Here is a 72,089-nt window from a genome sequence, read left to right as displayed (position 1 = left end):
TGTGGGCTGGCACTTTATTTTTCATTTTTTAAAGCCATGCCTCCATGCCTGCCATAAAGCGGGACGCGTCCTGCTCTATGGCCGGTGCAGCGCCGGGACTTTAAAGCCATGCCACCGCGCCGGCCATACAGCAGGATGCGTCCTACTCTATGGCTAGCGCGGTGCCAGGACTTTAAAGCCATGCTGCCACGCTGGCCATAGAGTGTCCCGCCGAAGCCCCGGTGCTGGCAGACATAGGGCAGCAGACATAAGGCGGCTTTTGCCCGCTTGCCTCACCGGCAATAAACCTCACCGCACGTCACTGGTAACATCCACTATGTAGGACAAATAGAAGAGTAGCAGAGCCCATACAAATGACCCAGCTTTTAATTATTATGCTTCAAATGTGTTATGTGAAGTTGCTGTTCAGGGAAGTCTCCAGGAAAAGTGAAAGAAAGAGGATGTCAGCCAGCAGGAAAATGAATTGACTCAATTACAGTAGCATTGGATGCACCCTTGAAAGATATCAAGGGATCAGATTGGGGACAAATCTTGGAGAAAATCTAAAATCTATGTGGTTGCTGAGAGTCAACACTGAAGTGATGAAAAATAATCAGTCCCTATTCTAAGCAGCTTATTAGAAAATGCATCAAAATCTATAGTATTTATCTTAAGGCTTGAAAATCTGTACTATAGTAATCCATGTAAGCAATGACAACAAAAATGTCTACCAATCAGGTTAAAAATAGCAAAGGCATACAGAGGGTACATAAATAGGGTAGAATAACTTCCATTGCCACCTGAAAAGCTAGAGTTCTTTTTATGTTTTGTTTTGTTTTTGTTTTTACCTCTGTGAGGCTTCCTGAATCCTCTCCCAGAGGCTTGGGAGTCTGAGAGTTTTGTGCAATGTGGTAGCTGTTCCTAACATCAAGTGCCACCTTTAATGGTATAAAGTTTAAAAAAAGATGTTTCCATATCAATGCTTAAGTCATGTATCTCTATTTCCGGGTGTCAATTGTTTCTGTATTTTAAACTGCCAGTACTGTCAAGTTAACAAGCCAATTTTTTTCTTTAGAACATTAAAGCGTCTATTGAAATAGAATATTAAAGCTAATCATGATGTCCATATGACAAAGAATACATGCTTTGTCATTTCCTTTCAAGTTGTTTGGGCTATATATCAGTATATTTAGAGGTTATGGCTCATTTCCTAATTTGCCATTTCTCTTAAAATTCAAGAGATATCATGAAGTGGCAAGAGTAATATTTCTACTGAATCATTTCATGCTTAATTCTCAGATCAAATATTCAGAAAATATTTAACAAATATATATATACTATAAGAATCTGCAATGTTTTGGTGGCAACAACATAGGAAGGGCACATTTAAAATGAACAAGGCAGTCATGCAAATTGGGCTGGGTGGTGAGTATATTTCTTCAGTTGTGTGAAGATTTATTTTCTTTTTAAAAAGAATCTACATGTAGAACTTACAGTACAAAATTCATGCAATTCTGACCCTATAATGGTAGGAAATCACAGTGCCATGGGGAGTGGGGGGGACAGGAGGAGTGGTAGTGAAAGCTTCAAAAAAAAAGAACTGCCCACCTCAACATAATATAATAATATTGCATATAAATAGTTTGTGACCTGCCTTTGATGCAATGATTTTATAGCAATTCAATGTGACACATCAATGAAACTCTTAATTCAGCAATTGCCACATAACTCAATGAAGTAGTGGATTCCTTTCATTGATATATTCAATAAATAATCGAATAACTCAGTTAAGAGAAACACTGCAAAGGCTTTTCAAGCTGATTTGAAACATTTAATCCCTATCCCATGATGGTTCTAAATATCCATTTTCAGGTTTTCATCAGGAAAGCAAAGAACCTTTCATGGACTTATGTTAATTTATTAAGTATAATTTATTTACATTACTTCATGAATATCTCAGGCCAAATAGGCAGAGTAGATTCATGCTTTGCATTAGTACTTAATATCCTTGCTATCAGCCTTTTGCTCTTAATTGTACTTTGGCACAGTAATAATTTTGGTTTGCCAATGCTAAATGATGTAGAATGTATAACTCTTTATTTTTAATTTATACGGTTATTTTAATTTGCTGCTACAATAATAAAGACAAATAGACATAGTGATGAAGCCAGTTTTTACATGTAGTATATAAGTAAAGTAACAACCTATTATTACTCATCCAGATCTCAGAAATCTACTCACATTGATCCATAATTATCTTTACTGCTGTTCTCTTCAAAACATCAAGATTTCTGGATCAGCTGATCAGTGTTTTGGGCTCACTTCTTTCAGAGCTACTCTGGTGGTTGCAAAAAAATGCCACTAGTTCATGAGTTGTTCAAACCTAGCTTAGCCAACTGTAACTTAATAAACCATTATTCAGCTAATATTGACTAATAGTTCTTAGTTTTTTGTATGTTCAATAGATTTTAATTATTCGAAAATACAGATGTTATCTTAACTAATATATACCTCAAATATGAAGAAAATAAGGTTAGCAAATTAAAGGAAGAGTTTCTTTACCTCCCAGGTCCACCAATACTAGTTTACCATCCTCTTCTAATAAATATGTAACATGAGGATGCAATAAAACTTGCAATAAAAATGATTTCAGAGTTGCATTTATCCAGTGGTAGTAACTTCTTTATATCATTGCATCAACAAAAAACAGAATTGCCCAAGTGCTGATTCAGTTTCTGAAGGTTGGTTTTGAAAACAGATTTAATTGATCTCTTGGTAATCTATTGCATTAGCAAAACACTTGCAGGATAAAGTAGCTTTCATCCACTCCAAATGAGATGCTACAAATAAAAATCTGTGGAACGGATAGAAGTACCGTTTGGACAATTTGTGGAATTAGTTCCAATGACAGATCTAAAAAGTAGAAAAGATGCTGGTGATGTTTGGCAAATTCTGTTCTCAAAATCTTTGTTCCATCCCAACTTCCAGTCCTGTTACACTGTCTCATCATTGTGGAGGTAGATAATGGCACCGACTGAACATGTACCAAGGATGAGCAAAGATTCTTTCAGAATTCATCATGTTTATGATGTAACAACTCTAAAGCCCTCGGGATGTTTAGTTCCTGCTGTTGTCATGTGTGGAGAGCAAATATGGAGCTTTGAAAAGACAATTTCAGCAGAAATATGGAATGTTAAAAGCTTGGACGTGGGAAAGTCCAGCACAGTGAAAAATTAAATGAATTGACTGCATGCTGACAGTTTGACAATTAATGAATTGAAATAGATTAGAACCGTGATGGCGAACCTAGGGCACGTGTGCCAGAGGTGGCACCAAGAACCCTCTCTTTAGCCATGTGCGCTGTGGCCAGCTGCTCTTCTGGTTTCTGGCACACACGTGCACCAACCAACTGGTCTTCACAGGTGCTGGAGCGACTGAAAATGACCAGAAAAGGCCAGAAATCAAGCTGGCTTTTGGGGCCAATTTCAGGCTGTTTTTGGGGCATTTGCGAGCCCTTTTGGGGGCCAAAAACAGCCTGAAATCAGCCCAAACAATGGCCTAAAATGCCCAAAAAACAGACATGCACGCACCAGCCAGCGGATCTTCAGATTTCCGGCACTGGAGTGCACGCACATGCACACACATTCCGGTTTGGGCACTTGAGGCCCGAAAGGTACGCCATCATTGGACTAGAATTTCAAGATGCTACTGTTTTCAACTCAGTACATTAAAAAAAAGAAGGAATTGTGCTGCTTTCAAAGTCAGGAAGGATATACAAAGATAGGACCTGGGTACAATGAAGCCAATAACAAAATAATATCAATTTTTGAGCAGCCCTTTGGTATGACAGTTTATAAAATTTAATATGTTTATGCTCCAACTACTGAGCTAGAAGAAGTTAATGAGTTTCATGATCAAGGTCAGGCTGAAATCAAGGAACAGAAATCAACAAATAAAATGTGATCCCTGTGGTTGGAGACTGAAATGCCAGAGTTACAAATAGTAAGGAGGAAAACATAGTTGGACTATATGGTCTAGGAAACTGAAATGAAGCAAAAGAACAACTTATCATTTTCTGCCAATCAAGTAATTCCCTGCTGATGAACTTTCTATTTCTTAAGTTGAACAGCAAAAATGGACTGCATTATTAAAACTTGGTCCTAAAAGTGCTAAGCTGGATTTCTATGAGGTACTAGGAGTAATTTAAGGATTTTGCATTAAATTATAGAGATTTACGTGTTTTATAATCCAAGTACATAATACTGTTTGCCTCAAAATTTTGCAACATGCACTACACTATTTGGGGGAATGGGAAACACAACTCATCACCAGCTAGTTGGCTCAGCCCACAAGATGTCGTCAATTAGGAGTAGCAGCTTATCAACAAAACATTCAGTTATGGAATTGTCTCCTAGAGGAAATACTGCTAGTCAATTGAAGATTGCAAGTTGACAAGATTGTAAAAAAATGGCTAATTCAAGATCATACTGCCTTTCAGAATGTTTTTTTAATGAGCTTTGTTTTAATATTTTTATTTGACAATAAGGGTCAAAATTATTGGCATTATTTTCAATTTTTAATGTAATTATTTTATAGACAATTGCTTACATTGCTATTTTGCACATCATAATAGGCACCTTTAAAAACAAGTATATCACACAATAAGACAATATTAATATCTCACATTTTAACTAGATTAAAGCTAAGAAACCCTCCAATTGCTTGGAGTAAAGAAATTTGATAAATGTATTTGTGGCTAAAGTCACCAGCATAAACTGGTTTTCTTAGAAAAAGTTGCTTGTGTTATTGTTTTGCAATCTGCCCTAGAGTAGCATTTTGAGTTGCTAAAAGCAGGTGGCTGAATGTTATTCACAAGTATAAATTCTTACATTATTTCTCACAGTGAAAAGAGGATGAGTAGATTAAAGATTAATATATTCTTAATAATTCTGGAAATTTAAAGTAAAACAACATGAATACCAATTTATATCAGTAATAAATACCCTTTTATTTAAGGGTCCAACATAAAAGAACTTTTCAAAATTTGCAGAGATTCTATCATCCCTAAGGATTTCTAACAAAAATTTCCTAAAGCAGTTTTCTTAATTACTTCTGGCAATCAGGAAAGTAGAGCTTGGCATTATTATTAAATTTATTATAATAATCACTAAAATCATTAAAACATAAATATAATCTTGGGAAGCATATAAAGTACTACAAATGCAAAAAGGATATATATAATATATTTACAACCCCCGCTATGCCCAAATATGGGAGGAAGATCACTACTTCCATTCTCTGTCCTTCGGCTCATCACAAGAGACCATCCAGACAGAACCCAATATATATTTTTTACTGTTGCTTTTTTGTTACTTTTGTTATATTTGTGCTGATAAATAAGATAAAGATACCTTTCACCCTGGCTGGCTGATAAGGAGTCGAGCTCTGTGGCTCAATGGTTAACACATCTGCCTTAGAGGCAATACAGCACAGGCTCGATTCCCAGTAAGGGTATGGCTAGCTGATGAGAGCTAAATAGCTTGAAATAGATCTATACTAGTCTCCCTTTATTTATTTACCAGCACAAATATAACAATACACACACACACACACACACGCTTTAGAACAAACATTTTATTCCTGGAAGTTTGAATGTTTTCTGAATCAACATAACGTATTGATGTTCATATACCTCAAGTTAATCTTGATGTTTTATCTCTATTTATTTATCTATCTATCAACACATAGAATATATATGTACAGAGAAAAAGGCAGTGCAATACAATGGTGGTTTTTAATTGTAATAAAATGTAAATATGAATATAATGAAAAGGCTATAGATGGGATAAAATGTTTAAATTGCTCTACCATATTAATTGCTGAGTATTTGTTTAAACAGTGTTCACTCCACTAGGATGACTTGCTTTCTTGTACACAGAACTGTATTATTGCTTTATTGTAAAATAGCTTACCTTCAGCACAACTGAAATCTCACCCTTTTCACTTCAGCAGCAGTTCATGAAACTTGAGATCTTGAAATGATCTAATTTGGGCCTGAAAAGTTATAACAACTGTCTTATGTTTGTGAAAATTATTAGCATTATACAGCTGAACTAACACAATTGCATCATCCTGAACTGCCATACTGAGATAACATCCTGCATTTTTTTAAAAAAAACTATCAATTTCAAAACTATAGCAGGTTTTTAGCTTCTGAGACCTTGTTCTGCAGACCACTAGTTAAAATTAGTAGCACTAAAACCAGAGATTTTTCAAAGATAGATCCATACCATGAAAGCAATAAATAGCTCTACATGGATTAACTTGGTCTGATCAGTGGAGTAGTATTTTTTGCCTATAGAACTTAAAATCCATCATTTTGTGCCTGGAAAAAAAAATGGAATAGTCTAGGTTTAAATTCAAACAAGCAACTACTTCTAATCTTGGATTCCAAATTATATTGTAGCTTGTGCATATAACTCAGTGTTTCATTATTAAACATTCATTACAGTACATATCCAAAATGTATGTCTTCTCATATTCTTTACTAAAAATCTAACTTAGTTTCCTCATGGTGCTTTTTAATTGATGTTTCATATTTACCATGATTTTTCAAACCTAAACAATTTGCTATCTTAAATCTTTTTAATTGGAATGTTATATCTTAGATCAGGCATCCTCAAACTACAGGCTGTGGGCTGGATATGACCGGCCAATGCAAAGCATCCGGCCCATGGAGTGGTGGGATGAAAAGCAGCTGCCAGCTTGTAAAGTAATGTGTTAAAAGTCATTAAAAGTGCTTTAAAAGTGTTTTAAAAACAGCCTTTCAGATGATGTGATCCAGCCATGTGATCCAGGGCCATTGGGTGAGTAGGAGAAGGGAAGGTGCCCGCTTGCAAAGCAGCTGTCAGCTTGCAAAGTAGTGTATTAAAGGTCTTCAAGTGCTTTAAAAAAACCTTTCAGATGTTTTTCACAGCCATGTGATCCAGGGCTGGTGGATGAGTAAGAGAGGGGCTTTAAAGGTGGGTGGGTGGGGGGACATGTCTCCACATCTCCTAGCTTTTTCAAAATCAGCTGAACTTGGCTAACACTAATTCAAATGCAGTATAATGCCTGAAGGAGAATTCACCCACTGCTTTGATTCTTCCCATATATCAAGTACATCCACCAAATTGGTTGCTGAACAATTTTAGTAGATATTCATGTGTGTATATACATACATGCACAAGTGTGGCAAAAAGCAAATCAGTTTGTGAATTCTCCTCCAGGCTTAAAAGACCTTTAGTCCTGTAATCCCAAATAAGCAAGCCCACATTTCCCAATTAAATTAATAGTATATTTATGTTGGTTAAAATTGTTCTTCATTTTAAATATTGTATTATTTCATGGTTTTTTGCAGTACAAATAAAGATATGTGCAGTGTTCACAGAAATTTGTTCATGTGTTTTTCAAACTATAGCCTGACACTCAACAGTCTGAGAGACCATTATTCCTCCTTAATTCACCATGGGGGAGGGGAGGAGAGGGAGGGAGGGAGGGAGGGAGGGAGGGAGGGAGGGAGGGAGGGAGGGAGGGAGAGAGAGAGAGAGAGAGAGAGAGAGAGAGAGAGAGAGAGAGAGAGAGAGATGATTCTTGCCTTCTTCCGCCTGCTTCCAATGACTCTCAATGCCCATCTTGGGGGTTTTAGTTGCAGTCTTAATTGGTGCAGTTCTCAGTCTGGTTTATTGTGTGGTCATCTGAAACATATGATCAGGAATTATTTTAAAGGAAATCCTCTTTGTTTTATTCTTTTTTTAATGATCTATTTTAAGGAACCTGCTGTTGTGGCAAGTGGCAAGAATGTTTGTGCTTTTTTCCCCTGGGGTCTTAAGTAAATAGATTTCTTGGGTTGAGCAGGCACAGCAAGGACAAAGGCAAAATGGACTGCTAATTTGGCCACGCCCACCCAGTCACATGATCACCCAGCCATGCCCACCCAGCCAGTCCGACCCCTCAAACAGTGTGCGGGACCGTGAATTTGCCCCATTCAAAAAGTTTGAAAAGCCCTGCCTTAGATGGATTGTAAATTAAACAAAGTGTGTTAATCCAAGATGAAAATATTTCAGGTTCCAAAAATGTGAAAAACTGGAAGCTGTACATTGAAAAGATAAAATTACTGGATTTTTAATGGATCTTTAGAAAACAAAGAAACCACTCCTCTGAACCTTCTGCTTGGAAAGTCAAGGCGGCTACATCTTTTGGTGAAGTTATTTCAAGGATCCTATTTTCTAAGCATACATACATGTCAGGGGCAATGTTCCCTCTAATTTTTTTTCAGTGTGAGCGGAAAAGTATAGTGTTTGAGCGGCACATTTTCATGCCTGAGCACCTGAATTTTTTTCACATATGTCACCTAAGACAACAACAAAATCAGTATTATTTGAAACTCAAAGTTATGTTTATTCAAGGTACCCGCTTAATTAAAAGTGTTATATAATATCAGTATCACTTAACAACGCTCCTGCTTAGCAACCAAAATGTTGGCTCAGACAGTCTGGCATTTGAAGCACGCAAGTCTTAAAGCTGTTGTTACAAGACCCTTGCACCCCTAACCCTTTAGGGAAAAAAAACCCAGGGGTCTTTAAACGTGACAGCTTTAAGACTTGTGGACTTCAACTCCCAGAATTCCTCCCTGAGGGGAATTATATATTTGGACTGTTTCATAGTTACATTAGAGAACTACATTGTTAGAACTTAGCACAAAAGATACCTTTTATCTGAAAATCCAAATAGAGTAAACCTGCTATTATCCCAGAGCACTAATTTCATTTGTCCCAATCTGTTTTATGAGTCTGTATTAAAATAGATAGAAATATTTTCACTAAATTTTGTAGATCTATATTTCAGGAACCTATCAGAAGTTAGGGCAAGATAAGAGTGGAAGAATGAATTTTGTTGCAGGTCATGGGGATTTTTTCAGCATCTTAAAAGTGGAGCGCATGTGCATTGAACTAGCAATACCCATTTAATAACAAAAGGAAATGGCTGAATTAAATTTGGTAAAGTTGCAAGCGAGCTGTAAAAAGCTTGTGGTTTTTAAAATCATAGAATCAGAAGGGATACTGGAGGTCTTCTAGTCCAGCCCCTTGTCCAAGGCAGGAGTCTTTATATCATCTGAGACAAATGGCCGTCCAGTCTTTTGAAAACCTGCAGCAAATGAATTAAGATTCCATTGATTTTAATTGTTCTTACTGTCAGATTTCTCCTTATTTCCATCTTGAGTCTCCTGACAAGTTTCCATTGCTTCTTGTCCAGTCCTCAGGTGCTATTGCTGCCACCTCCTCCTCCTCCAACAGCACCAACACATTTGCTGCCCAGCGCTGCAGCTGAGGTGAAGCCGCCGAAGCTCCCGCTGGCGCCCCCGCAGCATTGGACGGAAATCCGGTAGTGCTGTTGGAGGAGGAGGAGGCGAACTAGCCTGCCACCGCCGGCCACCGCCAGCCCCGCCGATCTTCCCGCCCCCTTCCCAGCCCCACAGTCCAGCGGTCGCAGCAGAAGCAGCCCCGGGTCTCCGCTGCCGCTCCCCGCATTTTCTGGATGGGGATCCCTTGGAGAGGGGATTCCTTCCTGCGAGACCCTGTCCAGAAAATGCGGGGAGCGGCAGCGGAAACCCGGAGCAGTTTCTGCTGCGACCGCTGGACTGTGGGGCTGAGAAGGGGGCGGGAAGAGCAGCGGGGCTGGCGGTGGGCGGTGGTGGCAGGCTGGTTCACCTCCTCCTCCTCCAACAGGCAACAGCACTGCCGGATTCAGTTGCAGCCGCCTGCAAAGGACTTCCACACGTTTCCTTAAGAAATCTCTGCGCGGCAGATAAAAACTGCTGCGCGGGATTTTCTTGCAATGTGCGCGGCCGCGCACGCGCGCACCTTAGAGGGAACAATGGTCAGGGGTGGGTTTCAAAAAATTCTACTACTGGTTCGGTGGACATGGCTAGATGGGGTGGTGGCATGTGACTGAGTGGGCATGGCCAACTTGATGTCACTCACACACACTTAGTCACATGACCCTCTCACCAAGCCATGCCCACCGAAACGGTGGTGAAATGTTTTGACGGGGGGGTCCAGCCTCCCCAGAGCTAAGGGAGCGACTGCAAACTACCCAGTAAGAAAAAGGTCATTGTCCTCCCCAGCCCCCAGGAACACTCTGCAGGCTTCAGCAGAGCTGGGAGAAGGCAAAAATGCCCCCATTTTTGCAAAAAATAGGTGGAACATGGGCCATTTTCTGAAAAAACGGGGGCATTTTTGCCTTCCCCCAGCCCTGCTGAAGCCTGCAGAGTGCTTCTGGAGACTGGGGGGAGGCAAAAACGTCTCCGTTTTTGCAAAAAACAGCCCATCTCTGGGACTGGTATGCACATACCATTAAAAAGTGGGGGGGGGATACATTTTTCAATGAAGATTGTTCTGCGCATGTGCAGAACTGAAAATAAAGATGGTGGCACCCAGGATAGAACCGGTACGGTAACATGTCAGGCCAAGTTACTACCTATTTGGCTGAACTGGGCCGAACCATTAGGAATCCACCTCTGATAACACGTGCATAGAAAGCATTTCACTTCTCTTTGGAAATAAATCCAGATAAATGCCTTCTGTGCATGTACACATAAGATCAGAAATCTAAGAAAGGCCTTTGAAGCAGCTACATTATTATTGCTTCGAGAGCTGCACCTACTTTGAGAGCATTTCATGAATACCTGTCTGGATACCTTGCACAGCCCTAATTGCAATATTTATACAGTAGGTTGGTTTGCATAGCTGTGATAGTTATAGAAAAATTTTCAAAGATTATAATAGTTTATGTTTCACACTGGCTAACTAACGCATTGCTCAAGCACTGGCTCATCCAATAAGCTACTGAATCATAAATCATGACTTACCCAGTGAAAGGCAAACAAGAAACACTGCTAAACTCTAGTTTAGGAAGATGTACCAAAGCCGAGTTTAGCAAGATGGAATTAATTGTAATTGTAACACATTCTGGGCTCCAGTACTTTTCTTATCATAATTTTTTCCCCCCACCAACAAGGAAGGCTATGAGAACTTTTAGCTGCACTTTGCATTAGTGATAAAAGGTGACATGAACATTTATATCAAGACATAAATGAGGCTGAAGCATAATTTATGTCCTGAGTTTTGTACTCAGTACAAGCAGCTCACAATAAAAGTAAATTAATTAATGAACATTTTTCTGACTGTTTCAGTGCGGAAGTTGTCACTTGCTGCTAGGGTTACATGATGAAGATGTCTATGACCTCACTGCCACTTCTTCTGTGGGCCTCAATGGCCAAAGATAAGTAAGTAAAGTGCTGTAAGTAAAAGTATAGTATCCTGTTGTGGGGGAGGCAAAAAGCAAGAAGCTACAATTGCTCAACATGACATCTTTCAGATTCCTCGGAAACAAAATTGGGTTGGAATTGTTTTCTTTAAGCCTCTTTTCTCTTTCTCAAACAGAAGGTACTATCAAATGTCCTTATATGAAAAATATTTCTATTTTTAAAAGTGAACATTTTATCATATACATTACAATGGTTTACTTGAGAGTTTAGGTAATCTCTGATGTCATCATTTTCACAAAATTTAATATTAGCTGTTAATATAACTCAATATAAAGTTTTATAAACATAATGCACTATAATATTAAATTGCCTAGCAATATGCCTATAATCCAAGGGGGAATGTGACAAAATATACACAAACTGTCAGGAAAAGAAAGCACTTGTCTGTGCAAGTTGGATGGGTTAAAAGGTAACTCAGTTGGAAGAGTTCCTCTCAAGCCATTGGCAACACAAGTCTGGATTTGGATTTGGATTTGGATTTTATTGGGTTTGTATGCCGCCCTATTCCCGAGAGACTCAGGGTGGCTCACAATAAAAAAGGGGAAGGGATACAAAAAATAAAATAAACAACAATTTAAAATTCTACAACAGTCGTAACCTCGAATGGGGCTGGATGGTTCAACAGTCTCAGGCCTGCCAGAACAGCCAGGTCTTAACTGCTCTGCGGAAAATCAGGAGGGTAGTAAGGGTCCGGATCTCCACAGGGAGATCGTTCCAGAGGGTCGGAGCAGCCACAGAGAAGGCCCTCCCCCGAGGAGTCGCCAGCCGACATTGGCCGGCAGATGGAATTCGGAGGAGGCCTAGTCTGTGGGATCTAATAGGTCTTTGGGAGGTGACTGGCAGGAGGCGGTCTCTCAAGTACCCAGGTCCGATACCATGTAGGGCTTTAAAAGTAACGACTAGCACCTTGAAGCGTGTCCGGAGACCAATAGGCAGCCAGTGCAGCTCGCGGAGGATAGGTGTAACGTGGGTGTACCGAGGTGCACCCACAATCGCTCACGCGGCTGCATTCTGGATAAGCTAAAGTCTTCGAACACTCTTCAAGGGCAGCCCCATGTAGACCAGTAGTAGTCTTGTACAGTAGTCTAGTCTTGAGATGACGAGGACGTGAGTGACTATCCGAAGGGCCTCCCGGTCCAGGTAGGGTTGCAATTGGTGCACCAGGCGAACCTGGGCAAAGGCCTGGTCACAGCCGACAGATGATGTTCTAGAGTCAGCTGCGGATCCAGGAGGACTCCCAAATTGCGAACCCTCTCTGAGGGGTGTATAATTTCACCCCAAGGCTGAGAGATGGAATAACTGGACCATCTTTGGGAGGGAGCATCAATAGCCACTCGGTCTTGTTGGGATTGAGCGCAAGCTTGTTCGCTCCCATCCAGACCCTAACAGCCTCCAGACACTGGCACATCACTTCTACTGCTTCACTGAGTTGGCACGGGGCGGACAGATATAGCCTGTGTATCGTCCACATATTGATGATATTTAATCCTGTGCCGGCGTATGATCTCACCCAGTGGCTTCATGTAGATGTTAAATAGGAGGGGGGACAGGACCGAACCCTGCGGCACCCCATAATTGAGGGGCATAGGGGTCGACCTCTGCCCTCCGACCAACACTGACTGCGACCTGTCCGAGAGGTAGGAGGAGAACCACTGAAAAACGGTGCCTCCCACTCCCACCTCCCGCAACCGTTGCAGAAGGATACCATGGTCGATGGTATCGAAGGCCGCTGAGAGGTCAAGAAGCACCAGGATAGAGGAGTGACCCCTACCCCTGGCTCGCCAGAGATCATCGATCAGTGCGACCAAAGCAGTTTCCGTGCTGTAACCAGGCCTGAAACCGGACTGAAAGGAATCCAGATAATCCGTTTCATCCAAGGACCATCGGAGTTGAAAGGCCACCACCTTCTCGACAACCTTCCCAACAAAGGGGAGGTTGGAGACTGGACGATAGTTGCTCAAAATGGCTGGATCCAGAGAAGGCTTCTTCAGGAGGGTCTTACCACCGCTTCCTTTAGGAGGAGCAGGAAGGATCCCTCCCGGAGAGAGGTGTTAACTATCGTCCGGATCCAGCCATGTGTCACCTCCCTGCTGGTCGAGACCAGCCAGGAGGGGCACGGGTCCAGTATACAGGTGGAGGCACTCACCGCTCCCATGGCCTTGTCCACTTCCTCAGGAGCGACAAGTTGAAACTCGCTCCATAAGCTCCACTCAAGACCTTCCCCCGGTACCTCGGCTGGTACCGTGCAATTGGAGTCCAGGTCTGTCCAAATCCGAGCGACTTTATCCGCTAGAAACTGAACAAATTCCTCAGCTCTACCCTGTAAAGGGTCATCCGCATCCCTCCCTTTCAAGAGGGAGTGGGTTATTCTAAACAAGGCGGCTGGGCGCGATTCGGTGGATGCAATAAGAGCGGCAAAATGTGCACATTTCACCGCCCGTATTGCCACAAGATAGGCTCTGATATAGGCTCTCATCAGTGCTCGGTCTGACTCAGAGTTACTGGCCCTCCAGCGGCGCTCTAGGCGTTTCATCTCCCGGAGTTCCTCAGCAAACCAAGGAGCTCTCCTGGATCCACTATCTCGGAGAGGCTGTAAAGGCGCAATCCAGTTTAAAGCCCCCGCCGCCGCTGTATTCCAAGCCACGACTAAGGGACTCTGCCGGATTGTGGACAAGAGTGTCAGGTATTTCTCCAAGTGCCGTCTGAAATCCCATAGGGTCCATCAGGGGCGTGGGGTGGAACCACCTAATCGGTTCCTCCTCCCTACAGTGGGGGATTGGTCTCCGAAAGTCAAGCCTCAGTAGGCAGTGATCAGACCATGACAAGGGCAAGATCTTAATGCCCCTTAAATCTAGATCACGTCTCCACTGCTCCGAGAGGAATACGAGGTCAAGCGTGTGCCCCGCTGAGTGAGTCGGACCCTGGATTACTTGGGTCAAGTCCATGGCTGTCATGGAAGCCATGAACTCCTGCGCCCCATCAGAGTGTCCACCGAGCGAAGGCAAGTTGAAATCCCCCAGCACTATAATCCTGGGGAACTCTATTGCCAGCTCGGCTACTGACTCAAGGAGCGAGGGGAGGGCTGTTGCAACGATGTTGGGAGAAAGGTACGTTAACAACAAGCCCACTTGACCCGCAAGGTCCAACTTCACCAATAAGGACTCACACCAGACAAGCTCCGGAGCAGGGATCCTACGAGGAACTAATGACCCGCGGATGATGACAGCCACTCCCCCACCCCTTCTCTGGGGTCGCGGCTGATGAAGCACCTGAAATCCCTCTGGGCACATTTCAGTGAGGGGGACTCCTCCCTCTGGGCCCAGCCAGGTTTCAGTAATACATGCCAGGTCTGCCCCCTCATCTAATATAAGGTCCTGGACGAGGGGAGCCTTGTGAACTACAGACCTGGCATTTAGCAACAACAGCCTGAGCCCAGGGCCCTGACCACTCTCGCCATCTGGCCTTGGAGTGGAACTAACAGGGCCGGAAGGAGGGATAGCTGCGACGTAGCGAACCCTCCTTCCCTGGTAATGGCTAGCCCTGAAGTTCCCGCCGTACCTGCCCCTCCCCATCATGACCGTAATGTTCTGGCCCACTCCCGCAACCGTAGACCCCATTCCCCCCGCCGTAGCCTCCGCTCTCTCTGGCAGGCTATCATTCTCAATCATTCCGGGATGGGGGGTAGCCCTGGGCCCCCTACTACTTCTGCAATAGCACTCAGTGGCGGAGGCATCAGGCTGTTCTCCCAGTCCCCTCATGTATACACTATCACTCACTCATACAGTCCCCACAGTCAGGATAAAATTACAAAATACAATGACAATAAAATAATAAGTGGGTACAAGCAAATATCAAACATACATCACATACATATCACATACATATCCCATACAAAAGAAAAAGAAAAAAATTGTGCAGATGTTAAGAGAGGCAAAGTGTGTATAAAGTTTGTGACTCTGCCGTAAACTTTGTGGCAGAGTCACAAAAGTCCGGTCTGCAAAAGACATGGAAAAAGGCAACTGGGTGGCTGAGATGGTGTCACTGGGGCAGCGAGAGGTAATGCTGATCGATCAGATGGAATGGGTCCGTACGTCTATAAACCCAGGGGCTGCGGCTGCAGGAAGGGTGAGTAGATGCCAGATGAATGATGCCATAAGTCTCTTATTTAGATGAACAGATTGAGTCCTAGAGTGGGTCAAATGCATCATCAGTCTGCAGCTCCTATACCTCCAAAAAGAGACCTAAGTCCAGCCCCCCTTGAAGACTTTTGACTCTTATCTGGCACCAATTTGCATTGACCATTAGTAGAGCAGATTCTTGTATGGACAGTTCCATATAGACAGTATGGAATACAGATGCTGCTACTTGAGTGTGCATTTTCAGTTGGTAATCATAGGGAAGGAACAATCAAGTCCATGGTTGCTCAATCTATAGTAAAACAAGGCTCCACCCTCTACCCCACATTATTCAATGTCTGTATGAAACCCCTAGGAGACTTTCCTCCATTGGTTTGGAGTGAGGTATCATGTTGTTAATTTATATATTTTCAACCCTACAGAACATGGAGATACTCTGGAGATTTTGAACTAATGGTAAATTGTACAGGACTGGATGGGAAGAAAAAAATTAGATGTAACCATCACAGAATAGAGTGATAAATAAACATCTTGGCTTTTGGAAACATAGGTTTCAATTGTGGCTCTAGTGAGTATTGTGCTCCCCTTGAAGGTACAGGCCGAAGACTTGTGGGTTTTCCTGGACTTGCACCTCTTGTTTCAACAGCAAGTGGAGGCCATGATCAGGGAAACTACTGCTCAGCTTCTGATGGTATGCCAGTGACAGTCCTATCTAGAAAAAGTTGATGGTGATTCATATCCTTATCACCATGCATCTTGATTACCACAATTCACTCTATATGGGACTGCTTTTGAAGATAGCTCTGAAATCACACCTCAGCAACCAGACAGCTAGTGGGTGGAATCCTTTACTTCAATATAACACCTATCCTATATTGCTGCCAGTAGGTTTCTGGATCAAATGCAAAGTGCTGGTTATTACTTATACACTCTATCTGTTGCAGTATTGGGCTATATTAGGAACCACCTTATTGAAAAGTATTCTACATATGAAGTCACCAGAGACAGCCTGCTTAGCTCCCATCCTGTCAAGAACAGCCTGGATCAAAAGCAGCCTTTTTTCCCACAATGGATGCATCCTAAATCTGCTACAAATCTAATTGTGAAGTGGATGCGGATGACATGGCAGTGGTAGGTTTTATCTGGGACATCAGTGAAGATGCTTATAGGGAAGAGTTGAAAGTTCTGGTGGACTGGTGCAATAAAAATAACCTGGTTCTAAATGTTAATAAAACAAAGGAGATCATTGTAGATTTTAGAAAGAGCCAGCATAGTCATACTCCACTCAGTATCAAGGATTCAGCTGTAGAGGTGGTCAACAGTATTAAATATCTGGGGGTGCAGATAACTAACAATCTGAACTGGTTTCTCCACACATCATCCTTAGTGAAGCATGCAAACTAGCGCCTGCATTTCCTGCATCGGATGAGGAGAGCACATTTTTCTCCTTCTATCCTGGCCAGTTTTTACAGAAGCATAATTGAGTGTGTTTTAACAAACTACATCACTGTCTGGTTTGGTGGCAAAAGTGCCTCAGATAAAAGGGCCATTCAGAGAATGGTAAGGATAGCCAAGAAGCTTATAGGACGCTCACTTCCAATTATTCAGGATACTGCTTATAAGCACTATATGCTTAGAGCTCGAAGCATTGTTAGAGATCTCACATACTCACTTTACAGTCTGTTTCTATTGTTCCCCTCTGGGAAAAGGTTTTGAAGTATTTCTAGGAGGACTACCAGATTCAGTAGCAACTTTGTTCCCTATGCCATCCATCTGGTAAACTTGCAAGATTCATTTTTCTCGCCATGTACATGTATACATCTGAACTAGAATGTGTTGTTTTTCTATGTCATATAATATATTGGGGTATATTTTTTGTTATGTTTATGTAGTGTATATTGGACGGAGTGATCCTTTGAGAGCTGAATACAATGAAATTTAATTTTAATATTTGCTGATTAGTGTACATTTAAAGATACAATAAAGTTAGTCTAAGTCTAATCAGTTATGATGCCTTAGAGATGCATCTGCCCCCTCTCACTTCTGCCATTCCAAAAGCTACTGAGTATACTTTTGATTGCTAATCTGATAGTGTCCAGGTAGCAATTTAGAACTTGGTTTTGTTATTATTTTAGCTAATGGGTGGAGTTATGGTCTGGAATACTTTTTGATTTATGATGCCATTTTTACTTTATATAGAAATTGTCTGGAGTCTGTATGACTGGATGGTATATACATTTTATTAATAAATAAAGCAAAACCATTTGTGTTCATTTGAAATAAAACCCGGGCTTGAAAGGTGCCTATTTCTGGTCTCCCAGTCTGAGGAGGGTCACAAAAGCTCTGAAATTTTACTTGAGGCAAAAAATCTCTTCAATCTGGTTGGTTGTTGGGCTACTTAAAAATCATTCAACTTTTTTAAAGTTATAGTAGCAGTTACAAATAAAACTAATTGTGACTTTTATATTGGTAGTTTTATGTTAAATCGGTGATTCTTCTAATTTAGTACTATCAACACATATAAATTGTTGCTATAAAATGCCCTACACGTCCTGAATAAATGAAATGTCTTACAGCCTAATCAAGGAACTACAAAGAACACTCTCACCAACACGGACAGGATAAGCCACTAAAGAGAGCAAACCCCACCCCTTTCTAGCACTGATATTACAGAACCTAGTTTGGTAATGACATGTCTGCAGGAAACAACCAAACTCAGAGAACACAAAGGACATCCCAGAAACATCCTCATTAAATGAAAATTGGCGGGGGGCGGGGGAAAGAGACCAAAAAACCCCACTATCCCAAACCTATCTTTTTACATATAGATATATGTTTCTAACACATGACACATTAAAATGTCTAAAACTGTCTGACCCTCCCTACATGCATTTCGAAGTAAAAGGTCAGGCCTGGCTATAGTTGAATAGGAGACCTGCAGGGAACATCAGAATTGTAGATTAGATTGGGAAGTCAAAAGACGACTCTGAACCACACCTCAATTATTGCTAAGAAAAAGGCATGAATGTGTGCCTTGGTTGTTGCAGTATGTGCCCAAGAGAAGAACATTCCTCCTGATATTTGAATGGCCCCAATTCTTTGTTCTTCTTTAAGGCATTAACAACCAGGCTCTTCTTCCAAGGGAGAATGAGGGGTGAGCCATCGAGAATAAAATATTTAAAATACATTGATTGGCCTCTGCAAATTCTGGTGTTTGCTGTATATTTTATTTTTTACTTCCTTGTTTTTATAATCTTGGGTCCCCTTTCTTAAGGTGCTCTATCTGGTGGGAACAGGGATGGGCTGCTACAGGTTCACCCAGGTTCGGCTCCACCCCTGCCACCCCATTTCACCCTGGCCTCTCCCAGGAGTCTCCACACGGCCTGTTTTGGATGTGAGATAAATGCAGAACCCACACTGAGGAGGGAAAACGGGCCTCCTGGAAGGCGTCCAGAGCCTAGGGGAGGACGCTTTCACCCTCCCAGAGGCTCGAGGAAAGCCTCCGAAGCCTGGGGAAAGCAAAAATGCCTCCCGCCCACTGTGGTACAGGCCAACTAGGCCACGCTCACCATGGCCAAGCCCACCCAGCAACTGAGCAAAGAACCCATTGCTGAAATTTTTGAAGCCCACCCCTGGGTGGAACCAAGCTTTCCTCCCTGTGGAACATCATCCATCCAGAAATAATATTGGGTCTATTTTGACACTCTTTCAAAAGGCCCTGAAGCCATTGTTTTGCCAATGGGCTGGGGATCCTAAAGCGATAGGGAGCCCATCAAGTGGTGGTTTGATTGTTGTTCCCAGCAGGAGGGGGTGAATTAAGGGGTTCATATTTGTACTGAGTGTGTATTTATTTATATAAGTCATCCAGAGAGAACATGAGTGAGTTCCAAGGTCATATATTTTTTGTAATAAATAAAATAATAAATAAATAATATTCCAATGGCCTAATAGTCCACATATTTCTGAATGTATCCTCTCACCTTTGCTAAACTCTCACAGGTGGGTACCATCTGAGAATTATTGCATTAAACAAATAAGAAGGCTATAAATGAAAGCTAACAGAACTATCCCTATTTTGATGTCCTCCCCGTACATTGGATTTCACTGCATATATTTATTGGGGATCATGGGAGTTGTAGCCCAACATGTCTAGAGGATACAAGCTGGAAAAAACTATATTAAGACGCATAAAATTAAAGTCAGAACAGATAGAAGTTGCTAAAATTTTATCACAGAATACAGGTAGTCCTCAACTTACAAGAGTTTGCTTAGTGGCCATTTGAAGTTATGACGACATTGAAAAAAGTGACTTGTGACCATTTTTACATATATGACCATTGCAACATCCCCATGGTCATGTGATTTATATTCGGATGCTTCACAAGTGATTCACATATATGGTGATCACAGTGTCTCGGGATCACCTTTGCAACCTTCCGACAAGCAAAGTCAATGAGGAAGCCAATTTCACTTACAACCATTTTATTAATTTAACAACTGCAATGATTCACTTAACAAATGTGGCAAGAAAAGTCATAAAATGTGGTAGGACTCACTTAACAAATTTCTTACTTAGTAACATACATTTTGCGTTCAGTTGTGGTCGTAAGTTGAGGACTATCTGTAGTAATAAAGCATCAGTTTAGAACTGAAATCTATGACAAGGCAAATCACCTTGAATCCACCTTCTCCCTGAATAGTTGTGGCTTTAATTAAGGTTCAGGCAGAAACCTAACACTTAGGAAACTGCTGTTTCTCCCCCCCTCACCCACCCCGACTGCTTTCATTTATGCCTCTGGTGGTACTAGTCTTGTTGGGGGAGCAAACTTTAGCAAAGACCATTTATAAATAGATGAACAACTTCATTAGGAGAACTATCTGTACAGCACTTTTAAAGAACCATGATTCTACTATAATTGCTATTACATTTGCTCAGTGGCTGACAGTTGTTCTTAGAAAAACTCAGCAAATACTGACTTACTTTCACTTACTATTGAGACTATGTTTTCCCAACAATTTCATTTCTGAGAACGGGAAAGCTACAAGCCCTACCAGTTTCTAGATGCTTTTGTGATCTTTCTAGACTTAACTACCATACATTTTGCCAAAACTACTGCCATAGCCATTCAAAATTTCTGGTCTATTTTACAAAGCTCTTCCATAGATTGTAAGGCATTAGTGAATGGCAAGGAAGGGATCACTGCAGTAGCCATCTTCATTTTATAGTCACTACTTTCCCGGAACCCTGACCACAACTACAGCTTCAGGAGTACACTTTTCCCCCAAGAACAGGAAGAGGAGGAGGAACCACCTGGAGCTATAAAGGATATGATCAGGTAACTCCATTCCCTCCACCCTTCAGTCAGAGGTGCGTTCCTACTGGTTCAGTCCGGTTTGCCAGAATAGGTAGTAAAAATCTGGTGTACCTTTCCAAACTGATAGTAATGGTAGCCTGGCCTCACCCCCAAACCGGTTCTTCACATACAGAGCAATTTTTATTGCACTGGTTGGCCCTGCCTCACCTTCGCCATGTGGAGCCACAGAAGACAGAACTTCCTCCTCCTGGCTCCTGCGGCTGCCTACATACAAGTAAGCAGCATTCATGCTAGCCTACCCGCCCTCCCTGCCGGCTGCAACCCGGGCAGGGACGGTCCCCTCCCAAGGCCCGTCCAGGCAGCCGGCCTGGAAGCAGTGTCAAAGGTGGGCCGGAGAGGAACTGTCAGGTTGGGGAGGATGCCCATCGGCCAGCAAGTATAAATAGGCAGCCTGGGATGACTTGGCCAGACCAGCCAGCCTGTCTGTTCTGGGCTCTGACCATGTGCTGCGGTGTACTTTAGCTACTCAATGGAGCTGGCCAACTTCTACGAGGCAGACGTGTGCCCCTCCCGCAATATCCAGTGCATCCCACGTGCACCCGCAGCAGCAGCGCCCACTGCTCCCTGCTGCCGTGCACCTGCCCTCCGCCTTTGGAGGCAACAGAGACAAATGCATGCTTGGCTGGGCAGGAGAGGGGGGTGCGAGGCTTTGGGACAGGAACAGGCAAGCACAGCCACCACATCAAGAGGAGTGTTGGATCCATCTCGCACCCGCAGCAGCAGTGCCCGCTGCTCCCTGCCACCATGTACCTGCCCTCTGCCTTCAGAGGCAATAATTAATAATAATAATTAATAATTTAATAAATTTGTATGCCGCCCAATCCCGTAGGACTCTGGGCAGCTTACAGAGACAAGATCAAAAAGTTAAAAATCAGGAATAAAAAGATACAGTTATTAAAAATAACACACCATCCATTCTGTCTAGATGGGGCTGGACATTGTTCAGCAGCCCCAGGCCTGCCGGAACAGCCAGGTTTTAGTGGCTTTTTGGAAGGCCGAGAGAGTGGAAAGGGTCCGGATCTCTACGGGTAGATCATTCCACAGGGCCGGAGCAGCTACAGAGAAGGCCCTCCCCCGAGGGGCCACCAGCCGGCATTGTCCAGCCAACAGCACCCGGAGGAGGCCCAACCTGTGGGATCGTATTGGTCATTGGGAGGTATGTGGCAGGAGGCGGTCTCTTAGATAGCCAGGTCCTAAGCCATGTAGGGCTTTAAAAGTAATGACTAGCACCTTGAAGCGCGATCGGAGACCAATAGGGAGCCAGTGCAGCTCGCAGAGGATGGGTGTAACATGGGTGTATCTAGGTACACCCGATATCGCTCGCGCGGCTGCAAACACTCTTCAGGGGCAGCCCCAAGTAGAGTGCATTACAGTAATCAAGCCTTGAGGTGACGAGGGCATGAGTGACCATTTGAAGTGCCTCCTGGTCCAGGTAGGGCCACAGCTGGTGCACCAAGCAAACCTGGGCAAAAGCCCCCCTGGTCACAGCCGACAGATGGTGTTCTAACGTCAGCTGCAAATCCGGGAGGACACCCAGGTTGCAGACCCTCTCTGAGGGGTGTAAGATTTCACCCCCCAGGCTAAGAGATGGAATGTCTGGACTATCCTTGGGAGGCAACATCAATAGTCACTCGGTCTTGTCTGGATTGAGTGCAAGCTTGCTCGCTCCCATCCAGACCCTGACAGCCTCCAGGCACTGGCACATCACTTCCACTGCTTCGCTGAGTTGGCACGGGGCGGACAGATACAGCTGTGTATCGTCCACATATTGATGATATTTAATCCCGTGCCGGCGTATGATTTCACCCAGCGGCTTCATGTAGATATTAACTAGGAGGGGGGACAGGACCGAACCCTGCGGCATCCCATATGTGAGGGGCCTAGGGGTCGATATCTGTCCTCCAACCAACACCGACTGTGACCTGTCCGAGAGGTAGGAGGAGAACCACCGTAAGATGGTGCCTCCCACTCCCACCTCCCGTAATCGTCGCAGAAGGATACCATGGTCGATAGTATCGAAGGCCGCTGAGAGGTCAAGAAGCATCAGGATAGAGGAATGTCCTCTATCCCTGGCCCGCCAGAGATATCGGTCAGCATGACCAAAGCAGTTTCGGTGCAGTAACCAGGCCTGAAACCCAACTGAAAGAGATCCAGATAATCCGCTTCATCCAAGGTCCATCGGAGTTGAAAGGCCACCACCTTATCAACAACCTTCCCTACAAAAGGGAGGTTGGAGACTGGATGGTAGTTATTAAGGATGGCTGGGTCCAGGGAAGGTTTCTTAAGGAGGGGTCTCACCACCCATCCTTTAGGGGGTGCAGGAAGGATGCCCTCCTGAAGAGAGGTGTTTACAATCCTCTGGAGCCAGCCTCGTGTCACCTCCCTGCTGGTCGAGACCAGCTAGGAGGGGCACAGGTCCAGTAAGCAGGTGGAGGCAGTCACCGCTCCCATGGCCTTGTCCACTTCCTCAGGAGCGACAAGTTGGAACTCTCTCCAAGAAATCCGATCAAGGCCCTCCCCCGGCATCTCGGCTGGTACTGTCCAAGTGGAGTCCAGGTCCGTCCGAATCCGAGCAACTTTATCCGACAGAAACTGAACAAATTCCTCAGCTCTCCCCTGTAAGGGCTCGCCCACATTCCTCCCTTTCAGAGGGAGCGGGTTATCCTAAACAGGGCAGCTGGGCGAGATTCTGCGGATGCAATAAGAGCGGAAAAATGAGCACATTTTGCCGCCCGTATCGCCACTAGATAAGTCCTAATAAAGGCTCTGAATTGTGTTCTGTCAGATTCGGAGTTACTAGCCCTCCAACTTCGCTCTAGGCAACTCTTTTGGCGCTTCATCTCCCAATGTTCCTCAGTAAACCAAGGGGCCCTCCTGGATCCACTGCCGCGGAGAGGCCGCAAAGGCGCGATCCGGTGCAGAGCCTCAGCCTCCGCTGTATTCCAGGCAGCGACCAAGGACTCCGCCGGATTGTGGGCAAGGGAGTCAGGTATCTCTCCAAGCGCCGTCCCAGAGGGTCCATCAGGCGCCTGGGGCGGATCCACCTAATCGGTTCCCCCTCCCTGAAGTGGGGTAGTAGTTTCTGAAAGTCAAGCCTCAGTAGGAAGTGATCTGACCATGACAGCGGCGAGATCTCATTGCCCTTCAATTCCAGATCACGTCTCCACTGCTCCGAGAGGAACACGAGGTCGAGCGTGTGACCCGCTGTATGAGTCGGACCCTGAATTACCTGGGTCAAGTCCATGGCTGTCATGGAAGTCATGAAATCCTGCGCTCCATCCGAGCATTTGCTGAGAGATGGCAGGTTGAAATCCCCCAGTACTATCAGCCTGGGGAACTCAACCGCCAGTCCGGCTACTGACTCAAGGAGCGCAGGCAGGGCTGTTGTAACGCAGCTGGGAGGTAGGTACGTTAGAAACGGGCCCACTTGACCCCCTAGGTCCAACTTCACCAGGAGGGACTCACACCCAACAGTCTCCGGAGCAGGGATGCCATGAGGAACTAATGACTCTCGGATGATGACTGCCACTCCCCCACCCCTTTACTGGTGTCGTGGCTGGTGGAGCACCTGAAACGCTTCTGGGAACATTTCTGAGAGGGAGACTCCTCCCTCATGGCCCAGCCAGGTTTCAGTAATACATGCCAGGTCTGTCCCGGACGAGGGGAGCTTTATGAACCACAGACCTGGCATTTAGCAACAGCAGCCTGAGACCAGGGCCCTGACATCTCTCGTCACCTGGTCCTTGAGTTGAGCTATCAGGGCCGGAAGGAGGGATCGCTGTGACGTAGCGAACCCTCCTTCCCCGGTAATGGCTAGCCCTGTAACTCCCTGTAACTCCCGTCGTACCTGCCTCTCCCAAACATGATCGGGATGCACCGGCCCGGCCCCGCACCCGTAGACCCTTCCTCCCCTCTCGCAGCCCCTATCTCCCCGGCAGGCCATTCGTACCATACATTTTGGGATGAGAGGCGTGTCCGGGCCCCCATCCACTTCTGCTTCTGCACTCAGTGGAGGGGGCTTATGATATATTTCCGTGTTTTATAAATGTTAATGAAATGTATACAGTCCCAATTCCTTATTTTTCAGAGGTTCAATGACTGGCTCATATTACCGACATCTATCTGGGTGAGAATGGAGAAGTATCTCTATCCAAGACGTGCATGACTGGTTTTGGGGTACTTCACCAGCCTAGTTTTCAAAGCTGCAGAAGTAAGTTGACAATTATTATCTGGGAAACTAATAAACAAATGCAGTCTTTAAATTAAATCTACTGTAACCATTCTTGCACCTGATGAAGTGCAAGAACTGCAGTTTACAAAAAAAATATGTTTGAATTGTCTAGAGACTTAACCAACACATTCAACCAGAGACTACATCCAAACTGAACACAGCAAGGAACGAACAATTACCACCTCCCGCAAATGAACCTTTAAATCACAGATGTCAAACTCACGGCATCACATTGCTGTCACGTGATTTTCACAACTTTTACCTCATTCATGAAGCTGGGGTCTACGTGGCCTACACATTCAGCCTGGGGGCCACCAGCTTTGCACCCCGGCTTCAGATGAACTGTAAGATACAGACCAATGGAAACATGTCACTCATAGAAATAAAGAACAACCAAGAACAATGTCCTTGCTGTCTAGTACAGTAAAGCCCCATTGGAGCTGAGCAATTGATTTTATATCCTCCTCCTGGAAGAAAGCATGCAGACATCTGGAGAAAGGACATCATGACAGGAAGAAAAATAGCCCAGGCTTCCCCAAGAGAAAAATGGTGGCAATAGGAGACTTTTCAGGGGAATGGAATCGTCAATTTGTAAAGTGGACAATCAATTCATGGAGCAAAAACCAAAGATGTGACTGGGAACCTTATTAAAATAATCAAGCCCAAACAAATGATACAACAAAGAACCTAAAAACAGTATCATGAACTATGAGCAGCTCAGAATGAAAGCCAAAGGTTTAGGAGCACAGGTGATATTTTCATCTGTATTTCCAATTGGTCAACCACCAATGAGGGAACGGAGAAATTTAGAAGTAAATCACTGGCTTAAAGGATGGTGAGGTTGAGAAAAACAACTAACCAATCAATGAGGTAGGAAATGGTAGGGAAGGAGAACTCAGATATAAAACAGGAGCGTGGCACGACAAAACCGCGGTGGTCAAAATAGCGGTTATTAAACCGCGTCGCTAAAGCCGCGACGTCAACACCATGCGTCATCACCGCCGTGACAACAGCGCGGCGACAGAAGGGTGCTTTAAAGCCGATTTTAAAGCGCCGTTCTTTGCCTCTCTACGCCCAGCAGCAGCAGCCCGCGGGAAGGGTCCAGCTCAGCTGCGGGGGGCAGCAGGAAGCCCGCGGGGGGCCCGAGTGGGGCCAGCAGCAGCAGGCAGGGCGCGGGCTCCGCCGACGCTGCCCGCCCGCCCTCTTCCTCCGGGGGGAGGCGGCGGCGGCGGCGGAGGACACTGTGAGTCTATCCAACATTTGTGGTGTAGTTTCCTAAGTGTTACTAGTGGAAGAGGGCGGCCTGCCTCCGCCGCCCGTCGCCGCCCCACTTGCGAGCCCCTAGGTTTAGGGTTAGGTTTAGGGTTAGGTTTAGGGTAGGCGCGGATTTGCCCTCCGCGGTTACGTCATCGCGGTAGGGTCGTATTTTTCTTAGCACTTCGGACGACGCGGATTTGCCTCCGCACTTATGTCGGCGCGGATAAGGGTTTCGCGGGTTTGTGGTGGAACCAACAGGAGACATAGGAAGCAAAAGCAAGGTCAGCCATAAAGAACTCTAGTGCCTGTATATTAATGCTCATAGTGTGAAGAACAAACAGGGCGAATTTGAATTTCTATTACACAAAGGCGAGTACAATATTGTTGCCATTACTGAAACTTAGTAGAATGAAATTCATGATTGGAATGTATTGCTGGAAGGCTATAAATTTTGTATAGGCTATAAACAAGCCTAAGAAAAAGGAGATGAAGTTGCATTATATGTAAGAAATCACTGCACCTCTACAGAAATGCATAAAACCAAGAATGAAAGCCTTGACTGCATATGGATTATTATAGAAAGAAAAAAGTGTGACATAGCCATAGGTGTATACTATAGGCCACCAATTATGCAGAGGAAATAGAAGAATATTTTGCTAACCAGTTAGCTAAGGTGTGTAGCAGTGGTGGGTTCCTAACTGGTTTACCACCAGTTTGCTGAGAGAGGGTGTTTTGTGCACACGCAAAATCTTTGAACCCAAAATATTTGGTCTGAACTGGTAGGAAGCCACCTCTGGTGTCTAGGAAATGTATCACAGCAATAATGGAGGACTTTAATTACCTCAACATCAACTGGGAAGCAAATTGCAGCGAGAGATCAAACAGGTTCCCAATGGGTCTAGCTGACAACTTTTAGAGTAGCGAACTATAGAGTCAGTTATAATGGATTTAATAACAGAGATGATAGAACTGAAGTTGTGGGAACCTATTATTCTATGTTCTGTGTCACATTGAAAAGGAGCTACCAAATTCCTGTCTTTAACTTTGCCCTTCTCCCTGCTTCATCCCTATCCAGTTTTGTTTCCTTGTTTCTCTTCCTTTTCCAGTGAAGTACTCTTTGCCACATCTCTAATTTTTCCCCAGCTTCTCTTTAACTGTCTTGGCTGAAAGGAGGAACATAAATATGGGTACAGTATTTGGGTATGAATACTTTTAATAAGAGAATTGTTACATGCAAAGAGGGATCAATTAATTTAATAAATCAGATTAAATTTAATTTTCAGTCATTACACTCTATATCTTTTATTCTATCCCTGATTTTATTTCAATGTTGCATCTATCCAGTAATTATATAATTATCTATATATCTATATCTATATATCAGTGGTGGGTTTCAAAAAATTTTCGAACCTACTCTGTGGGTGTGGCCTCCTTTGTGGGAGTGGCTTGCCGCCCATGTGACCGGATATGAAGATGCTGACGACACTTGTCAGAACCACCTTAAATTACCTCACACACAGCACTGGCATGCATAAGAATATGATGTAAACTTGTTTTTTTAAAGGCATCTTTGGTTTGCGTTAAAACAACTTCCACACACGCAATGTTCTGATTGCACCACAAATGCAGTAGTCATCCTTACCTTTCACAGAGGCACTGAGTTTTATAAATATGAGCATGATAGTGTAGAATAATCATATCCAAGCACCAGTGGTGGGTTTCAAAAAATTTTGGAACCTCTTCTGTAGGTGTGGCCTGCTTTCCGGGTCCACTGGTGGAACCTCTTCTAACCGGTTCGGTAGATTTGATGAACCGGTTCTACCGAATAGGTGCAAACTGGTAGGAACTCACCTCTGATATATATATTCATTCATTCATTCATTCATTCATACATACATACATACATACATATGTTGTATTTGTGCTGATAAATAAAGGGAGACTAGTATAGATCTATTTCAAGCTATTTAGCTCTCATCAGCTAGCCATACCCTTACTGGGATTTGAACCTGGGCTATATTACATACTAGGCAAACATCTTAGCCATTAGGCCACAGGCTCTTATCCGTTATCAGCGAAGCCAGGGTGAAAGGTATCTATTAGATAATTACAACCCCCGGTATGCCCAAATATGGGAGGAAGATCACTACTTCCATTCTCTGTCTTTCGGCTCGTCACAAGAGCGCATATATATATGCGTTCCTATATATATATATGTATGTATGTATGTATGTATATGTGTGTGTGTGTGTGTGTGTGTGTATATATATATATATATATATATATATATATATATATATATATATATATATATATATATATATATATGAAAAATCCCCAAGATTGAGCTCATTGAATTAGAATTCTTAAGGTATATTGTGTAAAATGTTTGTCTCTGTTTATCATTCTTTTTATATCTGCTCTTTTCTTGGAGGGGGTCATTCTAAATTCTGAGTCTTTATGATCAGGCATAAATACAAAACAAAGAGAGTGTGTTTGATTATAATAGTAGACTAGGCATTAAATTGTATTAAACAAGCACAATTTCTGTAGGAATGGAATTACAATATTGTTCTCTAGCAAGCGCATACAACTTTTTATCCTTTATGTATTTTATATCAGTTCCAGATAGCAAGATGAACAGGTAGAGATTATGAAAACTGACAGTACTCCCAAACTTCTGGAGACATTCGTCTGGGAAAGATTTTCCATTCTAAATCAGGACTATATAAAAACATGAGTCCAAGAATCTCATGTAGTTACTCAATTCTGCAAGACTTTTGCAGTTATAGAAGACCTCCATGAATTAATCCATAATGGTAACAACATGCCATTAAAAAGAATACATAACTAGCAGAAAAATATATTAATTATATTTACTGTACAGTTAACCCTGTCTTCTCAGTTTTTGAAGTGCAACCACCAATATATTAGTTCAAGGCCAACTGCACTCTTACTCTATCCCAAAAAATTCTGCACACCTTTCTAAACCACCTGAATACCAGTTATCATTTTCATTTGTGATCTCAGGTATAAGGAAAACTGGATCTGTCCAGATTCTGCTAAAATCTGTCTTGAAAATTAGATATTACACGTACTGGCACAATTTATTTCCTGCTCAACTGTGAAAGCAAATGAACTGTAATGATATCCAAAAAAGGATACAAAACAGAGAAGTGTATCTTTAAATGATTTTTTTCTATATTTGAGAACCAAAGACTTGAATGTCCTTGGCTTATATCCAGGCTTATGCAAGAGGAAGGCTGCCTGTGTGCAGTGCTGTTTTCCCACCCCTCCTCCACTCTGCAATTCCAAACCAGTACCTCCCCCCTTTTTTGTGAGTTAGGGGACTCTAAATAGCATGGCATGACATATCATAGCAGAGCATGGAAACATTGAGCTGGAATGATTTTTTTTTTATAAAAAAAAAAGCAGAACTCCTTTATTTTAAAACAAAAATGTTCAGGAAATGTCCTTTCAAAAGGTATTTTGAGCATACTACTCATCAACAATGTATTTCAATCTTTCAAATGTATAGGATAAATTCTAATACATAAAATATCAATTCAAAATTGAATTAAGATTTTTTTCTAGGAAAAACATTTACTGCCAGTTGTCTATTTCTGCAATTTTCTAAGGCCATAATTAATTCTTTGTAAATTATTTGGATATTTAATATTGGACCCAGAATGTATTTTTGCAACTATAAGGCTGTGTGAGATTTGTCCAGGGCTTAATTTCATGCAGTTTCAATATTATTCAAAATGATTATAAAAATTCAAACTTGTAACTCTTCCTTATTTCAATTCTTCCTCACTACTTGAAAAATGTATTAAGACTTCAGATGAAAACTCCTTTCTTCTTTGAATCCAAGAATATCCTGGAGCATTTACAATTCTTCTCATATTTGATTTACAAGTATACCTTTCCTTTAGACTTGTATTCTCATTACTAGTACCTCAGGGAGATATGACAGAGACTAAGAAATAAAATACCGTGGCAGTCCATGGATAGAGCTGTAATGAATAAATATCTTTTGTCCATAAAATCTACGGAATATATTAACATTTACATATTCTGATTTCATAAAATTGGGCAAATACTTGAAACAAACAACTGATAGTCATTGTCAGCAATAAGGAATGGTAAACATTGAAACTGCAGCGTGATCCAGATTCAAGGGCAAAATGTGATTTGGAGCACATGTGGGTAAATACGAACATATGTTAAGAATATGTTAAACCTATGGTGTCTTCTTCCAGAATTGCATGCCAGCTGCAGAAAACAGCTACAATCCTCTGAAAAGCTGTAGTTGCTTTTCACCTGGTTCCAACAGGTGATGTATCTATAAGTTTTCTCTGAATCACGATCCAATCTTTTGACTCCAGATCTTCGCCCAGCCCTAATAAAGCTTATCTACTATATTAATAATTTTTTTATCATTCAGAAAAATCAAATATTTGAGGCAAACAATGGGCATGTTCTAACTATTAGAGCATACATACAAATTAATTTAATATGGATGGAACCAATTTTACACATTTATATTGTATAACATATAGAACCTTTTAATTCCAAAGGGAAAACTAGTAATCATATTAGTCTCTTGAAGCAAATACAACAAAGAATTTAAAATTTCACAAGACAATTTAAGCCATTTCTAATAGCTACCTAAAGCCTTTAAAGCTAGGCTGTGCATATTCTCAACACATGCAGTTTTCCCCATCACACCATCTGCTATATAAATAATGTTACACTGTATTATGTATTAAAAATAATAAGCATTTTTTTAAAAAATCTACTACATACTCCATTTTTTAAAATTCTCTTATCATTCCCAATGTTCCTAGTGTCCAGGAATGAGGACTGGAGCTAGATTTAGAAGAAAATCAGTGCCTTATGTTGTGCTTATTTTTTTGCAACTACAGATGAATGCTTAAGTATAGGACTGATTCTAGTAGGAGGTAAAGTAAAATCAGGTAAGAGATTCAGAGATGTGGAAGTTGGTTCATTTGTCTTCATGCCTATCTTCAGGAGGTCTGCTCAGCTTAATGCATTATTTTGATGGACTGAACACCGGGGAGAGCTACTGTAGATCAAAGTAGATTGAAGTTCTATAATGCCAGATGCCATACTTCCAGCATGGCTAACCTGAGTTATCATTTTGAGAAAGCCTAAGGATGAATCAGTTGGGTCAATACTTCTGGAGCTGCACCAGAGATTAGCTTCCAAATGAGGCACTATAAGTGTTATGGCAGCATGTATGGTGTCAGGCTTCACACCAAGCGCAGCAGTACATTTCAACTCTCTAGGTGCACTAAATTGTAACAAAATTTACCCTTAATAAAAGAGTCACAATCAGGACATGACTGAATAAATTACACTTTGGGGCAGAAAATAATTTATACACAGGCATAAGATCTGCCAAATGCAAAGTATGGAAATCAGTATCTACATAATCTGTTTCAGGGTTTAAATATTATACTTTTTCCTCCCACATCTGTTCAGTATTTACATAATGGTTCTGACTGGCCTCGGAGTCATTCGTCCAGCTTCAGCACTTGCAAAGTCTTGGTGTGCTTCCCAGCAAGGTACCTAAGTGGAGAAAAAGAAGCAACAAGTTTCCTGCCTCAAATCTGGGAATCTTTGGGAAACGTTAGCTCTACCAAAACTGAAAGTTGGATCCAAGTTCTTAAAGCTTCTTGTTCAATCTGACAACAAAGGGGGTTTTCTTGGAAGGCATTAAAAAAAAAGCCTTTACCAAGTGGGATTTTTACCTCCTGCTTCCTGACTTTGGAAATGAGCTTTTCTAAGCTGCCTATGGGAGATCATAACAGGTAATTCCACTGCTTGGCTGGGATTCTCCCTTGCTTAATTTTTTTCATTTCCTGGGCTGACTTATAACCATTTTCTTATGACAGCCTTATACAATCTCTTCAGCTGTTCTGCAAGGAAGCTATTCTGAAGAATGAAAGGTAGTAAAAAACTTGCATGAAATGCTGAGGAGTTGTTGTAATGGAGTTGTTGGCTGTGACATTGGGACTCAAAGATTGTGGCAACATCATCTGGTTTATAATGCAATAGGATGAATTGTGGCCATGTTCTCATCATCAAAGAGTACACTATCTCACTTGCACGGAGCAAGCATGAGCGTATTTTCTGCCTGTACAGATTGATAAGCACTAAGGATTTTCCAAAATGTTCCCCATATTTTTGTTTCTACAGGTTTTAAATTTTGTTTTTTGTTGTTGTTGTTCATGGCATAATTCATCATTTCCACACATTGGATGCAATATTAATGTATCTTATCACAGTACTGTAAATGCAAGATGATTGTCACTATTGCTCTGTACAATAAAGTCAACCTTCTTCAGTTGTTTTTTTGCAACTGCTTGTAGAAAGAGATGGAAGCTAAATATAAGCCTTGCAGTTGAAGGGTTTTCAACTTTCCCGTTTACCCAGAAGATGTTTGCATGTAAGGTATTAAGAATATAACCTAAACACATTCAACTGAACATGTGTAAAAGGGTTGGGACTTCAACCATCTGGTTTTAGAATTTTGAAATCATTGTAGGATGAGAGGCATGCCAATTTACTAAAAACTATGAAGGTTTAAGCCTTACAATAATACTTGTTAGTTTGAAAAGATGCTACCTGTCTTATTTTGAACCAGCTGTGATTATTGTAGAACAGTCTCTGCAAATTATACATTTGTGCATATTCTTTTGCACAGAACTGTTAGCAAATATAAATCAATATATGTAAATGGCTTTAAGTATCAAAAATCCTAATCAAAGATATTAGTAAATTCCTTTGCCAAGTATAACATCCTTCAGAATACATTTGATTAGGGCTAGTTAAAACCATCATATATATAAATAATAGGAATATATTTTGAAGATGCATACAATTTGCCTCTTCCTATGCTAGCATTTTTCCCACCCTATTCCATTTTCTGGGAAGATTATTACAATATTCCAACTTCCAGTAAATTTGATATAAGATCTAATCTACTGAAAGTTTCCCATGATTCGGTTCTACTAATAACAATTAGTTTGTAACAAATCTTTACAATCTTCTCATATGCACTGCTACTCAGAAATGCCCAGTTAAATTGTATATAATTAATTCCAACTAGCAGCACTGTATGCATATTTAACTTGGAACGAGCTCCCCGTAGAGATTCGCACCCTCTCCACCGTCCAGGCCTTCCGCACAGCCTTGAAGAACTGGCTCGCCCGTCAGGCCTGGGGATAAGGACCATTACCCCGCCCGAATGTTGTATGCATGTTGCGTATTATTTTTATTATGTGTTGTTGTCTTAGTACTGTATTGTATTGTATTCCCCTCTCCCTGGTTTCTGTGAGCCGCCCTGAGTCCCCTCAGGGAAAAGGGCGGCCTACAAATAAAATCAATTCAATTCAATTCAATTCAATTCAATTCAATTCAATTCAATTCAATTCAATTCAATTCAACTGGCAGAAAGTCTTATAGATGATTTACTTTTCAGTAACATGCATAAGTCAGTGATATTTCTGGTAGTTTATTTTTGTTGCCTTAAGAGAGGAGGAACAAGAGTGACTTATTGCAAAGGAAGGAAAGTAGTGAATAGCCATTCCCATCAGTGTCAGATATCGGTTCACTCCCGATTCTGAAGAACTAAGCAGCACATAGTTGTTTAACTACCATGCAGGCAGATCTTTTTCCATCCACTTTAAGAAGACTTCACCAACTATTTCTGCCTGCAACCGGGCTGCTGTCTCGCATTGCTTATAGAAGTAATTTCAGCCGCAAAACGGAAACTGACATGGTTACCCAAATGGGCGGGGATTCACGAACAGCATGGCTCTCTTTCTATCAGGAACGGTCTTTATATTAATTGAGATTATTTAAGCGGCCATGATTAAAACTGACCGTTTGTACACGATTTCTCTGAAGTTGCCTCTGCCAAGTTGAACAGACTTAGTATGAGAGGGGTTTTTTTCCCCCTTGCCTAAGTAAGAAGGCTGCCCGACCGAACCTGCCCTCGCCTCGCCCAGCACACGGCGGCTGCGTTTGATTCCTTTGCGCATCCCTTCCTCTCCCACACCTTGAGGGGCTTTGTAGCGAGGGGAGTTATGTAGGCGAGGGGGTGAGTTACTCCTCTCCCCTTTCAGATCCGCGTATGCAGGACACGCGCTTCCAACGACTCCTCCGCCTCAGAAGCCGCGACAGGATGGGGCCCTGCGTGAGGTTAACGGGGGAAGAAGAGGAGGGAGGAGAGAAAGGAAGGACGGGGGGGGAGGGTTGCGGTGTTTCCAGGCTGAGCTGTGCGCGTGCGCGTTTCCCAGTAGAGCCGAGAGGTCACTCTCGCCCCCCCTCCCCCCATCGCTTCTCCCCCCTCCCTCCCCTTCTTCAGCATCACTGGACTGGGCCGGGGAAATCAGAGGGGAAGCTGGGCGTGCAGCGTCACGGCGACGGCTGGAAGCCTCGCCCAGCTAGAGACGGAGAGGAGGGAGGGAGGGCGCGCGCAGGCAGAGAGAGAGAGAGAGGGTTTGGTCAGGGAGGAGGCGGCGGCGGCGGACGCGGGGAGCTGGAAAGCCGTCCGGTAGGTAGAGGCCGTTATGGGGGGGGGGAGGCGGGAGAGGGACGCGCGGGGGGGGGGGCTGCGTGAACGCGGTATGTGCGGCACCGCGCGGGTCTGACACAAGCGGGCCGGCAACGGGTGCTTGCGAAGCGGCTGAGGGCTGGCTAGGAAGGGGGCGGTGGCGGTGGCGGCGGCGCTTTGCGGGCGGGACGAGGCTCTTGAGGGAGAACATGGCGGAGGCGGGACCCACCCTGCCGCTCCCTACGGGGTGGGGGGGAGAGAGAGAGAGTAGCGAGGCAAACGCTGCTCCGGTCCTCCCTCTTCCCTCTCCCGGTCATGGCTGCCTCGCCAAGATAAGTTGGAGCGGAAGGGGAAAGTTAGAGCCCCTTGTCCGAGGCCGCCCCTATTTGGGACTGTAGGGCTAAAGAGGGCGACGTGGGCCCGGAGGAGGAAGTAACTCTCGCGCTTTACTTGTCGCTGCAGGGAGAAAAAAAGTTCTTGCCGGCCGGACTCGGATGGCGGCGGCGGCCTCAGCTGGGGAGCCGCAGCCCCGCCTAGTCCGGCTGAGCTGAAGCAGCTCACTGTTTCCATTCTCTACCCCAGCGGGGAAGCTGGGCGGCCGCTCCTCAGGCTGCGATAAGCTTCTTCCGCTTCCCATTCTCTTGCCAGAATCCGTTTTCAGCTTTGAAAGGGTGGGTTGCAACAGCAGCAGCAGAGATCATATTCAACCAGATCCTCAGTTAAAAGAAGAGCTGTTTCCGGACCGATCCTTGCTCTCTTTAAGAGCTGGGTTGAATTCAGATGCTTAAAGACAGGGAGAAACAGCGCCCGCACGAAGAAAGATAATTAGATAATTAACTGTATTGGCTATAGTTCTATTCCTGCTATTTTCGCCATTGCAAAATCGACTGGAGTAGAGACATTGGATAGAAAGATGACGGCAACCTGTGGTACTCTTGCTTTATGATATTCTAATATTGATTAACTAGCTCATGCCTCAGTTCCATAAAGAGTGATTTCTAGGAACATTAAATCAGTTGGCATTCATTTTAATTACATTTAAGAATGCAGGCAAAGTGTGTGGCGTGTTTAGTTTTGGTTTTTTTTTTAAATGTCTCAATATACTACATTTTTCTAAAACATTTTTAAATGCTATTTTAGAAATAGTATGGTAAAACTTAAACGTTCTCCATATTTCTTAGTTAATTGAATGATAGTTTCTAATCAGCTTGAACCAATTCATTATTTAAGTACCGTATTTATCGGCGTATAACACGCAGTTTTAAAACTAAAATTGCAAGCTTAAACCCTGCCTGCGTGTTATACGCCGATACTGCGTGTTATACGCCGGGTCCACTGTTCCCTCTAAGGTGGCAAGAAACCCCCGTGCAGAGGTTTCTTTCAAAGCAAACGTGGGGAAGTCCTTTGCAGGCAGCTAGAACTGGCTGCCTGCAAAGGATCTCCCCAAACTTGTTTCAGCGGCAGCTCTCAGCCTGGCGGCAGCTTCACACAAACTGTGAAAGGAGGGGGAGGAGGAGGGAACCAAAGAGAGCTTTTACCGAGTCTGCGCCCCACAGCCAGGACCGTCCTGGCGCCTCCAGCCGCGTTTCTTCCTGCAAAGCCCTTCGGGCAACCCGAGAGTTCCGCTTGACGCCAGAAGGGCTTTGCAGGAAGAAACGCGGCGTTTCTTCCTGCAAAGCCCTTCTGGCGCCAAAAGGAACTCTCGGGTTGCCCGAAGGGCTTTGCGGGGAAGAAACGCGGCTTGAGGCGCAAGGACGGTCCTGGCTGTGGGGCGCAGACTCGGTAAAAGCCTCTCTTTGGTTCCCTCCTCCTCCCCCTCCTCCTCCTCCTCCTCCTCCTTCTTTCTGGAGCCCCTTCCTCAAAGATTTGGTACCAAAGCAATGGCGGTGAGGAAGTTGTGTCTTTTGGATTTTGCACTGTTGTCTTTTCAATGGTTCTCAGACTGGTTGAACCTTTAGCAGCTGGGGTGATATTCTTTACTGTTAAGGTTACAATTGGATGTGTTGGACAAATCTTAAAAGATGAAACTTTTATTAAAACGTTTGACTTAACTAAAAACGTCTTCCTTTTTCTTCTTCTTCTTAAATATGATTTATTTATTTATTTTTACTTCAGAAGTTTGATGACCGTTGTACAAACTAATCCAACCTAAATGTAGAGGAGGAGAAGAAGGGGGGGGGGATTTAAAAAGAGCAGAGGAAAAAGAAAAGAAAGCATGAAGAAAACATAAAGAAAGGGATGGGAGGGAGGGAAGGAAGGAAGGCACTTTATGTTGAGGAGTTAATGTTATAATTCATGTTCTAATGTTATAAATTTTAATCCAACATTAAGTTCCGAGCTTCCAAGTCATTTATTTTTAATGAAAAAAAATTTTACTCAAATTTTTGTGTTAAAATGGGGGATGCGTGTTATACGCCGGTGCGTGTTATACGCCGATAAATACGGTAATTCATGGTCTTGAACTAAATTCGGATAAGGCTAAAGTAATTATTGCTTAACCTCATGTCAGAGTGATTCTCTGAATACTATTGTGGCCTTGAGATGCTCTTGAATCTAACCTCTGTCAATGTCTAGAAGTAGGTTGTAATGGAAATGCCATTCATTTTTGTGTCCAAATAATAGTTTTGATGCTTAATTACTAAAAAGGGTGAGTAACTAGTTATTTCTGTAAAATCAGCTGGTGTAAAATGTAGAGGCATTAGAAACCTTTTTCCCAATACAAATATAACTAAAGATACTATCAGTCAGTCACCCTACAGATTAGTTGAATTACAACTCTCATTATTTTCTGCCAGCTTCTTGGAAGTCTTGGCACATATACAACACATTTAGTGTGGGGGGGTGTTTAACAGATAGACTTTATTTATCTTTCTGCCTAGGTTGGCCTTCTTTGGTTATAACATGATAAAAACAAAAATAGTTGTGAATTAATGCCAACTTCTCTCAACCAATTTTTAAGTACTGTAATGCTAAAGTGTTATGGGAACAGACTTTGAAAAGTATAAACTCCAAAAACATTAAAATGAATGTAGAACATTAAAAATGCTGTAATGTAATTAAGTTACTAAAGTAATTTTTTTATTATACTGTGAATATGAACTATCTTGAGGCAAGAGAATTGAGCAAGGAATGAATTTAATTACAAAATATGGTTTATTATTAACATTGCTAATTTCAATTATGGAAATATAATATTTAAATTTCCTTGTTTTTTTCCTAGAAAAAGTACTTTGTATACTCCTTTGATTATCAAATATAGTTTGTAAGCTGAAATAATACGTATTTTATTGGTACATGTTGACATAAATTTGTTTTTTATATATTATTAAAATTTGCCTATCTATGTCTGATCTGTTTCTATATGCAGGGGTAATCTTTGAGTTACAACCATTCATTTATTGACCAAAGTTACAACAACACTGAAAAAAGACTACTGGCCAGTTTTCACACTTACAACTGTTGCAGCAGTCACATGATTAAATTTTGGACTTTTGGCAAATGGCATGTATTTATGACAGTTGCAGTGTCCCAAGGTCATGTGATCGTTTTTGTAAACAGCTGGCTTCCAACAAGCAAAGTCAATGGGTAGAAGCCAGATTCATTTAACAATTGCATGATTCACCTAACTGGCAAAAAGGTTGTAAAAGGGACTCAACTTATCTAACTGTCTTGCTTAGCAATGGAAATTTGGGGCCCAGTTGTGGTTGTAAATCAAGGACTACCTGTATTGGCAATTGGTGAAAATGAATCGTTGCATAGATGTGTAAATCCCCCTTGACTTTTAATGCTTCATCATATTTTATTGAAACAAGTTCTGATGCTAGGACAGATTTGGAGGTGAAGTAATGGAAAGCAAAAGAAAGGCTGGTCATCTAATGTTCAAAGGGAAAAAAACTAACAATAATGCAATCTATTTTGCTTTTGATGAACAGGCTACATTTACTTATCTGTTTTTTAATTTGGATTGTATCCTAATGAATTGATTCATTGAATATCTACTCAAGAATTTTGCTTCAGCACATAATTTTGCTGCAGCATAGAAAAAATATTTTCAAAACACTTGTCAATTTTTTATGTGTGTCCATTCTACATGTTTTGCTTTGCTGTAGTGCAATAGCTTGGAATATTTCCAAGTTTAAATGTGTTATTTAAGTTTTAAAAATATAAAAAATAAAATACTTGCATATCTAAAAACTATATAATTTGTAAGGATTATAAAACTATCTGTAATCAAGATGTGATGACTATTTTATATAGCAGCTATTGTTTATTTTTGGTTTCAAATAAGTCAAAACCATCCTCTTTCTTCCAGTTTTTGGAGAACAGATTGATAGGAACTATTGCTGCGCGCTATCTCTAATGATTATATTTTAAGGTTAGAGTTGACTATTTTGTACATAACCATTTATGATTTATCATACTTTTGTGATTTTGAGATTGCTATATTTCAGCTAGCCAAAATCTTACAGTTAAGGCAGCTTATTAATATTAGAAATTAGAAATTGAAGTGTTCATATAGTGAACTCTTAAATGAAACATGTTTGGAAGCAAAAAAAACTTTCTAGGGATAATTAGTGGCAATAATGTGATAATGCATTTGCTATTAATAAATGCCATAAACATAAGATAATGAAATACAGCTGGATATATTTGTTTAAAATAAATAGTGCATTAAAGGTAATTGGGAAGAGGCAGCAACACAATTGCTAATGATAAAAATAATATGCTGTTGTTACTATAATTAGGGAAATGTTTTATACTTTGCAGCAGGGGTGAAATTCAGCAGGTTCTGAAGAACTGGTAGTGGAAATTTTGAGTAGTTCGGAGAATCGGCAAATACCACCTCTGGCTGGCCCCAGAGTGGGGTGGGAATGGAGATTTTGCAGCATCCTTTCCCTGGAGTGGGGAAGGAATGGGGATTTTGCAATATTCTTCCCCTGCCACGCCAACCAAGCCATGCCCACAGAATTGGTAGTAAAAGAAATTGCATTTTACCACTACTTTGCAGGTTATAAATTCACAAACTCTTCAGTAATAGTCCCTAGCATAGAGTTTCTTAAATAGAATTTAAAACTAGTAAAGATTTAATCAAAGAGGAGATGAATGTATTGGAGGACACATGCTGAACTAAATGAACTAATGTTTTAAAACCTACTTTTTAATTCAGTGGAAAACCTGTTTTTGTTAATCTGTTCAGTTAACTGGATCTGGTTAAATGTTTCTATTATACAATTAGAAAAAAATTAACTACCTCTATCCTTATCTGTTCTGTAATTTTTAGCTATCTAAATAAACTGGTCTGTGCAAAAAAAAAACCTCTAGCATATTGACTTGTAATTCAAATAATCTTCATTGCAAACTTTTTAAAAAGTAACTTTTTAAAACTTTTTTTATTTTTTAATGTGGTTACTGGAAGCACATCTTAGTCTTGTCTTCAAACATTTTTACATTAGGAAAAAATTCTTGAAATAGATTAGACTTTTGAAGTAATTACCATTGTTGTTTGCCTATAGCTGGGAGAAGAGAAACAAGGAAAACCTGGGAAATAGACCTGTTGTGTTGCAGAAGGGAACTTGAAGAAAAACAACAACATGGAAGTAATGATTTAGAGGTGGGAGGACATTAAAATTAAAGAAAGGAGTGCTACAAGTGAAGTGTGTACAGTAGGGGGAAAGAAAGAGAGAAATTATGTACTAGAATGGAATGAGAAGGTGAATGGTGTGTAACTGACAGTTGCAGAATGGACATTGAACAGAACACATTTGAAAACTATTGAATTCAGTACATTTGGAAAATACTTCAATAAATTTGATTTGCTTATACAGTATGCTATTCAGAATATACAATGGTTTCTTTTGTAAGCATGGTTTTATTATCTTAATGCATGCAATTTGGGGAGCTTCTGTCTTGGAATTTTGTAGTGGAATGTATTGTTTTTAGAGGAATCCATTTTATTTCACTCAGAAAAAAATGCTATAGTCCATGTAGGTGTTTTTTTTTTTTAAAAAGCTGACTCGGTAGGTAAGGGTCCTGCATATGCAAAATTGTGTTACTGTAAATGGTTCCCAAAGGAATAAAAATATAAAGTGCTGTCAGTTTTTCATATAATGCCATCTAACTCTTTCACTTAATATTTAATCACATTGGTTTCATTTTCTTGGGTCAAATATTCAGTATGCTAATCATATTGTTAAAATAAGGAATTGTTTATTAATACTGTACATTTTTATTGCTATTTTCATAAGAACCATGAAAAGTCAGGCTGCAACAGATCCTTTCCCCATATTTCTGAAAAATATTTTTCAGAATATTTTTTTATGTTTTTAACAAGTGCTACCTTTAATATTAATGCTTTTTATTCCTATTGCTGCAGGGTTTTTTATATTCTTGAATTTTAGAATAATGTCTATTTGTTAACTGTCTGGAATGCTGCTTAGGTTAGACTACTGTAAGTAAATAATACAATTATTACATCCCACTCCCAGTAAATACTGTGTTTCCCTGAACCCCCCCAAAAACAAGCCCTAGCCCAAAAATAAGCCTGGGCCAGCATGAGAGATGGCGAGCATATGTGGGCCGACAGTGTCCGGCAGCAGTTGCAGCCTGTCGGCCCCTTGGCACAGCACAAATACCAATAAGTCTGAGCATGGAGGCAGAGGCGAGGAGGATACATGTGATCCAGATATGCTGTGCGGCTGCCTGACTTGCAGGAGACTTGCGCAGCAACAGCAGGCAGACGGATTGAGGCAGGTGATCCCGATGCCCTGTGGGGGTAGTTTTTTGGTGTGGCCGCTGGCAAGCTGAGAGAGAATGGGATGGAATGGGAGGCGTGTTGGGATAGCCTCTGGCTCTGCTACACACACCACCCAGAGGGAGACAAAGCTTTGTCAACTTGCAAAGGGGAGAGATTAGCTCTGTTTCAAACCTTCCCCTTTGCAAGCAGACAAAGCTCTGTCTCCTTCTGGGCGAAAAGTGTTTGGGAAACTACCACCGGCCCCGCCCTCTCCATCCCACTGTCTGTTTGGCCGCAGCCTCAATTGGGGCCAAGCTCTTAGCACGCCCCGGCCTCCACCCACCCTGCCAAGAGGGTGAAGAGCCCTTGTGAGGCCATCAGCAGCATGGGCAGCCACTTGGCCAGCATAGCGCCCGCTGTGGCCAAGAAGTGTCCCGCCAGCAGCTGAGACAGCAAGCAGTGTGGGTGGATGCTGAGAGCTTGGCCCATTGCAGCCTCAGGCAAGCAGACAGTGAGGCAGAGAGGGTGGGGTCAACGGTATCTGCACTCCCAATCCTGTTGGCCCAGAGGTGGGTTCCTACCAGTTCGCACCTATTCGGTAGAACCGGTTCATCAAATCTACCGAACCGGTTAGAAGAGGTTCCACCAGTGGACCCGGAAAGCAGGCCACACCTACAGAAGAGGTTCCAAAAAATTTTGAAACCCATCACTGCTACACACACAGAGAGAGAGAGAGAGAGAGACAGACTGACAGAGAGAGAGAGAGAAAGAGAAATAAATAAATAAATAAATAAATAAAAGAAAAAAAAGAAAAAGAGAGATGAAAGAAAAAAGGGACAGAGACAAAAGGAAGGAAAAGAGAGAAAGAAAGAAAGAAAGAAAGAAAGAAAGAAAGAAAGAAAGAAAGAAAGAAAGAAAACATATGGCCGGCAAGCCACTCCCACAAAGGAGGCCACACCCACAGTTGGTTCCAAAAAAATTTGAAACCCACCACTGTGTTGGCTCTTTTTCTCGCCACCTCCTGTACTTAAAAAAATAAGACCTTCCCAAAACTAAGCCCAAGTGCTTATTTTCAAGCCCAAAAGAAAATAAGACTAGGTCTTTTTTTAGGGAAAACACGGTATAATTGTGATTTGTGCCTGACACTGTTAATTGCACCATTGCTTGATCTAATAATATTAAAAAATTCATAGTGCCACTCTTAACTATGCCATTGGCTTACTAGTCACATTGAATATTTTGAAAAATGCTTGTCAAACTTTTTTGCAACATACTATGTCTTCTGCAGTCATAAAGACACACAGTAATTTATCTTTAAGTCTTTCCCAAAGACAAATATTTTTTTTAAAAGAATGCATTTTGACTCAAATATATATCAGTTTTAAAATCAAGGGGTTTCTTACAGTAATTTCAACATCTTCAAAAGATTTCTTAATACATATGTTACATCCCCGTAGTTTCTAATCCAAAAATTAGTCTAGCATATTGTTCTTCAGTCAAACTGTCAGTCATTTTACCTTTACATAAGGCAAAGCCTGACAGTTTTAAGCCCAAACTTTAAATATGTAAATTAACATCTTTTAGGGGGAAATCCTATTGATTATAAACTATAGGAAATCTTGTGTAATCTTGATTATGTCAAATCATGGATAAAGTAGCTTATACATTTGTTACCAAGTAACAAAATAATAGATATTGCCTATTCTGCTCCTGTTACTCAATTTTGAAACCAGGCCAATAGTATTACTAAATTAGCTGTTAGAAGAGACAGTACTATTTAAATGCGTCTATATAAAAATGTTTTTATCATTTTGTGATCTTTACAATTTGAAGATATTGGGATCAACTAAAGTTGGCAGGTGGCATTTGTACTTGCTTCGTTGTGCATTTTCTTATAAAATGTGTTACATTTATTTTTCAGACTAAAGTATTTTTATTTTAATTTGCTTTAAGAAAATAGTTGCAATAAAGCACCCTGGAGCTAATTGGAAGACCTCGGAAAAACTAAATTTTGTTCAATATGAAGCTGCTTGATTTTCTTTTTAAACTTTGCAGATTGGATGACATTAACTTTGCCTATAGATTCAGTTCAATCATAATGTCTAGCTTTTAAAAACCTAATTGGCCCACAACTAGTCTGCTTCAAGAATTGCATTCTTTCATATTTAATGTCGAAGGTGTACGCTTGTCTGTTTCAATAGGCTTTTCTCTAGATAACACACTGTTTCAAGGCTTTGCTGTTAAGACTTATAGTTGACAAGAGTCATTTATAATCTTGGACTATGATATATAGTTAGAAATAAGAGGAAATACATGGGATGGCAGATTGTTAGCTCATTGTTGTGTAGGGAAGCACAGTAGTGCTTGGCGGTAAATGACATCTGATTTTGCGTACATTTTTAAAAATCAAAATAGAATAAAATACCATCAGAATTCCTAAACTGAATGGAGCATCATCTAATGTCAATAAAGGCCATTCACATCAAGGGAATTGAACACAAAAGCTTTCTTCCAAAGCAGGGAATCAATATCACAAGCTAGAACAGGCAATTAAATGAAGCAGCATGCTTGATTTAGAGAAGAGACCTTGTTTGTTTCAGCAGGCAATACTAAGCGCGCACATTTTCTTTAGAAAAAAAGTAAAATTTTCTTAAACAGGCATGATTTTTCTTAAAAATCATGCCTGTTTCTTTCATATTGATTGTGTTGTTAAAGCATATTTAGCAAATGCTGTGTTTTTTCCATGACTTTTGTAAAATTGCATTAAAAGGTCTAGTTATTGTTAATTTTTAATATAGCTCAGCTTTGCTTATGGCAGTTGGCTACAATTTATATTTCCAAATGTGGGTTTATATATAAAAAGCATTAGGGTTAAATAATCAACAGTTCATCAAAAACATCCAAGCCAATTCTTAAAAATACATATTTTGCTTTTAGACTTTAGATTGCTTCAAATTTGTTTTGTTGAAAAAATAGCTGTTATACTTTATTTAAAGCATATATTTATATCCAACAAAGCTATATTATATTTGAACATAGTAGGGCACACTAGAGCAAAATGATTACTTAAATTATAGGTAGATGACCACAAGTTGTTATGCAAATGACTAGTGAAGAAACAATAAAGCAAATAGAGGGAGTTCTGACTTCTCTAGATAAAGGGTGTAGATGAAAAAAGCAGTTTATGTCTTTTGTTCTCAAGACTGAGTTACGCAGCTTCAAGCTCCTACATCTGAGCACACATGCAAAATGCAGTAAGTCTAGTAGTTATCCATATACTTTATACACATATGTAAAGTTGCATTCATTCATTTATAATAAAATGCTCATGCATAAAATTTTATTCCTGTTATATGCATGTATAAATTTTATAAAATATAACTGCATAACATTTCATTTAAATTTCACAGACATTCTGCTATAACAGGCACCCTTTCCCTCATATGGTGCTTCAACAACATGTTATGAATATCAATATCCCTGAGAATGACTATTGATAATTACAACAGAAATATCTTGGTGAGGCAGAAGAATACTATTCTCCATAAAAGCAGGAAAAAGGATCTTTGTTCAGAATATGTATACAATATAATTAGCTATATGCTGAAATTTCTCTAAAAAGGCACATATTTTTGTATCCTAAATTAACAGGGATCTGAATTAACATTTCCAGTAGTTTTAAATATACGGACAGGTAATTTTTGTCTTACATCTGGTCCTTTAACGACAGTTTGAAGTTACAACAGCTCAGAAATAGTTCTTTACAACTCTGAACCCCACGTCAGAAGTTCCCTTCCATGCATGGAAGAGAGCTACCTACCCTCCTTTACACTCCGTAAAGCACTTCTGGCCATCATAAAACATTGCTTCCCTGAAGTCATGTGATTGTGATCTAGGTACTTGGTAATATGTTGTCACTTATGATTGGTTGCCAAGCTCCTGCAATCATGAGATTGCCATTTGCAGTCTTTGCTGACTTCCCCAGAAGGCAAGCTGCTGCTGCCTGCCAAAGGATTTCCCCTCCTCTCCATGCATAGGGAGACAGAAATTCTTCATTAGGCTGCCCAAATGAAGTTTGGATCTTTATGATCCATGCTTCATTTTTGCTGGCCAGCACAGGAGTGCTGGCCAGAGGCTTGGGAAATTCTTGCACTAGGCTGGAGAAACTTAAGTGGGGATCCTGAAGATCAGAGTGCATGGAGGGCAGCTGCCTACCTTCTGTTGACAGGCAGCTTTTTCGCTCCATCCACTTGATGACCTTTGTGGTTATGTAACAACCATAACAGGGAGAAATGGGATTGTATTTGTTGGGTGAAGTCTTGCTTAAAAATCACTTTTCTGAATAACCAAATTCTGACCTTGGCATTCTTAATACAATTCAACAAAGTTTTATTTGTATGTGCACAGCTTGGCTTTGAAGATTCTTGAATTCTAATTTCTCATCAGCTTTGGATGACTGACTGTACGAACACCTATTCTAAAATGGTAAAGATAATTTTCCTAAATAACTCACCCACACAGAGGTGCAGAACCTTTTTTGCCTTAGATACAAGGTTTTGATAAAAAGAGAAGAGACTATTGAAGGCCTTTTGGCAGTTTCGTAGGATTTGTAAGCTTGTGTGCATCAGTTTTTTGTTTGTTTTTTTGCAAAACTAATATCCTGTGATTGTAGTCTCCTTTCTCTCCTCTGTTCATGTTTATCAGTGTGGACAAAATATAAAATATATTTGATTTAAAACTCCAAATAAAAATGTTGACTTTTATAAGTAGGCTGCATTCTGATGGAACAAAAATCGAAACAACCTGAAGGCTCCATTGCCAGTTGTAGAGGGAAAAAACCACAGTGCATTCTGTCTCACCTAATTGTCTGTATTTATATTTTAATACTAAACATGACCCCAAAAAATAAAACACACTTAGATGAGTATTGATTTTAGGATTTTTCTCTTGAACTATATTAGCCTGCAGTGTGGATTAGTACACATTTTTGTATAAAGGTGCATTAGGTTATTCATCAATGCCTGGGTCTTGCAGTAACAATACTATATATTTTGGTTGGCTGGATGGGTTTTTTCAGTTACGTCTTTATGAAATCACACCTATACTATCTAACACTTAATGTATCTGAATAGAATTCTGTTCACACAAACTTTACTTACTGAATCTAATGACTTGTTACTAGAATATATGTGGCTTGTTTTTGCACTTAGTACAAAATGACCAGATCTAGGATATTCCAATGGAATATTAGTGTTCTGTATTAAAGCAGAATTTGAAACTTTTAAAATGTTCTACCATGAGATCTTTGCTTCCTTATTTCTTGTCAATATAAATGGTAGTTCATTGTGAGTGCTATCTACAACACAGCACACATAAAATTGGCCACTAAAATGATTTAAAACAAAGCAATGTAAGAAGTAAATGCATCAGTGTTTGCATAAACAGTCACAAAATTCTGAGTCCAGTAAAAGAGCAACAGGGGTTTTAGGAGACATTTCAATGCAGTGCACACAATATATACAGTGGTGCTTAAAAGTTTTTTTTTTTTTTAAAAAAATTCAATATTTGTGCATAAAAATGACCTAAAATATGACCTATTTTTCACACAAATCCTTAAAACTAAATAAAGAGAACCCAATTAAATGAGTGAAATACATTGTACCTGTTCATTTATTCACTTGAGGAAAATGATCCAAAATTGCATAGTTTGTGGTAAAAGCCTCTGGGATTATCAGTTCATTTTCCAATGTTCAACATAGTCCTTAATCTCACTATCTGCTCTTTCGGAGAGATTTTGCAGTTCCTGTTCTTTGGTGCATCTCACTTAAGAGCTGCTATCAAAGACAGTAGCACTTAGCAGATATGTGTATATCATTCTTCTTCACTGCAAACCTTAAAAATATAGTGAGTATGTTGCATGAGTGCAGCCAATGTCTTTTCCAATTGTGTTCCTAAGAATTATCTTCAATGTTCAGCTTGTACAGTAAAATAGTTTTTTCCCTAAGGTTTGACTTACGTACTTTAGACTTGACACATGTATATTTGCAACCTATTTCTTTGTATTGCAGGTTTTAAGGTGATTTAAGATTTACATCATGCGCGAATATAAACTAGTAGTTCTTGGTTCGGGAGGTGTTGGGAAGTCTGCATTGGTAAGTAGTATTCACCTTCATCTTACTGATTTATAAGCATAGGGAATTAATACGTTGCATCTACAGCTCAGGGTGACTAAACTTCAGGTGACTTCTGTGCAGAAGAATATTGTATTCTATTGTGAAATTCAATTTTTAGAATCAAATTGATTTCTATAAAAAAATAACATAACAAAGCAAAGTGAAGATATGTGGGAATGACCTTGGCAGACAGGAGAAAGAGCTGGATAACAATTAAAAGGCAACATAGTCCAGAGAAACCATGGGGGCATGGAAGATGTCTCAGAAGGGACCCTTTCTGGTGTTTTGGGATGTAAAGGCAGGGAGAAGAGATATGCTTTCAGACTTGCAAGATTCTTTTAATGTGGCCTTACAGTAGAGTTAAAGTTAGTACTTGTGGGTGTTCTTCTTGTTTGGATTATCTTGCAAATCTGACAGCAAAATGATCTAAAATACTTCTATTCTTACATTTAGTGCTGAAACAACTCAAGTATTGTCAGCAAGGGAGTATAGGAATTCTTAAATTCCTTCCAAGCAAATGGAAAATTTGAAAGCTTCAGAAGCTCACCTCTTGTTTAGAACTCAAACAAAAGTTTTTCCTCACAAACTTGTTTTAGATCTTTGACAACCCCAGAATGATACTATAAATAAATGGCTAAGTACTTTATTCCTATGAGCATGCACATAGCAAAATCAAGTGAAAGGATGCTGGAGCCCTCTTTTGGTGCACATATTCTTTGTCTATAAAACACTACACTGATTGGAAATACCTATTTTGCATTTTAAAAATCCAGTTATCTGAGCTATTGCAAACATTTAGTAGTTAGTAATACTTCCTAAAAATCAGATCTTTGGAAGAATTTAAATTGATCTAAAGGCAGAATAGCAATTCCGTTTTGTTAGTGGTTAATGCATTAGGCAAGAAACTGGGAGATCATGAGTTTTAGTCCCATTTTAGGCATGAAGCCAAAAGAGTGACCTTGAACCAATCACACACACTCAGCCCTAGGAAGCAGGCAGTGGCAAATCACTTCCAAACACTTGCCAAGAAAAGTACAGGACTATCCAGGCAGTCACTTGAAGTCAAAAAACAACTTGAAGGTATGCACACCAAGAGTGAAACTATAGCATTTAATTCAGAAAACTTTTAAAAAATATCTTCTATAGAGTGAAAGAAAACTTAGTGTCTGAGGATGATGAAAGAACTTACCATAGGCCAATATTAGCTGTGTAAATTTAAAGATTACTTTGTTTAAAAAGCAAACAAAGAATTTAGGTTGTTGATGATGGATTCTCTGAGGAGTATAAAGTCACCTGTTGCATTGTTCAAAATTATTTTGGAAGGTCACCTTGGATTGCAAGGTACCGATGAAGTCAGTGGAAATCTGGTTAGTCTACTATGTGTTCTAAATGGGTTTTAATATTTCACAATGTAAATTGTCAGTGAGCATGCCATTTGGTATTGCAGAAAATAAAAACTGTTTTGCTTGACAATGTAAATTTTGGGCTCAGTTGTGGTCGTGAGTAAAGGAGTGTATGCAGAAATTTAAAATGTAGTCCTTCCTTAATGACACTAATAGGGACCAGAATTTCCATTGCTAAGTTGTACAGTTGATAGGCAAAATATAACTGCACACTTAGTGATGTCAGATGTGTTAGTCTTGCTTATTTTTAGGCAAGGACCTCATGCTTCTCCTGCTCTTTGCAGAAAACCAGCAGCTTTCTCATGAAAGACCAAGCTAGGCTTCCTTTGTGAAGTGGGAAGAAGATGATAGTGAAAGTTGGTGAAAGACACGGTGGCAGAGGAGTGTGGAGGTGGAACAAAAAGAGTAAAGATGGGAGGAAATAGGTGGGTGGGGGAGTTGAAGCATATTCCTGCAATTGCAGATGAAGGCGAGTTACCAAATGCCTAAATTTTGATCCCATGACGGGGGCACTACAGTAGCTGTAACTTTAAGGACTTGTCGTAAGTACCGTTTGTTCAATACTGTCATTACTTCAGTCAATGAATGGTCATTAATAAATGAGTACCTATATAGTGGTTATAGAAGGTCTATATGCCCCCTTTAAAATACCACAAAAATGGACAAATATATATATGTGGCTGGAAAAGATGATAAAATAGCACATTGACTTTAAACCAGAAATATTTTTGTTGGGGATTTTACCTGAAACCTATAGTAAGGAGAATGCATATTTAATTAATCATGTATTAACTGCAGCTAGAATTGTATTCACACAAAACTGGAAAAGTGAAGAGATCCCTACAGAGGAGAATGTGATTAGGAAAATATTAGACTGTGCAGAAATGATAGATTAACACTTGCAATTAAGGAGAAAGAACAAACTGAATACTACACGACGTGTGAATTATTTTATCAATGGTTGGAAAATAAAAATGGAACTTAAAAATAGGGAAATAAAAAAGTTTAATAAAATATAGAAAATGTTAAGAGAGAGACGCAAACACTATGATTATCATTATTTTTACGCCTGAGGATTATAATGTTTAATACTACTATTACATTTTTATTAGGAGATACGTTAAGAGGGAGAAGTGAATATGTTTATTATGTTCAATATTAGTATTGTAAAATCAGAGAATTAATATTAATGTAATGAATATTGTGGTAAATTTTGATTATTACTGCACAAATATATTTGTACCCAGATGACACACTGTTTAATGAAAGATGGAATTATTATAATAAAAAAGATATCATGTATGTGAGATGTAAAAAAATCAGACCAAGTTAAATCACTTTAGATATTTTTCAACTTTTATTTAAAAAAACAAACTGTAATCTTTTAGGGGGGAAATAACAATAAAATACCAAACAATAATGTGATTGTTTTAAGAATGCCCAGCTAATGACTTGTTGAAGTACCTTTTGATTCTATGACAGCATTCTGTTTTTTGGAGTAGGAGCCTATCAGCATAGCACATCTTGCCTTGGGAATCTTTTCCTTACAAACCACTCAGATTGAAAAGGCATTTCCTGTGCACAGCTCTCTTCAGGTCACCCCACAGATTTTCAATTGGATATAGGTCCAGTCTCTGGCTGGACCATTCCAAAACCTTGATCTTCTGATGAAACCATTTTTTTTGTTGATTTGGAGGTATGCTTTGGTGATCATGTTTATAGGTGAAATTCCTCTTCAGGATTTTAGCAGAGGTCTGAAGGTTTTGTGTCAAAATTCCCTGATATTTGACAAATTCTTTTCACCTTGACTAAAGCCTCAGTTTCAGCTGAAAAAAAAACAGACCCAAAGCATAATGCTGCCACTACCATATTTCCCTATGGTATACTTTTAGTGATGTGTAGTCTCGTTTTTGCAGCAAACATTTTTTGCAATTAATGACCAAAATGTTCAACCTTGGTCTCATCAAACCATAATACGCTTTCCCACATTGGTTTGTCAGACAAACGTATCTGGGCTTGGATGTTTTTCTTTGTAAGAAAAGGCTTCCATCTTGCCACTCTATCTCACAGCTCAGACATACGAAGAATACAGGAGATTGTTGTCACATGTAGTATATACGCAGAAATTCCTGCAACTACTGTATTTTTTGGAGTATAAGACGCACGGTTCACCGACAAAAGGGCGACTGACAAAAGCGCGCCCGACTAAACTGCGGTGACAAAACCACGAGTTCTAAAGCGCGGTGACGAATGAGCGCTGAAGCGCGCCGACAACAGCGCAGCAACAGAAGCGCACTGTAAACCTTACCCTAAACCTAACCCTTACCTTAACTTAAATCACGCTTCTGTCGTCACGCTGTTGTCGTCGCGTTGATGACGTTGCGTTGATGACGTTGCAGTTTTAGCGCCACGGTTTTGTTGGGTCACGAAGACGCACCAGAGTATAAGACACAGCAAGGTTTTGAAGATAAAAAATTTTTTAAAAAGTTTTTGCACTCTGCAGACCGCCCAAAAACAGCCTATTTTTCATGAAAACGGACCCTCCCCCCCCCAAAAAAAGGGCATGAATAGCCCTTAGGAGGCTTGTTGAGTGCTCGGGGGGGGGGGGGAGATGAGCAAAAAATGGCCTGTTTTTCACAAATATGGGCCCGTTTTTTGTCAAAAAAAGGGCATGGATAGCCTTTAGGAAGCTTATAGAGTGCTGCTGGGGGCTGGGGTGTGTGTCAAAAAATGGGCCATTTTTCGCTCCTTTCTGCCCTCCACTTTTTGCTCATTTCTGCCCTCCACAGCCCCCAGGAGGTCTCTGAAAGCTTTCTAAAAGCTATGCACCACCATTTTGATGAAGGAGGCGGAGTTTCGGGAGGCAAAAAATTCAGTGTATAGGATGCATCCAGATCTTCAGCCTCTTTTTTTGAGGGAAAAAGGTGCGTCTTATACTTCGAAAAATACGGTACTTTAATGATGATGTAGGCAACCCCTGAGACCTATTTTCTTCTAGTTTTTAGAAGGACATCCAGTTCTTGATAATGTCACTGTTGTGCCATATTTTCTTCACTTGATGATGATTGTCTTCATTGTGTTCCATGATATATCCAATGCCCTAGAAGTTTTTTTGTACCCTTCTCGTGACTGATACCTTCCAATAATGAGATCCCTTTGATGTTTTCTGAGTTCTTTGCAGACCATGGCTTTGGCTGTAAATGTCACTACAATAGCTGAACTTTATATGGGCTTAATCACAGTCATTTTAATTGATGGCAAATGTATACTGAGTAGTATGTAACATCAGTTTGAATGTGATTGGTTAATGCTGAACACAGCACATTCTTATATGAGGGTGTGCACACATGCAACCATATTATTGTATGTTTTTGATGCTTATTTTAACCCCTAAAATATTCAGTTTATTTTTCAATTGAATTGTACAGCTTCAAGTTACATTAAAGGTGGAAAAAATTCTGAAGTGATTTAACTTGGTCTGATTTTTTTACATCTCAAAAACTTGGCATTTTTACAGGGACATATAGATCTTCTATAACCACTGTATATTCTATAACAACCTCTATAACCATGTACTTCTTGTTTAATGACCATTCATTGACTGAAATTATGACAGTTTTGAATAAATGGTGGCTTTAACAGGAGGTGTAGACTTTTTATATCTACCATATGTCATAGTGAACACTTGTAAAACTGAATGTACAAACAACTGCAACACTGGAAATTCATCTGACTTAGATGTGTATGGGGTAAAAGCATAAATGATATAACTGAAATTCTGATTTTTTTCACCTATTTAAATATTAACATTTGCTTAGATTTTCTTCCTTTTTTACAATGCTTGAATAAAGAATATGGTTTCAGTTTCTTTTTGAATGTGTTCATTTTATAATTTGTAGGTGTGAACTTTGATATTGCCTGAATTTAAATAGAAATATTGTAATAAAGATGATTTTAGCAGGACAAATTATTTAAAGCTGAGTCCTTTAAAGCATTGCTCATAATTCAGTATGAGTTTAAATTAGTGACCCAGTGTTCTAAGGCAACTGCTTAAAAGAACTTACAGTAATGTAGGGCTTTATTTGTCCTGAAATTTTTATGAACTTTCCAGTCTTTGAGGTATTGTTAAAAAAAATTCAAATAAACTCTGTGTATCTATGTACACCCTGCCTTTTATTGTAGACTGTACAGTTCGTTCAAGGAATATTTGTTGAAAAATATGATCCAACGATAGAAGATTCCTACAGAAAGGTATGTGCATTTTTTAAATTATAAATTTACTTAGTACTTAATATTAAAAAAATAGTCTTAGCACTTCAAAGAAGAAAGCATGATGGAGTAATAAAGATGTATGTGGAGTTCAAAGGCTTTTGATTGAAAGAATTGGGTGTAAAGAAATGGGAGTTCAAGAAAAACTAGGAAACTGCTATTAGAAATTCATAATGCTGGACAAAGTATAAGAAAAAAGAATAAGAAAATCTGCAACAAGATGAATGGATTTGATTTCAGTAGCAGTAATTTTGCTGTCATATTACATAAACCTTTATCCTTTAACAGTTTGCCAACTTTTTTGAACATGCCAAGAGCAAACCTCCTTGCATTGTGGATATATTTAATAAAGTCAATTAACTATTTATGCTTCAGTAAAACTTTGCTTCTGTTCTTTTGACAGCAAGTTGAAGTAGATGCACAACAATGTATGCTTGAAATCCTAGACACAGCAGGAACGGTATGTAAAATGAAGCTACTGTACAACTTTATGAAATAAAATGGTATTTCTGATTTCAAATAGCATGTTGCTTAAGAAATCACAAATTATTTTTATCGCTGTTATTTAGTTACAAGCATACAAATAACATTCCTGTAAAATAAGACTAATTTCAAGAGGAAAGAGAAAATATGAGGTGTAAGCTATGTTTTCAGTTTAGAAAGGTGATTGGATTGCCATTTAAAATTTCAGTTGTACTAGAATTTTGATATTTGGTACCCATTTAAAAAGAGTTCAGATATTACATAGTATGTTAGCATTTGATTACTATCCTTTCCATCAGTCATGATTCCCAGACTGGTTCAAGGAATTGGAGAAATCCTTGGTACACTGGCAACAGCTTAATATAAGTGTTATCTATGTACAGCATAGCATGATGTTAAATTTGCTATTGTTTCTACCTAGTTAGGCAACTGAAGTTCATTTAATGTCATTTCACCATTTTATAATACATTCTTAAGAAATAATTATCTTTGAAGAAAAAGCATTCAAAAGTTGAATGATTTGAAAGAAAGGCCATGTGCAGTTTGAACAAGGGGTAGGTGCAGCCTCAGGAAGAAGGCCTGGTGCAGCCAGCAGGTGATTCACTAAGAGCCAGGCCAATCGCATATCATCAGCAGCAGGAGGAAGAAGAGACAGTGAAGGTCATCTGGGATATGTGAAACTTTGCACTACAGTGCCAGACTGGGGCTTCCTGAGGCAATTACAGCTTTGTACCATGCTGCTAGGGTTTCCTGGGACAACTTCTCTTCATGCTAAGGACCTGGGCTGGAACTTTCTAGGGCAGCTGCAGCTTTGCCCCACACTCCTGGGTGACTATGCTTCATCCTGCAGGGCTAGGGCAACTGCCTTTCATGCTGCAGGCCTAGGGCTTCCTGGAATGCCTATGCTTTACAGTGCAGTGTTGATACACATGACCCCGGGACACTGTAGTCATCATAAATATGAATCAGTTGCCAAGCATACAATTTTTTATCATGGGAGGGCGCAATGGTAAGTGTGAAAAATGGTGATAAGTTACCTTTTCAGTTGTTGTAACTTTGAACAGTCACTAAATGAAAGGTTATAAGACAAGGAATACCTGTAAAAAGTTATCTGTATTTAAACAATAGTTGCTTATGTTTATAATATTGATATAAAAGGAAAATACAGGCCAGTTTTGAATTCTCCATTTCTCTTTGTATTATAGGAACAATTTACAGCAATGAGAGACCTCTACATGAAAAATGGTCAAGGATTTGCTTTAGTTTATTCCATCACAGCACAATCCACATTTAATGATTTGCAGGATCTACGAGAACAAATTCTTCGAGTCAAAGACACTGATGATGTAAGTAACGTTTTTTTCCCTTTTGCAAGAAGATGGATGTAAAGAATATATTAAGTAGGTGCCTTTTTTCCCTGCTACCTGTCACCTTGCTGATTTCTCCCATTAGTAGACTGATTGTTTTCTTGACTTTTTTCTTGTTTTCTATATGTGGAAATAAACTTTTAAAGCTATATTTGGCATTTGTTGCAAGTCTTAGTTCATTCTGAACCTTAGTTTTTCTGACTTTATTCTTGCAGATTCGGGCTATTAGCTGGTATTCTATTTTATTTAATGTCTTATCTATTATTTATAAGACATCTTATAACAGTCTCATTCAGTAATCTTATTGGCTCATAACACGATTAATAAAACATTGTGCCATTATAACTGATAACCCATACACCCTACTCACTGGTTCATCCTCATCTAACCTAATGCTTGGGGTAAAACAAGGTCTTCAAGGCATTCAAGAAAATTAAAAGTGTAGTGCCCTGTCCAGTTCTTGAATGGGAGGCTATTTGAAAGTAGGAGCAGTTATAGGAAATAGGTACCTTAGAGCCCACCACATAACCAGCTTATCAAGGAAGAGACCTGAGCATTCTCACCCTATCTAACTTGTTGGAGTGGGCATCCTCAGGGAGAGGCAGTGATCTTGTGCCATGTGATGCTTTAAAGATGCACCTTGAATTGTACTCAGAAAGCAACTAGAAGTCAGTACAGTTTGCACAGCAATGGTGTAACATAGATAAACAATGGGACACTCGAAACTGCTGATTGCTACCTGTTTTAGTTTGAAGGTAGTTTCAACTTTGGTGTCAGCAGGTTACCAGAAATTATATGCTGGGTTATTAAAACCTTCTCCATATAATCATTCTTTTCAGAAAGATATTACAAATGTTTTAAAATTACATTGCATTAGAAATTTCAAATGAATCTTAAAATGGCTAAAATAGCCTAGAATATACATAAAAATGGAATAATTGTAACAAATTGCATTTTTCTGTAATACCATTCATTGAACAAATGCATCTTTCTGGAACATTAATTACCATAATAACAGAAAACAAAATCTAAAACTTGAAAACTTCAGTGGAAAGTTCTGTAATATCTTTGACTTGTAATTTGGCGAAGTAGGTACCTTACATGCATGCATACATACCCATATGCAAAGCACAGGAAATGAGAAACAAATAGTAAGAAATTAAAAGCATCAAATAAGAAAAGGAAATATTGTATTTTATACCTCATTCAAATGTTTCACTACAATTTTCTATCCTTCCTTCCAGCATGAGCATTTATTCATAATTTTGTTCTTTATAATTCTAATCTATTTTGAGAATCTCATCCACTCCATCAATGTTTCTTGGTATTCCTTTCCTTGCAATCCCTTCATAATCATCCTGAGTTGTGTAAGTAGTTTCGAAACCCTGTATGTATGTTTATTTTTCTACATCTCTGATTACATGCAAAATGGTTGCTGAATAAATTTGAGTTTACATAAACTACATTAAAATCAAGAAAATTGAAAACACAATTTTCTTATGAAAACTTTTCAACTTCATTGAAAGAAAAATAAGAGATAACTTTTATTGTCATTACTGTGAGCATCACTGTGATAGTTCAAGAACCTTTACCATTTAATTTTCAAATAATTTATTTTTAAAATATATTTAATTGCTTTTATAATGCCCAATTTCTAATAGCCATTCAGTAAATCATGTATCATTTTAATACATGTACATTGTTTTGTCATTTTAGGTTCCAATGATTCTGGTTGGCAATAAGTGCGACTTGGAAGATGAACGAGTTGTGGGAAAGGAACAAGGACAAAATTTAGCAAGGCAGTGGAATAATTGTGCATTTTTAGAATCTTCTGCAAAATCAAAGATAAATGTTAATGAGGTAAAGAGAATAAAGTATTTATAATATTTTTATTTGTCCAAGGCACACTTCTTCTTCATTAACAGTATTTGTCAATGTTTGTTTGTTTGTTTGTTTATTGAATTTATATTGCCACCTATTCGCCCATGGCGACTCAAGGCAGCTTACAGAATGGCCATATATTCCTTTCTAATTTTAAATGTAAGACATTTTTGTTTCAAAATGGTGGTTAATTTAGTGAGCTATGTTAATCATTAATTTTAGTAGTACTTAAGTGAAGACTGGGAATTCTGAATAAATAGCACGATGAAGTAGATATTATTTAATATCATGGTTTTAGAATTTTAAAATTAAGACTTGGGGTTATGACGCAGCCTGCGTTTATGAATGAATGAATGAATCACTTTTGCCCAGTCTGCTTTAACTGGGAGGAATATTTGAAAAGACATACAATTGATAACTAAATATCTTGAAAATTTCTCAAATAAGTATCATCGTAATATAGAGCTATATAATTTTGTAGTAGGTTTATTCCCTTCTTGTGCAGCACATAGGACTTCATAGTTCTGCAAGTGGTGCATTGCAGCATATTTTCATAGCAAATAAGAAGAATAAATGAGGAAGACAGTATGTCCCTACTTCAGTATAACAGAAATTTTAAAATATTACATAAGTGAAATGGGACTGTTGCTAAGGCTAATCATGATCCAGTTTAATGCATTACAACAGCGTTCCCCAACCTTTCATGTTTGGTGCCCCGGCATGCGGGTGGGTAAGAGGGGATGATTTTGTGCAAGACGCAGGCACTTATACACATATGCGCACACAGCTTTATTTTTGTGAACTGTGGACATGCACACACACTACTTGGGTGAGTGAGCTGCGAACACCACCACCCACACGAGTGGGGCTGCAAGCACCAGTGCCTGCTATTTGTATGAGTCAGACTATGTGCGCGCACACCGACCTACCACTAACGTGGCCCTGATGTGAATAGGCCACAGCCTGGTAGAGAACTGCGGCTCACGGATTGGGGGGCCCTGCATTACAAGATATGTATAACAGGATTTAATTTCTATATTAAATGAAATGAATTCTTCTTTACAGATCTTTTATGACCTTGTGCGACAAATTAACAGAAAAACTCCTGTGCCTGGAAAAGCACGCAAAAAGTCATCATGTCAGTTACTTTAATACATGTATGTACTGTAGCACTGAGCCAGGTAAGATTGCAAGTGGAAGATAGCCTACTATAAAAGTTACTTCTAGTGGTAAATTATAAAATATTATATTGAATTTTTAAAGTTCTTCTTGAAGTATTAAATAATATGAATCCCTTATATATAAATGGAAATTATACACTGTTTATCTTGGATCCAAATGTCCCGCATTCAAATATAAAAGAAAAGCTTTAATTATTATAATGTCCTTCATGCAGCAGAACTTTGGTAGAACTCCATGCTGGTCCTTGGAGCAGTTTTTCAATAATAGAGAATTATGCTTTGGTATTTGGGCTATAAAAGTCTTATTACATTCCAATATCTGTCTAAAAAGAGAACTGAAATAATAATAATAACCTGCTTAGTTGCTGCAAGATGATTGCACAGGCTTATTACAAATAACAGCATGACAAAGTAGCAATGATGGGGCATTTGAAGATTTATAAAAAAAATACCATCTGCTTGCAAGCAAGAACTGGTAGGACATAAAATACAGATAGTAATAGAAGATAAAGAAGATAAAGTGCTCTGGGACTTTGGAATTCAAACTGACAGGCAACTGCTACATAATATCCCAGACGTAACAATTGTTGATAAGAAAAATTAAACAAGTCTGGATAGAGGACAGGGCAGTACCTGGAGATAGCAGACTAGAGAGAAGAACTGGAGAAGATAATACAAAAACCAGAAATAGAATGACTGTCGAGTGGTGAAAGAAAGCAAAGGTAGTACCTGTAATAATAGGTACCTTCATTGCAATTCCAAAACAACTGGAGCATCACTTGAATACCACTGGCATTGACAAATTCACCATCAGTCAATTGCCAAAGGAAACTTTACTCAGAACAGCTTATGCTGCAGTGGTACCTCTAACTTTATCGGACATGAACTTCTACCTATCTCATGTCCTTAGGAAAGACTTGATAGGTGGATGAAAATGCTAAATCCAATCTGAACATTTGGCTACCTGTGCAAACCATGTATACTAATACGTAGAATTAGCAAGATGGCACATCTTGTATTCTAGTATCTAATAATCGACAATAGTGAAAAGTAAAATCTGTTTTGGGATCCATTCTCCGAATCACCGTTAACCTTTTTTGGCTCGGGTGTTGAAAGCGTGCACGTGCATGCAATAGCACGCGCGCGGATGCCCATACCCATAATTCAATCCCCTCTGCACGCCTCTCATAAATGTATGCATGACACCACCCCCACTCCCCCCCTGTGCATGCGTGCATGACCCCCGTCACCCTTCTGAAGTCTGGGAAGGGCAAAAACAGCTTCCCCTGGCACCCCAGAGGCCCTCCGGAAGCGGCCCATTTCCGAACTTCCGATAGGCCCGTTTTTTGCCCTCCCCAGGTTTTAGAGGCTTTCCTGAAGCCTGGGGAGGGCAAAAACGCCCTCCCCCAGCCCTTCGGAGGCCTTTTGAAGGGTGAAAATCAGCTCGCCGGCGTGCTCATGCACGCTGCAGCTGACCTAGGGCAAGAGCTCATGTGCCCTCAGAGATGGCTCCACGTGCCACCTGTGGCATGCGTGCCAAAGGTTCGCCATCACAGCTTTAAAGTATGAAATATTATAGAGATATAGATATATATGTATGTATATAAAATTGTCTAATTCCAGCACTAAGTGAGCTAAGCTCACTTCAGTAGATTTAAGTTATATGAACCTTCACAACTTGTCCTATTTCCTTACGTTGGCAAGCTAGCACAAAATAAGTGCATTGAGCTACAAGATTTTAAAGATATTCTTGTCTTGAAATTCATTTCAGTATTCTGTAAATCAGATTATTGTTCCATTTTCCAAATGCTGGACCATTGAAATCTTGTGGGTACTACTAGTTTTCCACAGTGAATAAAGGAGCCTCCAAAATAAGAATATTCTCATAACCACAAAAGGTTTTGGCTCACAGATTAGCCTTCTAGAAACTCTGGTTTGGAAAGAGGCCTGTTGTAAACTCTGAATATTCAGAATGTTCCATTTTAGTGTTAGAATAATCTGTTAAGGAACTCTCCACCAAAGTTATACCAAACCTCAAGCAATACTTATAAACTGTGAGTTTCTTGATTGTGGGACCAAGCTGGTTTTGTTTTCATAATTAGAATAGTTTAAAATGTCAATTTCTAATTCATTTTTATTGATAAGTTCATTGTTATTGCTCATAATGAATAAAGTGCATCCTAAGAATTACTTAATTTTCAAAATGTGTTACCTGTTTGAATGCTTCAAAATATCTTTAGAAGTATACTAAAGCTTGGTGAAAATATAGTACTAAAAAGTATAATTTGCAGTGAATCTTATGATGATGTTATTTCCATTTTACACATCTCTCTAATGGTAAAATCACTTGGATTTAAATACTTTAGAAATTTTCCTGGGCCTGTTTCTTTAATTTCATCCTTTTAAAAAATCCATCTATTTGAAGTTCAAGGAACCATTAAGCATTTTCACTAAAATAATTTGCTTGCCCTTGTGAGGACTGCTTATATGAGAGTAATACCATTTTGAAATTAGGCTTCAATAAGATGAGCAGAAAATGAGATTTGTTTCTTATTACTAGAAGATTTAGCAGCTGTAAAAAAATTAAAACGAGTAGTGGACTTCGCTGGAACAGAAGTACTGTACTTTCTCTCCTCTCTGTGTTTCGCCCCCCCCAAAAGAAACTCTAGAACAGATATTACTAATGTAAGATGCATTGTAATGTGGAGAAGAATCCCCCTTCCTGCCTCATTTGACAAATTATTTTTGTTGATTGAAGTAGAGCAGCATTTTATTTTAAATCATATTTTACTTAGCAGTTAAATATTTGAAAACAGCTCACAATTCGTAGGTTTTATAATTATCTCCTGAAATTTTCAAAGTTGAATAAATATTATTGTATCATGCTTGCTACGTTATCTTGAAATAATAATATCTTCTTATTTAACCAGCAATTGTTTGCTCTTCGTTACAGCACAACCCAAAACAATCTTCTCATTTGGTGTTCAGTTCTTTAGCCAGGCCTATTAAACTTGGAAGTGCTTACGTTCTATCCACTTTTATTCTTCTGTTAGTTAAATAAGCTTCATTACCATCTTCCTGTTCATTTGCTTAGGTTGGTATTTGTAGAGTTGGTGTTTGAACTTTTATCAGTTGGTGTCCACCAGCCAATGGAAGAATGGAATCCTCACTTCCTGAATATATAGATATATGTTAGAAGATTTGGGGGTTTACAAAAAAAAGGGGGGGCCAAAGCGAATCCTATAGAGTGCTAGGTGAATGCGATATTACTTCAGTTTTGACCTGGTAAAATATCTATCTGCTTATTTTAAATAAAAGGGATAATGTAAATAAAAAGCATTTTAAGTGCGCTTTTTCATAAAATCTGTTGCCTGGAAGAAGCTCCTGCAAGTTCATGACTATTGTGGATCAAATGCTTGAGTTGTTGAATTAATTAAGAATAGTACATAATCCAAGTTACACAAATAAACTAATGCTTTTGACAATTTAAGAGCAGGAGTTCTCTTTAGCTGTAGGTAAATATAGCAGCTAATTCCCTGTTTTTCTTTGCTGCAGGTCTGAAGAACTGTTGCCGACTACAACAGTGCCAGCATTCCAACTTTATTAAAACTACCAACATCTTAAATGGACTTTCCTGTGGTGGTACCCTTATAAAATGGATGACAGCTACATCAGTTTGCACATTCTAATCACTTTCCAGTGTCACAAGAGATTTCTACGTATACATAATCTAAATGTATGCAACTGGTAAAACCAGAGCCTACATCCAGTATTACCAGTGAGAGACATTGTTCATCTACCAATGTTGTACATGTATGAAACCCGTACTGTATACTGCAACAAACCCCATACTTCCTATTGGAGAGTACAATAATGTAAATCATAAAAGCACCACTATTTTAGCATAATAAAAGAAAGTCCAAAGAGCTCCTATATAGACTACTCCAGATAACTTTGCTTCATTGGTATTTGTAGCTTATTGTAACTTTTTTAAAAAATACAGGATCATCATTGTATTGTACAAAAGCGCTTTGATTAACACAACAGCTATATAGTTTTTTAATTTTAGGATAAAAAAACCTGTGGAGACAGTGAACTAGTGTCTTTAAAATGAGTCCTTTCAGTATAATGTCTGTCTAAAGACATTGCCTTTAATATCTGTTGGGAAGGAAATGTCCAGATTTTTCAACCTTTTATCGTATGTTTCCTTTTCCTTGTTTACATAGGGAACAATGTTTATAGTTGTGTGTACAGTGGGGGTCTACAACAAGAAGTGTATATTTTAAAACAATTTTTTAATGATTTAACAATTTTTTGTAAATCATTTTTGGGCTTCTGCAGCTGTAGATTCTCACTGTGAATTCCCTTGCTTGCTCATGCATAAGTGTATTTGCAATACCAAATATACAGGTTTAGTACTTTTGCCTGTTAGTGATTGTTTTACATGTGTAACGTTTTGGTTGAGATATTAAATGGTGGACGAGTACTGTGGATGTGAATGTGGGAAGTAATTTTAATCATGTGTAATTGGTCCCAAGGCCTAAGTTGCAGTAATTACCTTTTTGCAGATTTATTTAACAATGCCTTGTTGCTTTGTATGCATTGTTTGGGTGTAAAGATTGTGTGTAAAATCCAACAGGGAGCCACAGTATTTAAATTGACAACCTAATGTTACAACTGCTTTGAGGTGGCCAAATGTAAACTAAAAGCCTTAATTAAAAGTGGTGCAATTTTGTATGACTTAGCATCAGTAGTTCAATAAATTGGATTGCCATGCAAGGGCTTGCATTACAACTACCTGTTCTGTAACAGATTGTTTTGTGTAATGTTTTAATATCATTAATGAAATGTTAAAATTATCCAAATAGCAGAATTTATTCTATAAAGAGCCTGTCAGTTTTATACATCTCCAACCTCTTTTTCCATTGACCCAATTGGTAGCCCCAATTAGTATCTCAGCTCCATAAGCACAAGCCAGTATAGGCAATGGTGAAACATTGTGGGAACAGTAGTGTAAATGTTTGAAGGATATCCCATTGCCTATATATCTAAGATATGGCTTTGTACTACTAAAGATACCTATGATTTGTTTCAATAGAAATTCTGCAGAGTTTGATCTGTATCCACTGAGAAATGTGAATATTCCATGGTTGGTGCACTGAAGAAATCAACACAATAGGTTGATTTTGTCTTGCCCCAGAAAGGAGAGAATGCATAACTAGATCTTTGTATTTGGCTTCTCATTCCTTCCAGTCATTTCCCTTCTTTCATCCTAGATAAGGTTCTGTTTCTCTTAACTGTTTCTTTTGTGCCTTATCTGACTGCTTTGTTTTCTTGGACTATCCTTAGCTCCCAGGCTTTTTTGAAACTAATGGATTAAGAAGATACCACATCTGTCATTCTAAGACATTCATGTTTATCAGAATTCTGATTATCCGTTTTAGTATCCATCCACTTTTTTCCATGGCAAACATCACACTCCTCTGTAACTTGGTCTGCCTTTCTATAGATAGGGCTATTTATATGCTTTTTTTTTTTTTTTTACAAAATTGATCTTTTTTTGACTCATGCAGGCATACATTTAGATGCAGTGCTAGAAATCTATACAGTATAAAAACACTTAGAAAAAACTTTAATTGCTTACCTATAAATTACAAGATTTAATCTAGCTCTATAGAAATGAACAACTTTTATAATTTTGCCACAAATCCCAGGTGCTTTGACTTCTTCCTCAGGACATGGGTCAGAGTTAGTGCAGTGGTTAAGGCATCAGGATAGAGAGAACTAAAGAGACTCTGAGTTCTAGTCCTACCTTAGTCACAAAGCAAACTAGGTGACTGAACTAGTCACTTTCTCTGAGCCCTAGGAAAGAGGCAGTGGCAAACCTGAAAAATCTTGACAAGAAAACTGAAGGAACTTGTCCAGGCATTCTCCAAGAATCTGATACAATTGAATGGAAGGGGGCAAAACGTAAGGTATAGAACATGGTTCATCACTTCCCTGATATATTGACTCTTCCATGTTTATAGATGGCAACTCAAAATATTACTTTTAAATCAGAAAGTTGCTATGATGAGAAAGCGGATTTCCTTTCAAGCACTGCAGAGAATAATTGTTATCAATAATGCTATCAGAATCGCTTAACCTGACATTGGGGGTTTACATAATACACTTGGGAACTTCAGAATGGATGTGATAGCAAAAATACCCATCAAGTAAATCAAAGCAGGACATGATCATTCATGGACAATTCATTCTTCCAGGACAAAATATAATATATCCTTAAAAACACTAATATATTTGAAGGGAATCCAATATCAAGTTTGGTTTCTTGACAGACACCACCAGACCTCAGAAAATGAAATTTCAAACTTTATTTCCAAAACCTAAAACAAATTGCCACAGCAAAATACATTTGAGTCCAAGATGAGAGATTGTATGTTGTATTATTTCTTGACCAAGGGGGAAGGGTTTTATGCTTTTCTCCCAATTCCTTTCATCTTGCCAATCTTCAAAGACAGAAAGAGTAGATGAACATCTACTAGTTCCTTATCAGGGTGATCATGGTTTTTGGGAATGTTATTAGCACATGATCTAATCTACCCATCATTTTGAATTTGAATTAACAAGATCCAGCCTATATTCCAATTTGAATTGCAGTGTATACACTACAGCATCCACTATATCAGTACTTCAATTCTTTTTAATATTCCCCTAAGAAAAGGGGATTGTTGTTCCCCTTTAGAAGTGTGAAGGACACTCGATGTCTACATTTATGAGGCATTGTGTGATTAATACGTGTTTTTTTTTTCAAATAAAGGTTTAAAGCAGGTGGTTTCTTATTGAATTCCATTGGCTCCAAAAATGCCTTTCAATTTTAATTTGAATTACTCATGTTTCTAGCCCATCATCACCTTTCGGATATGTACAGTGGTTTCCTCCCTCATATGTAGCTGAGAAAGGAACACTAAATATGTACAGTGACTACTATTTCCTGTTTGAAGAATATCCATGCCTCCTCTAGAAAAATCTTAGACCCTTATCAGGACTGGTAATTTTCATTCTGTTTTTTTCATACTGTGATTAGGGATTCTTTTATTGTTATATTAATTGCAACTGTGCCATAAAAGGACTGGAAGGAATGAGAAACCTGACCGAAATAAGATAATTTTTTCTGCATTGGGAAATTAACTTATTGTGTGGGTGCTTCTTCCACATAAATAGGAATCATCTTTCATAATAAGGCTATTTTTCTTTTCCAATATTGTCTTCCGGTGGTAGAATATCAACAATTGAAAAGTTAGTATCAATATTTAGAGTAAAGAAAGTAGAGGAATATGCCAAAGCTTGAATTATGTTCAAGCTTTGGCATGTTTCTCTACTTTCTTTGCTCTAAATATTGATACTTTCCTCTGCATTGAAGTAGGAAGAGGAAATATTGAAGATTTCCTCTGCATTGAAAAACAAATAGCTTTTTTATTCTTTGCAACCATGAATTTAAAGGGATCCTAAGATAAAATACTGAAATGTAATTGGTTTTTATGATAATAAAGATGAGCGGTACCAGAGCAACCAGAAGATTCAGACAGCATCTCCTTCACAAAAGAGACAAGTATTCACCCGCTGTATTGGAAAAATGGAAAATGCTCACTGAAATCTTGTCTTGTAATCTTAGCATTTTAATAAATACTCTTTTTTAGATTCTTTTATTTGGAGTAACTGCTTCTAATCTAGCTGCAAGGAGGGAGACAAAGTTGACATTAACTTTCCTACCATTTTATAAATACTAGCTTAATTGAGTTGCAATCATTTTAGGAAGTAATGTGCAGTAGCTGAAATATGCACACAAAAATGCTCTGAGGCAGATTTTACATAGTTCATAAATCTACAATTTACTGGGGGGTTTCACATGCCAGCAGCTGGAGGAGTTACAGGATTTTGTACAGCTGATCAAACATGCAGAGGCAAAGCAGGAAGTAAATTCCTGGGAGGGTTGAGTAGTTATAGGATGTATAAAACTATACATCTATCCACTGGTAGTTGGTTTCTACTTAAGAGATTTACAGCATGGTATTTAGTAGTATATCTTGAGTTATTTAGGGAGTTGTGGTATCGGTGTTTGATACCTTCAACTTGTACCTTGCAATATAGAAAGAACTCAATAATCCAATTATTAACTACATCAATATTTTACCTTTGCCACAAAATACAGCACTAAGATACAGCACAATGTTTACATTCTCACAATGGTTCTGAATTCCGGATAATGAACTTTTATTTTAGACTTAACAATTATCATTACTAATTTAACAATATCAGGTCTGTTTCAATTTGTTATAGATGTGTCTGCCCTTAAAACACTGTAGATCAACAATCTGTTCAAAACATCAAACTTGTGCTGTGGATTCAGGAATTATTTTAATCTGAATAGAAGTATATGTGCATCACAATTAGAATTAAATTACATTGTTAGAAGACTATCTTATAAACTTTGCCATCTATTTTTGCCATTTGGATTTTACAAAATATTTGGTGTATTCCATGCTTTATTAAAGCAGGAGAGAGCATTCCTAGCTGACCTATTTATTCTGTGAAATTTATAAGCAACATTTTTTTAAAAAGCAGCATTATTCTGGATGGTGAATGTAACTGGTACTGCTAGATTCAAATGACAAAAATGTTAGCAAAAAAATACTATTTATTGCTTTCCCCTGGGAAAAGGCTGAAATGATCTTTTTAACAGGCTATATACACAATTTCTATGAAACTTGCCAAATTGTACTATACATACTATAATTATACTATTATACCTGTTACCATATTTCCATATGCAAATTAATTAAATAAAAATATCACACACACACACACACACACATTTTCAACCTGTTAGCATAAGAGTATTCAAGTGTTATCTGGTTCAAGTGGTCTCCAACCTTGGCAACTTTAAGATCTGTGGACTTCAACTCCCAGAGGGTTGAAGTCCACAAGTCTTAAAGTTGCCAAGGTTGGAGACCAGTGATTCTGGTTCATTGGGTTTGTTTCCCAGTATCTAATCTGGATGGCAGAAATTTGTTAATTACATGGGAGTATAGGGAATTATATTACTTATGTTATCCAGCAGTCAAATCTGATCTCCAGTGATTTACTTTTGAATAAAAAAGCCAGTTTGGTTAGTGATTAAGATACCAGGCTAGAAACCGGAAAACCGAGTCTCACTTTAAGTTTGAAAGCCTGCTGGGTGACTTTGGTCCAGTCACTCGCTCTTTCAGCCCATCCCACCTCACCGGGTTGTAGTTGTGGGGAAATGGGGATGAAGAATATTAGCTTTGTTCGCAGTCTTGAGTTATTTATAAAAGTAATAAAGGCAGAATATTTAATGCAGACTACTGCAGATAAAATCTTTTCTCCCAGTGGATTTTATCCACAGTAAAATTTTTATCCACAGTAAAATTTCCAAAAATAACCAAGACTCTATCTGCACATAGAGCCCAGAGATAACCCTTGTTTATCTCCCAATGCTGTTTCCCCAAAGAAGTTCAAATCTAGCGGGCGTCAAATGATCTCTTATCGCAGCAACGGGAAACAAGCAGGTCTCTCTCTATACATCGATGAGGATCTAATCCTCCAAGGAGGTAGAGGGCGCCCTCCTTGCTGATCTGAGGACAGGAACTCCATGAACGTGCCTTTTTCAAGGCAGTTAACGGATTGATAGATTTTCTGCAAACCGGAAGTACATTATCATTCTAACGTTAGAAAAAAAAACATCAACGGGGTTTTCACCAGACGGTTAGTCCAGGACCAAAGACATCGTCGTCTCGCAGCTCCAACTTCACCCCTTTGCTCCACTTCCGGTCTCCCTTACCTAATTTCCGGAAGCGGGAACTCTCAAGAAACGACTGGGAATTGGACTGGCCTCAAATGCCCAAATGGACCGGTGAGCTATTTTTGACCCTAGGCAGATAATGGAGGCTTCTGTGGGCTCCTCAACAATGGACGGGTTTATTTATTATCGCATGGATTTATTCCACGCTGATTTTGCACAATGGAGGCACGGTAGCAGATTTATTGTTGTTATTAATGGGTTTTTTATTGTTTAAAGCCCATTGTAAAAAGGTTTCACCTTTTTATATTAAACTCAAAGTGGCTGGGGCTAATTTTTATTCCCAATTAATGGCATATTTTTAATGGGTCGGGTGATATATTTAGCACCAGGTTTTATAAAAAACGGGAAATTGAAGTCTTCCCCTCACCCCAAAACTATATATATGGCATAGGCACTAAAAGTGCTGGACCTCCTTCTGCATCATTGAAGCTATTCCTTAGATCAGTGGTCTCCAACCTTGGCAACTTTAAGACTTGTGGACTTCAACTCCCAGAGTTCCTCAGGTCTTAAAGTTGCCAAGTTGAGACCACCTGCCTTAGATGCTTTGCTCTTTGATAACTAGTCAGAAGGGAGGCTTTTGTCTTGTTGAAGTGCTTTCTGTGGAATTTCACTTTTGTTAGATCATGCTGTTTGCTCTTTGGCAGGGTTCTAAGAACAATTCATATTTTAATAAGAAAAATGTCATTCCACAGTGATTATATCCATTTTACTGTATTGATTAAGACCTATTCAGGGGTTATTTCATCGAATTGATGATGATTGTGCTTTTTTTCACCCTTTTCCAATTCAAAATTATAGCCCTGAAGGGAGTGTGTATGTGTGGGTGTGCGCGCGCACATGCACGCACACACGTATACATATGCATAAGTCAGAAGCTCTTGCCCCTCACTGTCTGTATAAATCTTCACATAGACATGTGATTGATCATGAAAACTTGCTTGTGTGAATAAAGAAGGGAAGATTTGCTGAGGAATACAATTAAATCTAAATTTCCCAAATATTTTTTTTCCAGTCAAAAGGAGGCAAAGCTATCCATCCTATGTCTGTGAAGACAAAATATGGAGCCAAGTTCAAAATAATTTTCATTCTTATCTTTTCAGGAATGATTTTCAGAATATGTCTTCACAAGAAATGATTCAGCCAGTTCAAAAGCAAAGTACTCAAAAAAAAGTTTCAAGTATCCTTTATTATTGTAGTTAATATATAACTTGTATCCCATAAATGATGTAATTTGGAAGATGCCCGTTATTTTTGTGTGCTGCAAAAATAGTGTCTTTCTTGAAAACGAAAAAAATACACTCGTAATAAAAATAGGTGCAACTTTCCACTTGGTTTCAATCTTAAAAAAAAATCAGTGTTTCTTCTTGTTTGGAATGTATTTTAAAATAAACTAAATGGCAAACATTTCTTGCTGATTTAATCTAATACACAAACTACCACCCACAATTTGTAATGAAAAAAACAACAGAATGCCTGTTGTTTTACTGCACTAATTATAATGTGGCTTTCTTGATTGTGGCATTGTGTAAAATGTGAACACTTGAATTTGATTTTTCTCTGCCATTAATGATTAGGTTATTCCACTTCCCAGTTAATGAAATAAGACAAGGTTTTTATTTAAAAAATAAATTTTGTGCATAGCCTCAACTGGTTTGGTTGTCAGTAACTAACCAACTAGAAAAAAAATTGCATTTGCAGGACCTGAGGGTCAGCTCACCAAAATTTGATAGAAGAACTTTCTATACAATGAGGCAAAATCTGATATACATTTTCTTAGCTTAGCTTCTTTTCTTAGTTTTGGCTGCCCTAGATGACAGTTTAAGTGGCATGTCAACAAAAGGATTAGCAATTCCCAGGACTCCAGGGCTGTTTTCTCAATCTGGTAAGATTCTTTTTATTTAATGTCTTCTTATAAATATTAAAAATTACAGATAACATACAGTAAAATTCCTTTAATAAAATAGTCCTTTATATTTCCTGTATTCTACTTGTCATCCAGAATTCTTTTTTTTTTCAAAATAAAATTAAAAGTTTTAAACACAAGAGTATCTGTTTTTCAGAAAAAAAATCAAAAACATTTTTTCCAGTTACTCCACGGACCCGAAGTACCACAAAGCAGTCAAATATATCTACCAACCTAGGCACAGAGAGGAAATCACCTTACTTTGTGACGATTCCTGGGCACCTTGGTAATTTGTCTGTGGTAAGAACATACTAAACAGAAATTGACAGACAGATGCATAAGATAGTTGAATTCCTACTTATATTTTGTGATAACCCGCTATTATCACAAAATAATAATCTCAGAAATTCATCCAACTTTTAACATGTTCATGGAGATATGCATAAAGTAGCACAGTGTGAGTCTTTCTTACAGGAATTTTCTTCCTGTAAACCGTTTTGGAAAGATTGCTAGTGTATGGTTCTAAGAGAAAAAAAAATACAAATGGGAACTGCAATAAGTTGTGCACTGTGTCCTTCCACCTCCAAAATCAATCAGTTTGTGACACCTGTTTTTTCTTTCATCCAAGTAGGACATTTACCACATTCTTTTCTCCAAACGATATGCCATGCTTTCTGGCTAAAGTGTACATTGAGCCCTGGCAACATTGGACAGTTTCTCCTTTCCAATGTGTCTTTAAGTTAATATGAAAACTTTGTTAATAAGTTAATATCAAAAACTTTGTAAGAACTTGTTGGATCTTAACTCTTCATCAATGTAAGATATAGCAGAGTAATAATATTTTGTGGTTTTTATGAATGAGTTATTTGGTGGGTAATTAAAGAAAAAACAATTACCACTGTAGTAACTATGGGTTTTATGAATTATGCTGCAGTATTTGGGATTTAGAGAGGCTGAAAATATTCAAGAAAGCCCCACCCTTCTCCATTAGGGGGTTATGACATAGAAGAATATAATTGGTTGCTATAGTTTATCCCCATGGCTATTCTGTATTAACTACAAAATCCAGGTCATCAGTACTCTTTGCTGTTGTCACCTGGTTGTCTGAATTTCTGCAGCCCAGATAGGATGGCTCTAGTTACTGCTAGTAAGTATATTACTATTAAACGAAAGCATCTGCTCACAGTCATTCATGCCTTGTGACTTCGCCCATCTGTATTCCTGCAATAAACTATACATGGGGTTGCCCTTAAAGAGCATCCAGAAGCTTTAACTGGTCTAGAACAAAGCTGCACAGCAGTAAATGGTGTCAGTTATACGTCATATGTAAGACCACTGCTTCATGCATTGGTTGCCAGTGTGTTTCTGGCTGGAATTCAAGATGCTGGTTACATCATCTTTAAAGGCCTTGATGGTTTAGAACTGGGTTACCTGAGATACCATCTTCTCCCAGTTGTTTCTAACCATCCAATTTGGTCTGGCAGGATACACATGTTCAGGGTCCTGTCAGCCAAAGAATGTCACCTAGCAGGACCAGGAGACGTGCCTTCTCTGCCAAGTACCTGTCTTATCACTGGTCCTGACTCTGTTGGCTTTCAAAAGGCCTTGAAGACTGGCTATGTGTCCAGGCCTAGGATTTTGTGTGTGAAATGCCCTGTTTCCTGGTTATATTAATACATGGTTGTGATTTTTTTCATTTGCTAATATATTATTTTTATATTCTGTTTGTATTTGGTTTAAATTTTTATTGGTCACCAGCCATAGCTCGTTTTGAAGTGGAGGCCATAAAAATTGAATAAGTAAATTAATAAAGGCATCAATTTATTTCCTTCTGTCATTTTGAAAGCTGCAAAATTATGCCAGTCTTTAAATTGATGGGA

At 39.4% G+C, this 72,089-nt stretch overlaps 2 protein-coding genes and 1 long non-coding RNA gene across 6 annotated transcripts in view; 2 read left to right on the top strand and 1 right to left on the bottom strand.

Moving 5' to 3' along the window:
• Nucleotides 1-31,365: 31,365 nt before the first annotated feature.
• Nucleotides 31,366-34,646, bottom strand: LOC116511031. The gene is made up of 2 exons (XR_004255708.1): nt 34,261-34,646; nt 31,366-31,941 (listed from the first exon to the last, which is right to left on the bottom strand). It is a non-coding gene; the product is annotated as an uncharacterized LOC116511031 (long non-coding RNA).
• Nucleotides 34,647-34,831: 185 nt separating this feature from the next.
• Nucleotides 34,832-64,201, top strand: RAP1B (RAP1B, member of RAS oncogene family). 2 transcript variants are annotated; one of them, XM_032220766.1, is made up of 8 exons: nt 34,832-34,933; nt 47,735-47,818; nt 53,425-53,493; nt 53,915-53,971; nt 55,200-55,340; nt 57,078-57,221; nt 58,308-58,423; nt 61,979-63,323. In XM_032220766.1, exons 2-7 carry the CDS (start codon nt 47,762-47,764, stop codon nt 58,392-58,394), a joined length of 555 nt encoding a protein of 184 aa, XP_032076657.1. In that variant the 5' UTR covers nt 34,832-34,933; nt 47,735-47,761; the 3' UTR covers nt 58,395-58,423; nt 61,979-63,323. The 2 variants fall into 2 exon arrangements, with proteins under 2 accessions (XP_032076657.1, XP_032076658.1); XM_032220767.1 differs by lacking the exon at nt 34,832-34,933 and adding an exon at nt 35,414-35,862 and having other exon boundaries at nt 61,979-64,201.
• A 3,946-nt stretch (nt 64,202-68,147) lies between these two features.
• The window catches only part of NUP107 (nucleoporin 107), a 36,501-nt gene continuing 32,559 nt past the window's right edge, over nt 68,148-72,089 (top strand). The window contains exons 1-4 of one of the 3 annotated variants that reach the window (XM_032221420.1): nt 68,148-68,357; nt 69,407-69,483; nt 70,117-70,188; nt 70,367-70,509. In XM_032221420.1, the coding sequence (XP_032077311.1) occupies nt 68,350-68,357; nt 69,407-69,483; nt 70,117-70,188; nt 70,367-70,509 (300 nt within the window). In that variant the 5' untranslated portion in view covers nt 68,148-68,349. Of the gene's footprint in view, nt 68,358-69,406; nt 69,484-70,101; nt 70,189-70,366; nt 70,510-72,089 lie in introns of all 3 variants that reach the window. The other 2 variants (XM_032221421.1, XM_032221419.1) reach the window with 2 other exon arrangements.

The sequence above is a fragment of the Thamnophis elegans genome, chromosome 7, assembly GCF_009769535.1.
Source record: "Thamnophis elegans isolate rThaEle1 chromosome 7, rThaEle1.pri, whole genome shotgun sequence".
Lineage (NCBI taxonomy): Eukaryota > Metazoa > Chordata > Lepidosauria > Squamata > Colubridae > Thamnophis > Thamnophis elegans.
The sequence above is the reverse complement of the archived record's forward strand: the minus strand, read 5'-3'. Positions and strand labels throughout refer to the sequence as shown.

Excerpts from the sequence above, each read along its gene's own strand:
- RAP1B (XM_032220767.1), top strand. The coding sequence starts at position 47,762 with ATGCGCGAATATAAACTAGTAGTTCTTGGTTCGGGAGGTGTTGGGAAG. Across the intron at positions 47,819-53,424 it reads GTGTTGGGAAGTCTGCATTG|ACTGTACAGTTCGTTCAAGG; the intron begins GTAAGTAGTATT and ends CTTTTATTGTAG. Across the intron at positions 53,494-53,914 it reads TAGAAGATTCCTACAGAAAG|CAAGTTGAAGTAGATGCACA; the intron begins GTATGTGCATTT and ends TTCTTTTGACAG.